This window comes from Chenopodium album, chromosome 14 (assembly GCF_948465745.1).
Source record: "Chenopodium album chromosome 14, dcCheAlbu1.1, whole genome shotgun sequence".
Classification (NCBI taxonomy): Eukaryota; Viridiplantae; Streptophyta; class Magnoliopsida; order Caryophyllales; family Amaranthaceae; genus Chenopodium; species Chenopodium album.
In genome coordinates, this window is record NC_137847.1 from 27,952,690 (window position 1) to 28,024,778 (window position 72,089).

Below are 72,089 nucleotides of genomic sequence, written 5' to 3' on the forward strand. Positions count from 1 at the left end.
AAAGTGAACTAACACACCGATTTTATTAAGTAAATAAGGTTCAAAACACCCTAAAATCATATCAAATTACAAGTTATTAGGCATACGTGTTGATAAGTTTTTGTTGTTAATTGAAATTTTATTTATTACAACTTATAAAATTTAATCAGTCCATAATAGAAAAAATTAATAATGTACAAGAAATAGAAATAAACTTGAATACTAATGGATCATTAGTCACTTTAATTCCAACTCGGTATACAATTAATGAAAGAAGGTATACCTATCATTTATATATCATTCATTTTACTGCAGGATGTGTTGGGCATATATGGTTATATTCTATATATCATTCATTTTACGAAACAAAACTTGAATACTAAGCTTCGACTTCCTTAGCGATTACAAGGGTAATTTGCAAGAGGTTAGTGATCCTTTGTGTGCACAAATTTCTTAAATAAAACACTCGAAAAAAAACCATGATAAATTGAGTAGAAATGGAGTGAAATTTGAAGTATAATCATGTAATTCTAATTAGAACAAAGAAATAAAATATAAGGTTCTTGAGTTTTTAGGTAGATGAATGAAAATGAGGTGTTGAAAGTGTTAGTGGTTAAGTAAGCATTCTGATATTTTAGTCAATTTCAACCATCAAATTTTTATCTTATGAGTGAAGTGTTATTTCATCACCCCTCTCTAAACCCCCAGCCCAGGACAGAAACAGTTAATAAAACAGCTCTATCGATCTTATGTTTTTTATGCCAAATGTCGTCATAGATTTACATGGTAAGGCAGGTAAGCTCTTTATGTTGTCTGATAGTAATATAATTTAGCTACAACTTGAAATCATTATACTTTGTAGGTTTGTTTCGTTGTATTATGTATATTATATTGCAGATTGAGTTCCTTGGTAAGTTGTTAAAACTGCAGGCTAAAGTGGCAGTGTGGCTTGTTTGCGTTGTCATTGGTGCTCTCAGGTACCTTGTGTTTTTTTCTTTGTCCACTCCTTTTTTGTTGTTTAAACTAATTTTAGTATATCTATTTTCTTTTCTAACTCTAATTTTTGCATGAGATCATTAACCTGATTCTATTCACATTTAGACACACTTAATACTCAATGTCTTGTAATCTTCTCAAGATTCAATAAGTTAAGAAATCCATTATCACTCCTTAAGTAAGTCAAAACCTTTATCGTTGGAACCTTGTAAGGTATCCCACAAACTCATATCTATAATTTATTTAAGATTGGTCTTTGTGATAACAATTTGGCAGGTTGGTTTTGGATGCAGGGTTCAATATTATTTCAAGCTTATTCTATAAGCACCTTCAAAAATGTGAACGACTTATGAAAGCATGATTTCTGCAAGCAATTATCAGATTGTTTTTTTTTAGAAATCACAATAATGTTCTATTTTGTTTAGTTCAAATCACCTATTATAACTCTTATTGTTCTTTTAGGATGACATACATGTCCTTTGTAGTTGAAAGTTGGTGACATATTTGTAATTTACAAGTACATCATTTTCTACATTTTATAATTGATGATGTAGATCGATGTAGATTAAATTGGACCTTACGTGGTTTATTTAGATTAATAATCATTGTATTTATTGTTGTATAAAAGTTGGGTTAATATTTTATGGTGCTAGCTTCACATTAAAAACAAAATGTAGCGTGGGTAATGGCAGTAGGGGCATATGCTACTTCTACCATTTTAAATTTTTATTTAAATAAAATAAAATGATATTCCTAATCGACTTTAAGATTTGCAAGTTACTAATAATATCCTAATTGTAACCGGCGTAACTTAATGCTAGTTACAAATAGTATGCTTTCTAACTTGTATAGACTTTTTATAACTGGCGTTAGGTTAAACCAGTTACGAATAGTACATTATTTGCAACTAACATTAGCCGGTTACGAATAATTTTCACTAGTTGTAATGGTGGCATTCGCAACCACAATGTCAGTTACAAAAAGTCGCCAATTACAAATAGTATTTTTTCTACTAGTGGTGACAATTTGATTTTGGCTTAATATTATAATGTCTATGAAACTGTATTATGTATAAAATGTCTTCGATCTAAAATTATTTATTTTATGAGATGAAGTTGGAATTACTCATTTTATCTGATTTTGGGAGTTTTCTCTCTTTTCTTGTTTCAGATTTATTTTGCAGGTTGGTAAGAGGTTACTCGGTTATGTGTGAGGAGACTTTAGAATAATTACGTAGCTAAGACAATTTAGTTTACTTTTGAACTTATTTATTTTCCTTTTAACTATTGTTTTTATAGAAAAATAATTTGCAGTTTTGATATAATTTAATGACTATTTTATTTTGCCAACACATAGACCACTTAGTTTATTAAATTGTATTTCGTTTTGCTTTGCATTTATTTTCTAAGGAAAATAAGTTTAGAAGTGACACTCCCAGGGTTCGATGGTTGGATTTGAAAGTTAAAAAGGTTACTCTTATTATTTTAAAAAGACTCAAATTTTGGGGTGTTACAAGATCGGACCTTCACACTTGCGGCCTTTAAGGATGCTTGTCGACGGCCTTAGATGAGCAGCGTTGCTCTGGCCGCCGACAGTAGGGGGAAACAGAGGAGGAAGCAAGGTCTTTGTACAGAGAAGGAAGAGGTTTTTATTTTTTAGTACTTAACTAATGATGAAAACAAAATATTGTAAATTCTTTATTGTATTTTTTTTAGCGAAAGTTCAGAGCGCGCTGGCAAGAATGTGCCGGATGCCTCTAAGGCATCGAAGAGTGGCGTGCCACTCAATGTTGCAACCGGTGCTGCAACGGCTAGGGAGGGACAGACCCCTAAGCCCCCAAACCCAAGGTAAGAATCGCATCGAACTTCCCTGGCCACTTAACTTCATGCGAGTCAAGACTAAGGTCGGCCCCTCTAGAGGTTCGGTCAGTAGCCGGCAAAGAATGAATGTCGACTATGCTGCAACCTTCTCACCAAGTACATCTTATGGTGCAAATGTTACCTCCGAGGCGCCTGATGTGCAGGCGTTTGCCAAATGGTGTTGGGGTTTGGTGAGTCTGACTCGCCCCGGAAGAAACCTGAGCCAAGGATCTCGCTCGCAATAATTAAAACCACATAAGCATAACTAAATAAACACAAAGGGTAGAATAGTAATTATACCTTTATCGCGTGCTTCGCCCGACCACTAGGGCTCTTACTTGAAAGCAAGCCTCCATATTACGGCGGCCTCCAACGGATATCCACCCGCAACACGACCACCGACAAAAGGTCTATTGCCTTGGGGTTAGCAAGGCCCGACTAAGCCCGAGTAATTATGAGTTCAAGGGTTTTTACAATGGTAATGCCCTATTCAACTCTTACTCAAGCATCATTCCCTATGCCCCAAGTTGGGTATTTATAGGGAATGATGAGAGTATGAAATTCTCTCCCATCAATGTGGGACAATGAAATTTTCACATTTTATTTTAAAGCTAAAATAAAATAATTAAGCAAACTAGTAATAAATCAACAAGTGTCAAGCATACATGAGGGAGTAGGTGAGGACCACTTGGAGAGGAGGGGACCAAACTTGTTCCCCACTTCCTCTCCCCAAAACCGGCCAACACATCAAAGCTACCCCCAATTATATTGCGCAACATGGCAGCCCCACTTGGGCACCAAGGCACCCATGTGGGCTGCCATGGTGTGGCTGCCACGTACAGCAGGCCCAGCACATGCGTGCGGGCTGCTGCTGTTGCTCTCGGTCAGCAAGCCCAGCACGCAATGTGGGGGCTGCTGCTGAGGCCTGATGCCGAGCCAATGTTGCTGCGTTGTGCGTGCACTTGGATGCGGCAGCTAGCATTGGTGCGTTAGCACGCACCAGCCAGCCAAGGCTCGGCTTGATGTGCATGCTAGCCACCATGCTTGGGATTGTGCCCCTAGCACTCGGTTTGCTCGGGGCATTCCGATGCTAGGGTATTTTGGGAAATACTTTGATTTATTACTGTTTGCTGGTCTCGTCTTTTACTATTTTTGACTCGACTTCCGATGCTCGGTTTCGACGCTCTAAGCTCGAATTTCCGACGTCTAAATATTTATTACTCGGTCGACTCATTAATTCCTTCCGAATTAATTCGTCTCATCGGTTCGTTAGTTGCTTGGGTGTGACCCGAAGGGTTCAGTTAAGATTAAGTTGTAATATTAATTATGCATTAATATTACTGATCGGAAGCGGCCTCCACCCAGGCATTCCGATCACTTGATCTTACTGAATATATTAGGTTTCTAATAATTCTGAACCCACTATTAGAATAATACACTTGTTCGAAGGACACCATTCCTTTCAATCTCCCACTTATCCTTCCGAACAAGTGAGCTTTCTGTGTATAGCCCCTTTCCTATGTCTCTTCATGTCTCTTCATGAACTATAGGGTAAGATTATTCGTCATCCTTATTACGTCCAGAAGTGTTTCTCGAAATCCGAGTTTGACTGTCAATAAGCAGATGATTTCTAAAATCCATCTGAGCACGGCCATGCATTTTCACAGTCTCGCTCTTCGAGAGGCCTTGTAAACAACAAAGACATGTTCCCGATTGTTAGTAGGGGGACATTCCCAATCTTGTAATGTAGCATCTCTTACTAAGAGGACCTAGCCGCCCGATTGCCGTTGTTATAATCCCCATGTACGGCAAACGTTTGATCAACATCAAAACGGACTAGTACTCAAACAAGAGACCTCACAATACTCATGCTCAAGGAAAAGAGTTCCGATAGCAATAATGAGAAATACTTATGACGATTTTGAATCTCTTAAAGTATTCTCATAGGTCGATCCAGTATGGTTCCAAACCAGTACCTATGCAAATGATTTATGTCCTCGTAGCACATGAAACGGTGCTATAAATCATACTACACACCAATCTCTATTGGTCATTAATCGTCCATCATTTAAATGACCTTGATCAGGGATAATTTTCGATTAAAATATTCAATATTCACTTAATAGGTGTTTCTTTATCCAAGACATTGTCTTGATACCCTATTTTGAATATTCTCAAAATCGAATGGACTCAATATTTAAATCTAAACCACAATTAAATAGTACCGGAGTGATTTAAATTTAATTACTCCAAAACTGAATGGTTCATCATAGTGCTTTACATTAAAATTGTCCAAAATTAATTAAAACACTAAAATAAGGAAATCAAAGCCGATCTCCGATGTGCTTGATTCCCATTGCCTCAACGTGTTTGTTGTGCTTCACTTGAGATAAAGGTTTAGTGAGTGGATCGGCTACATTGTCATCCGTTCCAACCTTGCAAATTCTGATTTCACCTCCTGATTTCCATTCTCTAATCTTGTGAAATCGCCTCTGGACATGTTTGACCTTCTGATGTTCTCGTGGCTCTCTGGCTTGAGCAATAGCCCCATTGTTGTCACAATAGAGGGCTATTGGACCCTTGATGGAGGGTACAACATCAAGTTCCCCAATGAACTTGCGAATCCAAACTACCTCCTTAGCTGCCTCAGATGCTGCCAAGTATTCGGCTTCAGTTGTAGAATCAGCAGTTGTGCTTTGCTTAGCACTCTTCCAACTAAACACTCCTCCATTGAGACAGAATATGTACCCAGACTATGACTTGAAGTCGTCTCTATCTGTCTGGAAGCTTGCGTCGGTGTAACCCTTAACAACCAATTCATCTTTGCCACCATAGACCAGGAATTTATCCTTGTTCCTTTTCAGGTACTTTAGGATATTCTTGGCCGCATTCCAATGCGCCTCTCCCGGGTCTGATTGGTATCGGCTCGTAGCGCTCAAGGCATACGATACATCTAGCCTAATACATATCATGGCATACATGATCGATCTAATAAGCGAAGCATATGGAATCTTATTCGTCCTTTCTTGCTCATCAGGTGTCTTTGGACACTGCTTCTTGCTTAGGGTTATGCCATGTGACATGGGTAGGTGACCTCTCTTGGCTCCTTCCATGTTGAATCAAGCTAGTACCTTATCAATATAAGTACTTTGACTCAATCCTATCATCTTCTTTGATCTATCCCTATAGATCTTGATGCCTAGTATGTACTGAGCCTCTCCCAAGTCTTTCATTGAAAAACATTTTCCAAGCCAAGCCTTTACGGACTCTAACAATGGAATACCGTTTCCAATGAGCAAAATGTCATCAACATATAAGACTAGGAAGGCGATGTCACTCCCACTGACCTTCTTGTAAACACAAGACTCATCTGGATTCTTGATAAAACCAAACTTACTAATGGCTTCATCAAATCGCAGATTCCAACTTTTGCTTGCTTGCTTTAATCCATAAATGGACTTCTTAAGCTTGCATACCTTTCTAGCGTTGTTTTGGCCGACAAAACCTTCAGGCTATTTCATGTACACAGTTTCTTCCAAAATTTCATTAAGGAAGGCGATTTTGACGTCCATCTGCCATATTTCGTAATCGTAATATGCAGCAATCGCTAGGATAATCCGAACGAACTTAAGCATTACAACTGGAGAAAAGGTTTCATCATAATCAACTCCGTGAATTTGCCTGTAAGCTTTTGCTACCAGTTTAGCTTTGTAAATGAATACATTTCCATCTATGCCGGTTTTCAACTTGAAAATCCATTTACATCCGATAGGTGTGTAACCTTCGGGTAAATCAACCAAGTCCCATACTTGATTTTCAAACATGGAGTCCATTTCGGATTTCATGGCCTTTTGCCATTTTGCAGAGTCGGGGCTCGTCATAGCTTGCTTGTAGGTTGTCGGCTCATCTCCATCCATTACAAGGATGTCCTGATCTTCTGTTAGTACAACACCGAGATATCTATCAGGTTGAGATCTTGGCCGAGTTGACCTACGTAGGGTAATGGACTGAGCATTTGCATTGTCAGTTTAACTTTGCACATTTTGACTTTGACCAATATCAACATATGCTTTGTGAGAACTTTGATTGTCAATTTGTCCTTGTTGCTCGTCCTCTCGAACTTCGTCGAGTTTGATTTTCCTCCCACTTGTCATTTTAGAAAGATGCTCCTTCTCCCAAAAGATACCATCACGAGCAACAAACACTTTGTTCTCGGATTTGTTGTAGAAGTAATACCCTTTGGTTTCTTTTGGATATCCCACAAATAAATACTTGTCAGATTTTGGGTGAAGTTTGTCAGATATGAGTCTCTTGACATATGCTTCGCATCCCCAAATCTTGAGAAAAGACAACCTTGGAGGTCTATTTGTCCATAATTCATATGGAGTTTTTTCCACAGCTTTTGACGGAGCACGATTCAGTGTAAGTGCCGCGGTTAAAAGTGCATGTCCCCAGAAAGAGATTGGAAGATCACTAAGACCCATAGTCGATCGTACCATGTCTAATAAGGTTTGGTTTCTCCTTTCAGATACTCCGTTCCATTGAGAAGTTCCGGGAGGTGTCAGTTCTGAAAGTATGCCATGATCTTTCAGATGGTCATCGAATTCTTGGCATTCGCCACCTTGATCCGATCGAAGCGCTTTGATTTTCTTGCCAAGTTGATTTTCAACTTCGCTTTGAAATTCTTTGAATTTATCAAACGATTCAGATTTGTGCGACATTAGATAGACATATCCATATCTACTATAGTCGTCCGTGAAGGTTATGAAATACCGATAACCATTCCTTGCTGGTGTACTCATTGGCCCACATACATCGGTGTGTATTAGGCCCAATAAGTCACCGGCCCTTTCTCCTAACTTGGATAATGGTTGCTTTATCATCTTACCTAGTAAACATCCTTCAAAATTCTCAAATGATTCTAAATCAAATGAGTCAAGAATGCCTTCTTGTAGAAGCTTCTTGATGCGTTTGATGTTAATGTGGCCAAGGCGACAATGCCACAAGTAGGTCTGACTAGACTATGTAGTCTTAGCTTTCTTAGTGGGATTATTGACTTTATAATCCTTTGTCTAAATATAGCACATAAAGACCATTTTCAGAATGTGCCATACCATATAAAACATTATCGAAATAAAATGAACATAAAATATCTTTAACTCGAAATTCAAAACCTTTGGCGTCCAACGACGAAATTGAAATGATGTTTTTGGTATTGTTAGGAACACAATAAACATTGTCAAGTTCCAAAACTAGCCCGGTGAGCAAAGACAAACTAAGAGATCCTACGGATATAGCACCAATCCTGGCTCCATTGTCGACCCGGAGTTCGACCTCTCCCTTCGCTAGCTTCCTAATGTTCCTTAGTCCCTGAGAATTGGAACAAAGGTGTGAGCCACATCCGGTATCTAATACCCATGAAGCTGAGCTAGTGAAGTTAAAGTCTATAACGTAAATACCTGATACAGAAGCAACGATTTCGTTCTTCTTATCTTCCTTGAGCTTGAGGCGGTCTCTCTTCCAATGTCCCTTCTTCTTACAATAGAAGCATTCGGAATTAGACTTAGAAGATGCTACCTTCTTTTCCTTGTTGTCTTTGGTAGCTTTCGGCTTAGGCGGAAAGTACTTCTTTCCTTTCCCCTTGAAGCCTTTCTTCTTTTTGCCTGCACGTTTGAACGACTTGCCCTTCTTGATCATTAGCATATCATGCTTCCCCTCATCCTTGAGCGTCTGCTCAGCTTGCTTCAACATGCCATGAAGCTCTGTTAGGGTTTTCTCCATGCTATGCATGTTGTAGTTCATCTTGAGCTGGTCATAGCCTTTCTGAAGGGAATTGAGAATGATGTCAATAGCCATCTCGGTTGAATACCTCGCATCAAGCCTAGCCATGTTCTCAAATAATCCGATCATTTTGAGTACATGTGGGCTGACTGGCTCTTCTTTCTTGAGCTTAGTCTCAAGGATTTGCCTGTGGGTTTCAAACCTTTCAGTTCGAGCCTTCTCTTGAAACATATTTTGTAACTCAGATATGATCTCATAGGCCGATTCCTTCTCGAAGAAGGTTTTCGGAAGCTTAGGAGACATAGTGGCTAGCATAACGCACTTGACATCCCGATCGGCCACTTGCCATCGATTAAGGGCGGCCTGAGTCACCTCCTCATTGGAAGCCTCAGGAATTTCCTCATCAAGGACATACTCTTTCTGTTCTTGCATAAGAACTATGCGCAAATTTCTTTGCCAATCAAGAAAATTGGTCCCACTCAACTTCTCCTTATCGAGAATTGAGCGCAATGAAAACTGGTTGTTTGAGTTGTTCGAAGACATGATTCTACAATTGAAAGAATTTGAAATGAAAAACCATTCATAATACTTAAATAAGATTGAATTCAATTCATGCATATTTCAATACTTATTTAACGTCTTATTTACACATAAAATTGTCCCCATTTTGTGAAAATAAGGCGATTCCAAGATCCAAGGGATCAACGAGTAATTAGGAATGCTTTGGCTTGTCCTAACACTTGTTATCCCAAGGTAAGCATTGCCTTGCTAATGGCTCCAAGCCATTCTTGGTTAGTTAATCGTCGCATCCAATGTGTCTTGACGATATATCTCTTTTGCCACGGTATGTGAGGACTCCTCACTCATACTGATGAGTTCAACCAAAACCAACATGCACACCCGGTGTGCCTTACGTTCCTAAGAGCAGTAATGGTGCCTCGCTTTGGCGTAGCCCACCATCACACTCATTCGGTTGGCAAGTGTTGTTTTGGAAAGGCAAGTTTACTCAATATTATTAGGGACCTAGGATTTCTATGTTGGTTGATTTAAGTGAACTTAATTAATCATCGCAACATAATGAAAACCTAAACATGCATCTATTCATACACAAGCATAAACATGAATATTTAAAGCATAAGAGTTGATGCGTATTGGCAACTAGCATGACCCCTTGAATTCTTCAAGTCTTCAAAAGGTCTTCTTTTGAAACTTCATGGCTTCGTCTTCCGAGAAACTCCGTATTCTTAGACTTAACCAAAATTATGCAACTACTAGTATCTACAATTAGGACTAATCTAAATATTAAGGTACAAAAATACTCAACGGTACGTAGACCGTATTTAGATTTATAAAAATACATCACGGCACGTAGTCCGTATTTTATATCCTAATCGGGTCCCACTAGTTGCCATTTCATTAAAGTTGTATTCACTATTTGTGAATGGCCCATGCATTTTACAACGATAAATAAGTAACAATGCATAGAGCACACGTGCGTACTAGTAACTAATCTAGGTGGTTAATCCAATTAACTCGCCTAATTAAAACTAGTCAAAGTTGTTTAACCGATTATGTAATTAGCGTAATTAATAATTGAAGCTCCCACTAAATTCCGCATCCAACTTAATTAATCCAATTAAGTAAGCCGGTAAAACCCAAAAATTTGCCAAAATAAAATTTTGCCAACGCCGCTCAAAAACGAGGCCTAGCCTCCAAAATTTTAATTAAAATAAACAAGATTAATTAAAATAAATAAAATGGCTAAAATGCAAAATAATATTGCCTTAAAACGTGGTACATATGCTAATTAAGGGGAGGTGTTCATAGCCGTGACTCATGCTAAGCGTCACACCCATAGCTTAGAATACCGCATACGCGTTGACTCTTCTACGGGGCGTGCAAGAACACAAGCCACGAGGCCGCACAAGCTTGCTAGCTATGCGCACCATGCCGCAAGCCTCGCAGCACACCCCCGCACACCACTGCCGCACCAAGCATACGCACCAAGAATGCTCGCACACCCATACCGCACACAGCATCCATGTGTTGCGCTACGGCAGCAGCACGTACGCACGCAGCACAGCCGCAGCACGCTGCTGCGCTGCTGGTGTGGCTGGCGCGCATGCCATGCACATGGTTGCACGCAACCATCGAACAACCCCTTTGGCAGCCACATGCGGGCTGCTATGCAGCCTGGCTAGCCAAGGGAGGCTTTGCCTCGATTTGCGTGCCATAGCCTCGGGATTTCAATCCCAAATTTCGCGTGACAATTTATTAATTCTAAATTAATTTTAGAACTAATTTTAATAAGCAAAAATTAAAAAATTTAAATAAGTCTAACTTAAATAAAATCCACCCAAGTGCATTTAACCAAAATTATTTCCAAGAACCATTCTTTAATAAAATTGGTTTAACTTGGTGCAACAAAAAAATAAGGCAATTTCTCACTATTAATTTAATCAATTTAAATTAATCTTGAGATTTTGACAAAGTAAGAGGGAGTTGGAAATATGAACTTTAATATTCAAATAAAAATCCAACTTTTAACATTTGTGAATCCTTGAAAAATCATCTTCAAATATGAAGATTTAATGAGATCTCTATCACAAGATTGAAACTTTAAGTTTTCAATCAACCAAAAATGATTAAAACAACAAAGTTCATCATAAAATTCATGGAATTTAGTAACTTTAAAGTTTCAATCACTTAACATAATTAATATTTGAATCTTTAGTACTTAGAAGCCTCAAAACAAAGATTTCACACTATAATGCAATTAGTTTGAAATTAGGTGAAAAATAATCAATCTTTTATGCACAAAATACTACCAAGTAAATATGCTTTACAGAGATTAAAATTGCAGAAAAATAATGCAAATAAAACAATACATAATCACCATATTATGCCATAAATATTCAAGGTAAGAAAGGCTTAAAAAATTTCCATCAAAACAAAAAATCCCTCAAAAAAGGCATTTCTGGTTCAATTTTGGCTAAAATCACTGTTCTGAAAAGGGGAAAACATTTCCAAAACGCCTTTTCCACCCAAAATTCACTATTTTTGGGCGAAAATCTAGATTCTGGGCCAAAAATCGCATTTAAAACGGGAATAAAATAATAAAATCGAGCCACTAATCTAATTAACAACTTAAAACCAGAAAAATAATCCATAAATAACCTTGAAAAAATATGATAATAAAAATAAACGAGCGGGGCTCTGATACCACTGTTGGGGTTTGGTGAGTCCGACTCACCGCGGAAGAAACCCGAGCCAAGGATCTCGCTCGCAATAATTAAAACCACATAAGGATAACTAAATAAACATAAAGGGTAGAATAGTAATTATACCTTTGTCGCGTGCTTCGCCCGACCACTAGGGCTCTTACTTGAAAGTAAGCCTCGATATTACGACGGCCTCCGACGGAGATCCACCCGCAACTCGACCACCAACAAAAGGTCTATTGCCTTGGGGTTAGCAAGGCCCGACCAAGCCCGAGTAATTATGAGTTCAAGGGTTTTTACAATGGTAATGCCCTATTCAACTCTTACTCAAGCATCATTCCCAATGCCCCAAGTTGGGTATTTATAGGGAATGATGAGAGTATGAAATCCTCTCCCATCAATGTAGGACAATGAGATTTTCACATTTTATTTTAAAGCTAAAATAAAATAATTAAGCAAACTAGTAACAAATCAACAAGTGTCAAGCATACATGAGGGAGTAGGTGAGGACCACTTGGAGAGGGGGGGACCAAACTTGCTCCCCACTCCCTCTCCCCAAAACCGGCCAACACATCAAAGCTACCCCCAATTATATCGCACCACATGGCAGCCCCCACTTAGGCACTAAGGCACCCATGTGGGCTGCCACGCACAGCAGGCCCAGCACATGCGTGCGAGCTGCTGATGCTGCTCTCGGCCAGCAAGCTCAGCACGCAATGTGTGGGCTGCGGCTGACGCCTGATGCCGAGCCAATGCTGCTGCCTTGTGCGTGCACTTGGCTGCGGCAACTAGCATTGGTGCGCAAGCTAGCCACCATGCTTGGCATTGTGCCCCTAGCACTCGATTTGCTCAGGGCATTCCGATGCTAGGGATATTTTGGGAAATACGTTGATTTATTAGTAGTAGGACGTCTCTTCTTTTACTATTTTTGACTCGACTTCCAACGCTCGGTTTCGACGCTCTAAGCTCGAATTTCCGACATCTAAATATTTATTACTCGGTCGACTCATTAATTCCTTCCGAATTAATTCGTCTCATCGGTTTGTTAGTTGCTTGGGTGTGACCCGAAGGGTTCAGTTAAGATTAAGCTGTAATATTAATTATGCATTAATATTACTGATCGGAAGCGGCCCCCATCCAGGCATTCCGATCACTTAACCTTACTAAATATATTAGCTTTCTAATAATTCTGAACCCACTATCAGAATTATACACTTGTTCGAAGGACACCATTCCTTTCAAATGGATGGTGAGGTCCCTGACCAGGTCGGAGAAGAACTTTGTGCCTGACTTGCAGGTGGTGGACTTCGACCGCATTTAGGGCCTGCTAGCGGAGGTAAGTTATTTTAACTTAACATTTCATCTTCTTTTCTTCACATTATCAACTACTTATTTACCCGTCTAACCCTTTTTAGGTAATGTTGAGGGTAGACGAGCTGCGGGTCCCCTTCAGGCGGAAGCAGGTTGAGGTAAATGATGCCAAAAAGAGGGCCACCCAAGCTCTCAACTCTGCTGAATATGCTAAATATATGTGCGATATAGAAATTAAAGTTGTAGAGTTGAAACAGGAGGAGTTGATCCGGAACCTGACGGCTGCTAATGATGCCGCTAATAACCGAGTGAATGACCTTGATCTGGAGCTGACCAAGAAAATGCCAAATTTGATCTCAAGGCATTGGAAGGAGCTGACCAAGAAAATGCCAAGTTGAGGCCGGACGTCAGCCGGTTGGGAGTGGAGTTGGTTAATTTGAGGAACCAGCATCAAGAGGAGATCTCTAAGGAGCCAAACCGGCTAGTCTAAGAGAATAAGAAGGACACTGAAGCCCGCCTGAGGATCGCTTGGGGTCTTCTCCACCCAGGCGTGGAGTTTGACGTCTTCAAGCTTAGGTATGACTACGCCACAACGGTGTACGATGCCCAAGCTTGGGTATGACTACTCCATTCAAGGCTTGGGCCTTGGAGCAAGGTTATGAGGTTTCCGATGATGAGGGGGAGCCAGCTGGGGGTCAGACAGAGGGTCAAGCTAATCAATTCCAGACTGACCAAGTCCCAACTGCTGAGACAAATGAAGGAAATCTCGAAGCCGGTCAGAACCAGCCAGAGCAGTAGCCTCAGCAGCCCTGAATCAACCACCCCGTTCTTTCTGCGGCAGTATGCCATTTCTCTTTTCTTCCAACCTGTGTGCCGTGTATGTTTGTAATTTTGCCGACTATGGAGTCGGATAACAATTTCTTTTTCTTTCTTTTCACCGGATATGTATGCGGTTAACAATGTTATTCGGCCTTTGTGCCAATTTTTAATTTATAAAGTACCCCGACTAAGTCGATTTTGCATATTTTGCGTTTGCGTTTGAATTTTGAATTTTGCATATATACTTGATATTTTGCCTAACTTATGAATAGAATGCGGCAAATAATAATCCGGCTGTACTTGCCCCTGGGCGGCTGTGTGGTTAGTTTCAACTTAGATTGATTGATTGGCTTGAAAACGTTTGATACTTTAAGGAGTATGAGATGTTTGTAAGCCAATCAATCACAATGGTGATTGCCCAAAACCAAGTGCATAGCCGTCCATTAAAACATGTGTTCCAGCCTCTTACCCAGGCAGTAAGGGACCGTCTAGGGTGATTGCATAGCCGTTACACAGTGTTCCTTTGCCCCACTGGGCGAACCTGTGCAATTTTGGAATGAAAAGTCTAAGTAAGAACTTCAGTCGATTGTTGGCTAATGTCTTAGGACATCCGGCTTCTCGAAAACTTAATCGTTCTTTAGACTATTCTGGTCAGACGACTATGAGTTAACCAATTAGGTCGTTCAATTTTTGCCATCTGCATACGTACATAGAGCAAACGATAGAATGCCCTCTGCGACGATAACACCCGGAGGGGCGTCACCGGACACCATGTTTCACATTGGAGCAGGCGAATTTATAAAGTATACAACCATCTGGCCTTAGGCCTGCCATCTTTATCTAGACCGGTTGTGTAGCCACTAAGCCTTTTTGTGCTTAGTTTATTATCTGGCCATTGGCCTCTTGTCACTTGGATGTTGATTTTAGCTGCTTAGTCTCTAACTTAGCTTACTTATTAAACAGAAACAGGCCGTCTGTGCATTGCCCAGACGGTGTAAGATAAGCAATAAAAATAGTGAATAAAATAATTGAAAACAAAAAGCAACTTTTTCATTGATAGACTTCTTGTTTACAAAAACTAACAACTCTCAGAAGTAGTACTTTTTAAAGTTGTCTACATTCCAAATTCTAGGCAGGCGTCTGCCGTCTGGAGTTTCTAGGCGGTAGGTGCCGTCTCTAACTTCATCATAAATCCGGTAGGGGCCTTCCTAATTAGGAGTTAGCTTTCCAAGCTCGTTGGCCCTACCGGTTGCCTCCATTTTCCGTAGCACAAAGTCCCCAACTTTCAAAGGACGTTTGTGTACTTTCTTGTTGTAGGCTCTTGTCATTCTTAGACGGTATATCTCATGTCGTAGGGCAGTATTGCCCTTGCGCTCCGGGAGTGAGTCCAATGCTAGCCGCATGGCCTCCCAGTTTGCCTCTTCATCGTAAAGCATGACTCGTAGAGTCAGCTCATAATGTTCGATGGGCAGGAAGACTTCAACACCGTATACCATGAGAAATGGGGTTTCACCGGTTGCCCCTTTTGCAGTTGTCTGGATTGCCCATAGGACATGAATTAATTCTTCTGCCCATAAGCCACCGGCTCTTTCAATTTTCTTTTTGATACCGTCTGAGATGAGTTTGTTGAAGGCTTCAACCTGGCCGTTTACTTGGGGTCGACCAATTGATGCAAAAAAATGTGAGATCCCTTGATCTCCCAACCAAGTTTTGAGCTGAGGCGTTTCAAACTGAGGGCCATTATCAAACACCGTAGACATAGGTACCCCAAACCGGGTGATGATGTTCTTCCAGATGAAAGAGATGACATCCTTTGTCTTGATGTTCTTGACCGCCTCTACCTCCACCCATTTGGTGAAGTAATCCACAGCCACCAAGATATATCGCTTTTCGCTTGGTGCAGGCGTGTAAGGACCCAGAATGTCCATGCCCCATTTAGCAAACGGGACTGGGCTGTGGATTGCCGTCAGATCAGTAGCCGGACGATGGATTAATTTGCCTAATCTCTGACATTTGTCACAATTTTTTACCATCTCCATAGCATCTGACTCAAGGGTTGGCCAGAAGTAGTGTCACCTGGCTCTGACGGCCAAAGATTTGCCGCCTATATGAGAGGCGCAGTATCCCGCATGCAATTCTTCGAGAACTTCTTTTCCCTTTTCTAGGGTAACACACTTCAATAAAGGTTTAAGGAAACCAGCTTTGAAGAGCTCTCCGTTTCTCATCTCGAAGTTTGCAGCTCGCTTCTTCATGACGGCTGCCTCCTGTGGTGAATTAGGAAGCGTTTCGTTTGTCAGGTAAGCCAGGATGCCGTCATAAGTACCTACCAACACGTTCTTAACCTTGGCCAACTGTGCCGCCTCGGTTATATTCCTGGTGAACGCAAACGGTTGTTCACCAAGTCTAAGCAAACGGAGCTGCCAGTCCAGTGGCTGGACATTGTTGTATGCCGCCTGACCCCCGTAGTAGGCCGACTGCATATATTGAAGGTCGTATTGACCATATTGCGCCTGAGGCGCATACGGGACTGACCCAGTCATCTGAGGGCCGGTATGGACGGACTTGCTGCATGTGTGGCTTTCATGTAAGGACAGTGAATTCCTTACATATGTTTCCTTGAAGCTGTCTAGAAAGCTAGAAGTAGAGGCTGACTTAGACAGCTGTTGGTTTCTCCTCCGCTCAATGATGTGTCGAGCGTTAGAGGCTGATTTCTTGCTTTCGTCCGGTGCCGGGGGTTTTTCACTGGACCCTTCTTAGGCAAGAGGATCTTAGTCCAGTCAAGTTTTGCGGCTGCCTTCTCCTTGGGATGTGGAGTCGGCCTCCTGTCCCTGATCGGCTTTCTCCTCGGCAGAAGAGGTCTTCTTTGCCGACTGACCCTTGCTAGAGCCAGCTTTGTTTTTGTTGATTAGATCCTTGATTTCACCCTTGAAACTAGTCATGAATTTCATGAGTTCGTCCCGGGTGACTGGAGCTGATCCTCTTGTCGTCTGGGTTTCCCCTTCTGGCTGTCTAGAGGGCCTACTTGGACCCGCCTGGTTAGTGTGGCGTTCCAGTCGTTCTTTGGAACGGATGTATCTAGAAACGAATGACCCATCTTTAGCCACATACGTTTTGACATTGTCATCATCCTCATGGTCTGTAAAGACCTCCGGCTGAGGATTGCTTGAGTTACCCAGCTGAATAACTGGTTGAGGATTGTTGGTATCAAGAGGTGGTACAGACTCTTGAACCATCTTTGAGGTACTCTCCCCACAGACGGCGCCAAATGTTTTGGGTGTTTTTGTCCCTCGGGAGAGTTACAGCTCGAAGACTGGTTTGGCGCGAGTTGTACCTGCAAAACAACGAAGACTCCGGGTGGTTGGAGCTCCGCCTTCGACGATCAATTAATACTTGAAAGAAAGTAAAAAGGTGTGGAAATTTTGGTGGATCTTCTCGGATTCCGAGATCAGGTGTTCTCTGATGAGAGAGAAAGTGGGGTGTAATAAATGATTGAATGTGTCCCTAAAATGGAGGAATATCTCCCTATTTATAGGATTGTTGGGAAAAGTGCCCCTCCCTAGGTCACACTGACCTAGATTTAGGGGTGTCCATAATTCGGATAAAAATCGAAATCCAATCCAATCCAAACCGAATTATCATTTCGGATCGGATTCGAACTTTAAATCGGATCGGATCGGATTGAGATTTTTTAAAAATTCGGATTTTAAGATTAGATCGGATTAACCCTAATTGGATCCAATCCAAACCGAAAACCGAATTGTAAAATTAAGCTTGTATAAATATAGATTTTTTTTGTTTTTTTAAATTTAGCTCAAATACTTACTACTCCATCCGTCTCTTTATTAATGTCCACTTTCTATCATTTATTACTCACATAATAAAGAGAAAGTGGACATTAATAAAGAGACGGAGGGAGTACTACATAAAATAAATTAGGGAGACTTTGTATTAATTAATTAATGACTTGACGTTGAACTATTTATTTTAATCATGATTTTGAAAACTTTTATTTATATTAAGGGCTTATTTTTATACTTGTATTAGGCGCTAAAAAATAATGTGTTATAATTCGGATTTTCGGATCGGATCCAAATAACCGAATTTTAATTCAGATTGGATCGGATTGGATCAATAGAGAAATTCGGATTGGAAAATTGAAAACCGAATTATATTTCGGATTGGATTGGATTTAGACTAAATCCAAACCGAAAAACCGAATAGACACCCCTACCTAGATTTGGTGGGCTGCGCCACTTTGCGGTTTTCTCGGAAATTGGGCCTTGAAGGCTGCAATTCTGCTGACATATGAGGCTGCCACGTGTCACTTGGTGAGTGGTCCATGGAGACCTGTCTAGCTTTGACACGTGGACCTCTCCGATTGGTCCACATGTCTAGGGTATTTTTACCCTAAACAATGTATAATTTTTTTTTTAAAAAAAAAACTTATTTTTTTTTTAAATGTGGGGGACAAATGTCCCCTCTTGTTCCTGCCTCCCTACGTCGGTGCTTGCGTGGCTCTTTAGGGCCGGCAACGCTTTTCTCCTACTCTGTTCAAACTTCACAAGATCCTCATCCTTTACTTTAACAGTCTTCCTCTTTTCACTTTGACTGCTTTCCTTGTCTTTAGACACGCTTGAACCATCACCACAAGATTATAACCCCATCTTCTTCCCCTTCTGAACACTACTCTTCTTTCTCTCCTTTCCTCTTAGGTTCTTCTCAGGTTCCTCCACAAACATGATCAACGTTTGGGAAACAATTGAGACCAAAGCCCCCCCCCCCCAGTTTTTTCACCTCAATCCTATTGGTCTCAACCACTTCTCATACTTCCTCATCTTTCATGACCTCCTTACCCTTATTATGGTTTTGGTCTCTCTATCATTCTCTAAGCTAAAACTGCAAGCCCAATAGGTTATGATCCTTCTAGAGTATCTAATTTCCTTGAATTTGTCCTCCTCATATACTCTAGGCGCGGTGATTAGACCCTTGATCCAGATTATTTTAGCCACAACTCGATTACCCAAGGGGATGGGTAGAGATTGCACTTAGTCGAATGAGTTGTTTGAGTCTAACAAATTTGGAGGGTTTAGATTTGACTTTAATGGATTTACCCTAGTGAAAACATTTGAATCTAAGCAAAGGAAAGAGAAACTTGGGTGAAAGAAATTCAGAGTGGATAAAAGTTTGAGGACACCCGAATAGAAGAAGGTTTGATAGGGATTGACAATTCTCCATATGGGAAAGCAACAACTCATGTGTTTAGACAGAATTGGATAAATACAAGGGGGACTTGAAAGCATGTTGGGACAGGAGGGGAAAGAAAACGAGTATTGAATGAATAAATAACTTGGGAGTAGAGCTAGGTATAGTGGTGAAAAAACAATTAAATTAAGAGAGAATAAGAGCACTAGGACAATACAAATTCCTCATATACTCACTCATCATAGGGTCTAAGAACTTAAAGAACTTATATAAAGATATCTTGAAAAATAAATAAGCAACCATGTAGAGCCACCATAAATGAAAGAAAATTGTAATTTGCATGACCCAAAAATTGGGGGAATGGAAAGCAAATTATAGAGAAGAGTCGGGTCTAACCTTAGCATTTGATTAACCCTCAATGTTAACGCTAAGAAAGTAAATTTACTAAATAATCCCCGACAGGTTGACAGTTCACTAGAGGTGATCAACATTGACTCGACCCAAAAATTAGGCAGGTTTATGCAAGCATAAAAACGCATTTATTGTTAAAAAGCCTGAACTCGGCCCAAAAAAGCCCGCTTTGGCCTGACAAGCCCGCTACTTTTTTGCGGATTTGTACACGAGGAATTGTGTTGTAGCCCAAGCCGGCCCGATTTTTGATCACCTCTACAGCTCACCCGAAAGTACATTTTTACCCAGCCCAAACCTGAAAACAGCAAAAGATGAGTGGGTTGGGCTTTCCAATTCCAATAGTTTTGGCGCGTCCACTTCCAAGTTCCAGTTCTCGTTTTACATCGATTATATCGTCCTCACTCTTTTATTCTCCCTACTTCTTAACAACTTCACCTCCCTCTTCTCTCTCTCTCTTCGAATCTGCAACTCCAACTCCAACTACTTCAATTACTACAAACTTTCTCATTGAATTTGCGAACTCAAATTTCACATTGAAGAGATCTCTCATTGTTCTTCTTCATTGACATATTCTCTTGTGGTTAGTTTTATTAATTTCGCCTCACATTGTTTGTTTTCTATTTGAATTTGAATTAAAATTTGCATACTTCAATTGATTTTGGCTAACTATTTTTATTAATTGCAGGTATTTGATCGGTGAATATGGATGCATTTTTGGTTTGCAAATCTGTAACTGCGCCATCTACTACTAAACCTGTAAGCTCAAATTTTTATATTTTTTTTTCTGATTGATTTTGGCTATGATATTATCGAAATTTTGATTGGAGCTTTGATGTGACGTTTCGAGCTCTGTAGAATGAGAATAGGTTTGCCCCTGAATTGTTGCACTTTAGTATAGTAATTAGCATTCTATGAGACAAGAAGTTGGTGTCAAATTATTGAAATTTCGTGTTTCTTTAACTATTTGTATAAGTAATGTAATACAAAGCATATTGTTGGATTAGTTATGTATGCGTATGTGATTAATCGCTTGAATGAGTAAATTGGTTTGTGCCCATTTGTACGAATAAAGGAGATATTGATTTTACTCTTAGATTCGCTCATTTTATGCTAATTAGAGAAATTATGCGAATTGATCAAAATCAATTATCTCAATTTCTGTCAATGAGCAAAATAATTGCTCCAATTGTGCAAATTAACATATATGATAGTTGGCTATACATGTACAACTGGTGAGGAGAGGGTGAAATGGGAGAAACATGTTTATAATTGTAACTTATTTGATAAATGAATCTAGAATTTAATAGTTGCCTGTTTACTGTATACAGCTTTTATATATATCACTTTGGAAGCAGCCTCCGGACTAGCATTAGTATTGATCGGTTGGATAAGGCTTAGTACACTTTGACCAACCAAAACCCTCCTCATGTGTTGCTCATAATGTGTAGTCTAATTTTTGAAGTCTTTTGTCACATAGTTGGAAAATATAATAATACCATGAGTTTGTTTTTTAGATCAAGCGTTTTAATGTGAATTTAATGGTATGCTAATGGCTCATGTAAATTTTTGGTAAATGGTCTTTTAATTGCAGGGCTTATGGATGAACCAGACCAATGGATTCAGCAGTGCTCCATCTAACTTGGCGATAGGGAGCCGGGTTAATTTTCCTGGGCAGTCAGTTCAGGTTCTTAAGATTAGTCGTAAAGCTAGAAAGTGTGGTGGAGCTCTTGCAGCAACTTGTCGCAGTGAAAAAATTTTGGTAGCTAATAGAGGTGAGATTGCAGTCCGTGTGATCCGAACTGCTCATGAGATGGGCATTCCATGTGTTGCAGTCTACTCAACCATAGACAAGGATGCACTCCATGTGAAAATCGCTGATGAATCTGTTTGCATTGGTGAAGCTCCAAGTAATCAATCGTAAGTCACTGATGATAAGATATGATTCTGCTCTATATTTTTAACTTAATTGTTGTTTCTTTAGTGGCAGGGAGGTGCAATGTGATTAATCTTTCTCCTACATATCCATGATATAGGGTCTAAGTAATCTGTATGTTTTAATAATAACAAATAGCTATTTTCTATTGCATTAGTAACTTGTGTCCCTTTTGTTGGTACTAATGGTCTAGGACTTTTGGAGAACATGCAATATTTGAATCACTTAGTAGAATAGCAAAGTGTTCCAAAATTTGTTAATAAAGTAGAATGGAGTACTAATATATTCTTTGTATGGCGTCTTTGATTACATATCGGCTTTTTGGATAAATTAATAAAGAGTGGTACTAAAGGGATAACTCTTTTTTACGGTTTATTAAATTATGAACTTCAGTGTGAATTGCAGCCCTTTATGAGAGATTCACTTATCAATTAGTTTGTTTGCTCACCCGTTAAAGCTCATTAAAATATACTTATAAGCTATTTAAATGATCACTAATATACATTGGACATATTGAATTTGGATCCAGAATTGTTATCCCAATAAATTATTTTTTGGTTAAAGTATTTTAAAGGAAGCTAATTGACATCCCTGCTCCCCTTAAAAATAAAGAAAGAATGAAAGATAGATAAAATAGGTAGATAGATAGAGAGGGAAAGTGGTCGGAGAGGGAAGGAAGGAGGAAAAATGATATCTTTTTCTATTTTAATTGTCTTTTGTTACTAATTCATTTCCTACAGATATTTGGTGATCCCCAATGTTCTATCTGCTGCTGTAAGTCGTGGATGCAGTATGTTGCATCCTGGGTATGGATTTCTTGCTGAGAATGCTGTTTTTGTTGAGATGTGTAGAGAACATGGAATAAATTTTATTGGACCAAATGTAAGTTGTCCTAATCATATTATGTTTCGATTTGTTGGTTTTTATTGTATAGATTTACACATTATATGCGCATATTGCTGAGAGTACTTTAATAAATTCATGTATCTGTAAAAAGTTTTAAGAAAGAGAAATTATAAAAAACACTAATGTAGATATTTCTTGACTTGTTTTTTTTCCAAAAAAATTAGATTATGTTAGTTATATAGAAGAAAAATATTATTCATGTTTTATTTCATTATTCGGTTATGTGATAGGGAAAATAAGTTAATTAATAAAGATTGGGATAATGCGATTTGGCAAGATCGGATATATAAATCTCATAGCCTTATTGACTTGTCTTAATTTTTGATAAATTGTTATAAACTTGTTATTTGCGTTTAATCACTCAACAAGAAAAACTAGAAAGCTTGAAACTTCGCATTGGTGAAGTGAAAGTTGATTACAAAACTAGTAGCGTTAAGTTATAAATTTTAAATTTAATAATTTTAGGCTACTTTAGGTTATCAATATCCTAATTGTAAGAATTGAATACAAATATGATTAATTGTTTTTGTAAACACTGCAATCCTAATACCTTTTGTCTTCCTTTGATCATTGTCGACTTTATGTGTGCATATGTCCCCTTTTTTTTTCTTATGTACTTTGTGTATACATTTTTTCCTTTTTTAATGTTTAACTTTAATCTCTATTATTATGTTTTTTTTTTTTTTTTTTTTTTTTTTTTTTTTTTTTTTTTTTTTTTTTTTGAATTTTTGTTAAATATTTTTTTTTCTTGTCTTCTCTTCATTAGTTTCAACCATAGAATTATGACAATTATTGTAATGATAAATAATTTACAATTAAAAGTGTAACCATAATTTTAAGACTAGACAACTTTTAGTAAAATGTAGAAAAATAAGTATTATAGATGATCTTATGTGTAAGACTTTTGATAAGACATACTTCCTACTAATTTTTTTTATCAATTATTGAGTATTTATTTGCAATTATTTAACTTTTAAGATTTTTTATATATTAATATTTTACTTTTTTGTTTAATTATTTAAAATTTTTCTATCATATATTAATTTTCAAAAAATTAATATTTGATTAATGGATAAGAAAGAAAGAAAAAGAAATTAAGAGGTGAAATGAGTTTGAATCTTTTGAATGAAATACTTATTTTTTGTTTGTTTGTGTTGTAGATGAGATATAATGTTATGGATATATATAAAGTATTGGTTTTAATCAGATTTGATTCCAAGTGTTGCCACTTGTAGGCAGCAAAGTCGTGTGTATTCTTTTTCAAGTTTGACAAAACTAAATGATTAATACAATAAGGCAGATATTTGTTTTTAGTTCCTTTAAATTCTTTTGTATAGGAACTAACTAAAAAAATGATTGAGGTGTGGAGCTAGGTCGTGGAGGTCGGGCCTCTACCAGCCCACATGTGGCTTCAGTCGCTTCACCCCTGTTTATAGAGAATTGTATCTCTACTTCTTTCTGCATATCAGACCAGCCAACATCTAAGTTCAGTTATGAGTGATGATCATAAAGTTTTGAGGGGCATTCTGTATAGCTATATAAGTTACCTGTTGGAATATTATTTACTTTTGTTGGCACCTGGAAGCTTGTTGTAATATTTCATTGCAACTTTGCAAGAAACACTGATTTCTGGAAAATCATATATAACATATCTAAACTTTTTGTTCTTTTATTTCGATTGCAAATCTAACATAAATATACTAATTCATGAAGCATTCTTACTATTTTGCAAGAGTAAAGAGGTTCAAACTTTCAAATTTTTTTACATACAAAATGTGAACTTCCAAACCCTTAGTCTAAGGCTAGCTGTAGAAAGTAAGTTGCTTTTCCAGGAATATGTATCACTTAAAATCCCTTTATTTTCCCCAAAAATAGTATTTGAAAATGTGTCAGATACCAAAGTTAAATTAATTTTATTTCCTACCTGGATTTCAAGATTCCTAAACTATTATATCTTCCCTTTTTTCACTGATATCTCTCTTTTTGAATTCAGAAGCTTCTTAATCTGATGAAAACATTTTTAATATGTTGACATTTACATAAATTGGTTTAGAAACACTCCAGTACAATTGATACTTAAGAAATCATCTGTATGCTTTAAAATTAAAAATTAGATTTGACCGAATACAGTTGATACCTGCACCGCTCAGATTCTGCGCAACGAGCAACGAGCAACAAGCTGTTAAGGAGTGAATTTAAGGGTTTAAGCTCTATAGGCTATATTATGGGCTTTTAAGTTTTTTTGGCCTATACAATACTTCAGATGTTATATGTGTCCTATCAGTTCATATCTTTTTCGAAAAGGTTCAATACTAGTAGTTCTTTGTGGACAATATATTAAAGGAAGAGAGCCTGAAATTAAGACTTAAGTTCTGTATAACTCTTATACACAGGGAAATGATGTGTCTCATTTAATTTCTCTTTAATCCTTACATGTCTTTTGGTGATTCTTGTATAATTTTATCTATCTAAATCTTGTAACTGCCATCTTCCACCTCAACACTTCAAGAAGCTACAAAGTATAAACTTGTTTTACACTCTAATCCTATTGTAAATATCCAGCCAGATAGCATCCGTGTCATGGGTGACAAGTCAACTGCTAGAGAAACCATGAAGAAGGCTGGTGTTCCAACTGTTCCAGGAAGTGATGGATTGTTACAGGTAAAATTGATTTCCATTACGTTTCATTGTACATCATTGTACAACTGATTAAAACTACTTTGAGTTCTAGCACTAGATCATCTTTTCTTGCAGACTTAGTTTTCTAACATGTAGCTATGTCTTTTGTAATAAATATGCAGAGCACAGATGAAGCAATAAAGCTTGCTCATGAAATTGGTTTCCCTGTTATGATTAAGGTACTACTTTGCGTTTCTGGAATAGGTTAACATATCAAATTTATTTTGAACCCTACACTGAGAGCATGCATCTGTATCTTCCATCCTTTTCTCCAAGAATAAGGGAATATTTTTTTTTTTTTTTTTGGGGTGGTAAGGCTCTTTCTTACTAACTCACAGCAAATATGTTTGAGTTGTTGATTAGATATTATGCCCATACTATGTACGTATTATATTATATTAGGACATTGAAAAATTAATAGCAAAAGAATTTAACTAATTTGATTCTCCTCCTAGCCTGCTAGGTGGCATTGGATATGATGTTGTCAATTATGCTCCTATTAAAATGGAGATATGAGTACTTGTGTGGTTTTATAACGCACAAAATTCTATTCTGTAAACCACTTTCACTTTATTTAAATAAGAGTGTGATTCTATTATTGAAGTTTTTGCTTTTATTTATTTATTTATTTTTAAAAATTTTTTATTTTATTTTATTATGCTGGCTCATTATTATTTAGGTGTCAGGTATGAACATAAAATTAGGTTATCTTCATCTTCAAATGTTCAGATATTCATCTTGAATGGGATTTGTTTTGAAGACCTCTACATCTAGATTTTGCCATATGTATGATATGATGCTAGAGAATTCCAATTTCTTTCACTTTTGTTAAGTATTGAAATTGGAGGATCTAAAACTATTCTCCATCAAAAGCCCAAATATCTTGTAGGTGTATTAAAGTATTGCCCACTAAAGCTTTTAGATCTTATATTCATGTTGATATTGTATTCTCATTGCAACAGATACATCTGTTTAGTAATTGTTTTTGCTGAAATTTTATCAAACAGTCTGTGCTTTAGTATCAAATAAATATGTTGTATTTTGTACCTTATGCATGTAGTTTGGCTTTATTAATAAAGTGTGTGCATGGTAATTTGGTAATATCATTACATATTATTTGTTGCCCGGCATACAATGCCAAAAGATCTTCATTATGCCCAGAGAATCTTAAATTTTTTTGTTGGAAGGCAACTGCAGGAGGTGGTGGCCGTGGGATGCGTCTTGCTAAGGAGCCGGATGAATTCGTGAAGTTGCTGCAGGTGATAATAAATTGCTTCTTTTTTTCAAAATATTTGTACATTTTTCATCTACCAACGCTGTTTTTTTAAAAACTGTAACAACAGTCCTGTGAGGCTTCTATTTCATGCTTAGAGTTTTTATTTACTATGTGGATACCTGATACAAGTGGCCCAAATGTGAGAATTTCAGCTGCTGCTTTGCAGCCTGATATTGGTGTATGTATGTCCAGACAAAAATTGGTATTGTTGCTTCTTTCATTAACTTTTGACGATATTCGTACCAGCAAGCTAAGAGTGAGGCTGCAGCTGCATTTGGAAATGATGGAGTATATTTGGAGAAGTACGTTCAAAATCCAAGGCATATTGAATTCCAGGTATTCAACAACAAAATTATGGTGTTTTGGTTGGTTTATAGGCTGCTGTTACAACTATAACATTTGCTCTGTATTGCTGGGGCATATATGAGTGCCGGATGCTATTGGTGTTTTGCTTTAGAACATAGAACACAAAATCTTGTCTATTTTCTTGTAGGGGGTTTGGGTAGGGTTAGTGAGCCTTGAGAAGATACACTCATTTTAATCTATGGCTCAGGCCAGAAGCTTAGTCAACCTGAGTTAATTTTTTTTTTTTTCCCTGCTCATTGGATGGCTTTGAATAAATTAATTATTTTATTATTGATGATTAAAATGATACTATACTAAATAAAGAAAACGTATGATTTTAAGTGATACAAAGTATTGTATTATTGATGGGCTAAAAAAACTCAGAGATAAGTAAATTCTGGGGCTTTTGTTTGGACACTTGTCTTTCTCTCCTTTTAGAATAAATTTCAGTGGGAGGATCTAAGTTAGTGTTCCATTTCAAGGAATACATGTAAAAAATTCTATTGATCGAATTTGTGTTTGTTAGTCTTCCTTTTTTGTCTTCCAATTCTTATCAAATAATAAAGTCTTCAACATCTGCTACTGGTAATAAGTTACAGATCTGTATACTTATTTTACCAAAATAAATAAAGTGTTGTGGAAAATTCTAAATAGGTCGAGTTTAATACTTTCAATAGGAGTCAAATGAGGATGCATCTTTTTGGATAGGTGGTTTAGTTTATGAGTTAAATTGTATATGAGTCGCCAATAAGGCAAATACGTTGCATTTCACTTACTCATTCTAATTGTATATTGCTATCCTTAACAGGTTCTTGCAGATAAATTTGGAAATGTTATTCACTTTGGAGAGCGTGATTGCAGTATTCAGGTATGTCCTTTGATTTTAATTGCTTCCTTCCCGCATGCAACCAAGTCCATTTTTTTTTACTTCTTTCCATGTAGGCTCCTTTTGTGCTGTCAGATGTTAAGCTATTTGTTTTTTTATCGGGATTTTTTCTGCCTTATCTTTGGGATGGGTGGAATAAAATGAATTCAAACTTAGTTATTTGTGGTGAAACTAACTCATTTGCCAGGTTTTCTTAAATCTAATACATGGACCTTAACGCTTTGTTTGGATAGCAAAGAAGGAAGGAAAAGAAGGGGAGGGAAAAAGGAGGAAGGGAAGGGAAAAGAAAGGGAGGGGGAAGTGAGCTCCATTTTCCCTCCAAATCTCTCCAATTTTGGAGGGATTATACTTATTAAAGAGAGAGGGAAAATGGATCCCTCCCTCTCCTTTCCCTTCCTTCCCCCAATCTTTTACCCAAACAAGAGAATTTGTCCCCCTCCATTTCTTTTCTCTTCTTTTCCTTCCATTTCTTCTTATCCAAACAAAGTGTAAAACTCTGCAGCAAATTAGGAGAGAGAAATATTTTGTGGCGCTAGTCCGGAAGTTTCTGATTCATTTGTGCTGTAAAAAAGCAAAGAAGAAAAGTGAAAGCATGTTTGAATAAAATGTCAACGAATAACTGAGTTACTAAATTATCAATAGATGCATTTGGGAGCAAATCATTATATAATTGCTCTCTTGTGCACAAAATATGAAGCTGTCTTTGGGATTTTTTGGTTGTTATGTCTTATGTGTGGGCTCATATTGCATTAGCCCTTAAGGGTAGGAACTTTTCATTATGCATGTACTACGTGAAGACATATCATCTTAGGCAGGATCTCTCTCCCCCCTCAAAGAAATTAAACATGTAACTCGTGATATAGAGGTAAATGTGTTGATTTTGTGAACGGATATTGCAACCTCCAGCTTAGTTATCCCTGAAAAAAATGGGAAACAAGGTTTGTATCAAGTTATATGAGGTAATTTAAGTGATTTTAGTTGCCTCCCTCCGCCTCTCTCATTTTACAATCCCTATTGACCTAATTTTAGGCTCTATCCCATGGCGATTGACAAACCCTCCTCCTCTCTTCTGGTGTTGGTTTAGATTCAAAACACAAATGGTTGAATAAGGCAACAAGAGTTTTCGATCAAAACCCATTATGGCCTAAGACCTATAAAAAGATACATTATTTGGACATGGATTTGAGTATCCAATGCAGGTATGGACAATTTCGAGTGTCAGGTAAGTCCAAAAATTTTGGACACAGGGTCGTCGTTCAACTTTGGACACGCATACAGGGATACAACTTTAAAATTTTTAATAATTTTTTAGTTAATAACTATTTAGATAAATTATAAGTTTATAATTAGTCCCAAACGAAAAGCCCTTCCAGCTTCTTTGTTGTCCTGGATGCAAGATTTTTTTATGTAAGTATATGTATTAATTATTCAGCTGATGAGTTAAAAAACAGATATCACTCACACCTTAACCGCAATTCCACCCATTTAAAAATTAAAAGTTTTACAAAAAATTCAGCTGTTGACCACTTATAGATATCTATATATCATCCTGATCACCTACTTTCACCTTGACGTTCCTTCAAACTAGTTCTTTTTTTTTTTTTTTTTTTTTTTTTTGGGGGGGGGGGGGGGGGGGGGGAGGGGGGGGGGGGACTGCAACTACAGTAACAAATAACTTAATTTTTTTTTTTTTTTTTTTTTTTTGGGGGGGCGGGGGGGGACTGCAACTACAGTAACAAATAACTTGCTTTCCCTCTCTACGTCAGCAGCAAGTCACTGGCAATATCATCTTTCCTCCTTAAATATTTCTCCTCGGCAACCTTATCTTTGTACAGTTGTACTTGATGACAACATGGTGTGTCCTGGCTGCATGCCATACCCAGTTCCATCTCGGGACAACTTGGGTATGGCAAAATTTTTTCCTTGTCCGTGTAACACACAGATACAAGCAAGGGACAAAATCAGTAATAAGTGAATATGTAATTGCGGTTAGGGAATATAAACTTACAAAGAAGATGATGTTAATTGTGGTTGAGTGATAAACTTGTTCCAAACCTGTTCTTTATCACACAACCTTGACCAAGCGAATGCGTGGATCCATTTTATCAATTTCCCTCTCAACAAGTTTTAAGCAATTGGATAGATACTTGTACAAAAGGGCTACAATTCTGGATGCATAACAGAGAAAATGAGAAGCAGTAGAGTAAATTCATGAAGTGGTTAAAAGAGTGTTGATTTCAATGTGAGAATTTACAAGATCTATGCCTTGCCATAGAAGTCAGAAATTCCTACCTTCTGGTCATGGATCGTGAGCCAAGCGGTGTATTTCCTCATCATGTGCTTCCTTGTGTGATGATAATAGGCACAACAAGAGTAGCACTAATATTGATTTTATTACTTTCCTAATTTTAGTTGTATTATTAATTAGGAGGTTTCTTACTTCATACTATTTGAGTAAGCTAATTCATAGCTTATAAATTCTACCTCTAAAGTTCTTAAAGCTTTCTGATTTAGTCTGTTCTTGAAAGTTCCTTACACTTTTGCTTTATACTACGTACTATTTTTGACATATCCCTTTTACTACTTTACCCTATTACACCCACCCACCTGTTAACACTCTTACTTTATCCACCATTTTGTTACACCCACTCACCACAGCAATAATCACTCTCCAATTGCCTAAATCTGTTTGCAAATAGTAACCGTAAAGAACTTTTAGGAATGGACGGCGGATCTTGGGCCAAAAAGTTAGGGGGTCTGAGGTTTGATCCTCCAACCTTTTGCTTAATAATGCTCTACTACTATGCCACAACTTTTATAATGTATTTATTAGACATCATGTTACTTATAAACAACAACTCGGAAAACCTTAGGGGGGGAGGGGGGGGGCAGGCCCCTGCCTGCCATAATTAAGATCCACCCCTGAATGGAGGTAGTAGTACCTAAATCTTATGTATTCTATGAATCCACCACTTGCGTTGTATATTTTCTAATGAGAATAAATTGAGTTTGGCTGAAATCCTCCGATCTGTATCTATGTTTCCACCTTACTAGTGTGCTAATGTTTATTTGGCTGTCTTTCTATCCAGAGGAGAAACCAGAAGCTACTTGAAGAAGCACCTTCTCCTGCATTGACTCTGGAGTTAAGGAAAGCCATGGGTGATGCTGCTGTTGCTGCAGCAGCATCTATAGGTTACATTGGTGTAGGAACAGTGGAATTCCTTTTGGACGAAAGAGGTTCTTTCTACTTCATGGAAATGAACACCCGAATCCAGGTAGACAGAAGTCATGAAATAATACAGTATATAATATCTTAATTTGATAGGTTTGGTGTATTACTTGATATTTATCATTCTTGTATGAAGGTTGAGCATCCAGTGACAGAAATGATATCGTCAGTTGACTTGATTGAAGAACAAATTCGAGTGGCTATGGGAGAGAAACTCCGCTACAAACAGGTATACATCATTATATTTTTGGGGAATATCTCTGCATGGCTATTGTGGTGCTTGATTAATTATCAGTTGTCAATTTACAGGAAAATATAGTGCTAAGTGGACATTCAATTGAATGCCGAATCAACGCAGAAGATGCATTCAAAGGATTCCGTCCTGGACCTGGTATGGAATTTTTTTTGTTGCATTGCCTAGCATCATACTTAGATCCGTTCTATATCCCCAATAAAGTTATACAATTTAATACTAGCATTTCCAGAATCTGTAATGATCTAATTTCTCAGCCACAAGACCCCCTTCCCCCTCTTTCTGTAACTATTTCTCTCCTCCAAGTCTAAGTTGGTTGGGAAGGAATGGCTATCTACACACTTTCAAACTTGATATTTACTGTCAGCACCACAGTGGCCATGATTGATGCATGTGCATGATGAAAATAATAAGTATTAGTTTATATTTATACTCAATGTGTGTATATATATATATATATATATAGGGGAAGGCTCTCGTGAGAATTTTTCTTATGTGAGAACACTCTTTATATTCTAAATTTTTACTCGTATGTTCTAAATTTTAAATCTGATGTTCTAAACTTTTCCTTAGGTGTTGTAATTTAAATCAAATGTTCTAATTTAGTACTCACATGTTCTAAACCATAAATTAGTTAAGTTTGATGTCATAAGTTTTAAATAACTTGTTCCAAAATTTTTAACTTATATGTTCTAAATTTTAAAACGTGTGTTCTAAGATTTTTAATTATATGTTCCAGATTTTAAAGCGTATGTTCTTTTTTTTTACTCGTATGTTCCAAATTCTTTACTCACTCTCTATATTCTATATCAGTTTGTTCTAAATTTTTATTCACATGTTCATAATCTTAAATCAGATGTTCTAAACATATTACTCCCACAAATGTTCTAAATTATTACGCATATGTTCAAAATTTTAATTTGAGTCACATGTACTAAATTTTTAATCAGTTCTCATATAAGTATGAATTCTCACATATGGACCTATTCTCACCGGATCCCTCTATATATATATATATATTATTCTGTCATTTTCAATGAACTGTCATGGACTAAGAGATAAAAAATTATGACCAAATTGGTGTCGGTTCCCTACTAAGATGGATACATCTCTTTTATCCTGTTTAACAAGCTACACCAAGGTACAAAAGATTGATGCTGAATTGCTGACTTATCATCCTTATTTCAGGAAAAATAACCAGTTACTTGCCTGCTGGAGGACCGTTTGTGAGGATGGATAGCCATGTTTATCCTGGTTATGTTGTTCCACCAAGTTATGACTCTCTACTTGGCAAGGTATGTCTACTAGTTCAAACTTTCTCTGTGTGACATCAAAGATTCTCTCTCCCTTTCCAGCTTTAAATTTATTCAAAATTTATTATGTTGAATATGTCGGTTCTCAATTTTAATACAAACTTAGAGTTTTTTATGCTTTGTGCAAGAGATCATTCCATCTTAAGGGTCTTTTTAGTTTCCTTTCCCTATTTTTTAAGTTATCCAAATTGGAAAATAATTATCTTTTGCTCTTCCCCTCTATCCTTTTCACCAAACATGGTACCTGAAGTTTATGGTTATTTCTATTATACTTCCTCTGTCCTTTTTATTAATTGCACCATTTGGACTTTTTCACTATGCATACATTTCTCTTTGACTATCTTTTGTGTTTAATACGTAAGAAAATATTTAGTCATGTGGGAATGGGATCTTAATCTTTTTTTCTCTCCATTTATGTTAAAATTCTCATAAATCCTTTGTATTTACTCCCTCTATCTCTGAAACTCCCAATTTTCCATTTTATATTTTCCCTATGATATTGCCAACCGTTTTCGAGTTTCTGGGTTAGGTCCACCAAATAAAAATATAAAATAATGTTTTGTTACCTTCTTTTCAAATTTTTATTCACCTTTAGTCAACAAAGGGCCACCTATCCTCTGACCTGAAAAAAAAAAAAAAAACAAAACAAAACAAAAATTGTTTTTTCATTATCATTTACTTTCCCATCACCAAATTTCTCCCATATCTATATGCCCAAGAGAAGTGAGAATATCTTTGGGGGACAGAGGGTAGTAGTTTTGTACCCTAAAACAAAGTTTTTAACTTGACTTTTGTTGATTTGATAAGCATGTTTTTCTAACTCTTTCCACTTTTCATGTATTCCCATGTTTCTTACAATTCTACCTTGGATAGTTTTATGTCACAATTTGCTTGATATCTTCAGATTAGTGTCATTTGTATTTAATTAACATAGCATCTTTTTTTTATTGTAGCTGATTGTCTGGGCTCCAACTCGAGAGAAAGCAATTGCACGTATGAAGAGGGCTCTCGATGATACAATTATTACAGGTACATGTGAAGTAACTCTGCTGAAGATGTAATAAAATTCAGCACATCTTTGTGGTTGTTTAAACATATTTGGCTTGGTTGAAGAAATTAGGACTTGGCAGGCTGCCAATAATGCTTTAGAGAATCTCATACTTATGTTCTGGCAAGTCTTTTTGTATATAAGATTTGTGGTCTCATCCTTTCATCAGTAATCAACTGATATTCTACATGCAGGGGTCCCCACAACTATTGAATACCATAAACTAATTCTTGATATTGAGGTGAATACTTATCTTACAAATTTCGCTATCATTTTTGGCATTATCATTTCTTCTTCATATTGAGGTGAATTCATCTTACAAATCCCATCTTATCTGATTCTTGTATCTTTGCTTATTTACAGGATTTTAAAAATGGAAATGTAGATACCGCTTTCATTCCCAAGCATGAACAGGAATTGGCAGAGGTAAGACTTTTGAATAAACCCCATTAATTGTTTTCAATGTTTTATCATGTGTTTCCCTTTTGATGTTGAAGGGCTAATTAGTTTTGCTAATCCATTATCCCGGTGACATTAGTCACAAAAGCCAAGAGCTCTATTGAGTGAAAGTAAAAACATCAGCCTCACACTTGCCAGATTTTTTTTTTTTTTTTTTTTGGTTGGGAGGGTGGGACACAGAGAAGGGGGGAAGGAGTAAGAATGGCTCTAAGTAAAAGAGTTAAGAGTGATATTGCTGGGACTTCGGATGAAATTTTAAGGATAACAATCTAAGATTGGCAATTGAAAGCTATATCTAAGGGACTATGATTTAGTTTTCTCTAGTTGTGGCCTGCTCTATTCAATGAGCCATACCACATAATCGTTTCATATTTTATCAAATTAATGTCTGTATGATGAAGGTACCTTTGACGTAAAATTACACGTATTAGGTATATTCTTTAATCTCTGAGTAAGTGAGTAAGAATGGCTCTAAGTAAAAGAGTTAAGAGTGATATTGCTGGGACTTCGGATGAAATTTTAAGGATAACAATCTAAGATTGGCAAATGAAATCTATATCTAAGGGACTATGATTTAGTTTTCTCTAGTTGTGGGCCTACTCTGTTCAATGAGCCATTCCACATAATCGTTTCATATTTCATCAAATTAATGTCTGTATGATGAAGGTGCCTTTGACGTAAAATTACACGTATTAGGTATATTCTTTAATCTCTGAGTAAGTGAGTAGCACCATAAAACTCTAATCTAAAGCATCAATCTGTTTAGTAGGGTTTCTAATGAAAATTGAAATCCTGGCAATGGATTAAATTCCAGTTGTCCAGGTTAATTAGCACTAATGATCTATAGATTTAGTCACTCTTCGGAGAGAGCTGTTTGAGGTCAAAGTCACGTATATGGTACATGGGTGTTTTGCGTCATATTATGGTTCATATAGGGTGTAAGAACATGAATCATGGCCAATTTGTGCTACATGCAATGGGCAGTTGGGCACAGTACATGTGTCTTCTAGGCTGTCGCCCTTGCAGGATTCCTGAAGGCACCGTGGCCTAGCCATAGACCATTCTATGCAGGTGCAGCCAATCAAGTGGCCAAAAGCCGATTTGCAGTCTGTTGATACTGCGTGCATATAATAATTCTGTATTACTAATTGATTATATAGTCATCGAAAAGCCATTGAAAGAGAAATCTTTCTCTTGATCACTGAATAAAAAGGCAGTGGCAATGGGAAAGATGCTTTTTTTCAGTTGAGTTTTTGCATAAACAACTAGCCTGTCAAATGTTTGATTAGCACCCTGCTTGAGCCTGACATTTTTTTTATATGCTTGATGAGATTTTGCTCGAGGTAAATTTGACTGAAATTGAGGTTGCTAACTGTCCACAGGATTGACTTTCAGTAGTTTGCTAGCCAACTTTGCTAGTCAATATCTTCATTGCTTTCCATTCGTAAAATTTTCTTGAATTTATGACATTTTGTTTCTGGCCATTCAGCATCTGAATTGTTAACTTTTCTTGAATGCAGCCCCAAAAGATTGTTCCTGCAACTCCTGCCAAAGAACTGACTGGTGCAACTGCCTAAATACTGTTTTGGTGCTCTTTACCTCCATTGAATCACCTCTTCTTTTTTGCAATGAATTATCTTCTCCAAACAAGGCAACAAAAAGAGGCAGTAAATTCAGCTGGAAGAACTTGGGCATTTAACCTCAATATATAGTACCCTCCTTCCTAGGTCCCCGAAAAATAGAAAAGACTATATTGTATGGATAACTACAAATTATTTATAAAAAGTTTGCTACATTATTAGCTCATCACTAGTATGCTTTCTTTTTATAAGGGAGATTGGTTATGGTTTCTAAATGAAGATGAAGGTTCGCTGAGCACTTGGAGTTGAAAAATTTGCATCTGGAGGTCTCAGTGCTGTCGAGTTTAATCAATTGTTTAGTTTTAATATTCGTGGGATTATTGGTCAAAAAAAAAAAAAAAAAAAAAAAAAAAAAAAAAAAATCGTGGGATTTTGCATGTCGAGTGCTGTATTTTTTGCATTACACAATATATACTTCATTTTTTTTAGATGTAACACTTCCCTTATTTGAAATTTAAGAAATAGCAGCGATATTTTTAACTGTGGTAACTGGTAAGTTATTATATGTTGTAAAATACTTTTATTTCCATTATTTAAGCCATTTATCCACAAATTAACCGAATCTCATTTCTTATCTCCAACTCCAAGTGGCCATACCCATTGACGTACCATCTTTGTCTTCTCTGATTCTGAGTTACTATCACTCTCTCAATCCATGAGACTCCACCAATCCAACATTCATTAAAACCCACCCTCCACTAGCGCCACTGCTCAGCGGTGCTGAACACCATGTTGTTGAGAAATCGACAAGAAATTATCTGAAAATTTACCACCTTTGAGTCATCACCCTTCCCTGTTTTTTCTCTCCTCTTGATCTCCTTTCTTGATTTTCTGTAAATCCTTTCTATCTCATTTTTCACTTAGGCCGTTTGTTTTTGACAAAATACAATGGAGATTGGAAAATGGCTTTCCATGAGCATGTTTGAAAACCTTTTTTTCTGGAGGAAAATTCAAAACTAGTTTAATTATCCATTGTGTGGAAAGTCATTTTTCTTTAAGCTCATTTTACTTTATGTGTTAGATAAAATATTGCTTTTCTTTTACTTTGTTTACCACTTGTCATTAGTCGGATCACTATTAATTTGGTACAAGTAAAATAGTTCAAAAGATGTCATTGATTTGGTGAACTTCATAAATCTCCATCATCCCCAAATCAACCAAGAAAAGTGAAGAAAAAAAAACATAATTATTATAGCATTTTTATCACAATTGATATAGAATGAAAGGGAAAAAAAGATTAAATTAATTTTGAATTATATAAAATTAATGCATATTTGCAAAATCTAGGCAGGAGAAGAGAGAAAGTGAGCAGAATTAAGAAATTTTCATTATCACCTTATTTAGCATTGAAATCGCCCAAATTGGAGCAAAAGAAGCTTGAAGAGTTGGATTAATATTTCTTAGTGTTAAAATGGAGGAAGATGGTCGATCTCGTCTCTGTTAGCTGCCATGGATCTTGAAAAGAGGAAGGAGAGAAAAGTCGCAGCCCACCATTCAATATATTACTGTAAACCGGAGTTTTTGTGACATCACCTAATATTCCCATTATCTTTCCATCTTCCTCTCTTTTTGCAACCATTGATGTTCTAAAAATTGCTAGCTGAGCTATAAACAATCTTGACTAATACAAACAACACTAGAAGAATGGAATAGTTATTTTCACACTCAATCTTCTCTTCTACTTTTCCATATCTACAAATGTAAATTACGACACAAATGGAAAAATAGCGAAAGAGGTGAGAGGATCATGGCGTTGTGGTAGCAAGCGATGATCATGATTTCAGGAGTCGCCAAAGCAACTAAACAATGCAAATTGAAGATATAAGCCCACAAATTGTTTATTGAAGAGGGTAGACCACTCTTAAATGCAGCCTCTCCACTTCCCTTAATATAAACTCACAATATTGGAAAATCATTTCCTCTATAAAAGTAACAGTGTTATAAACTTATGCTCTAAAAGTCCTGGGAAATCTACTTTAAAACACATCAGTATTTGGTATTTCTATGGGATGAGTAGCCACTTGCCCACTTCAGCCTGATTTCATGGTGTAGAGTTGCTGAATTGTATGCCCAGCCCGTCAAGAAGTCATCAATTTTACAATCTAAAGAGCAATGGATGCAGATGTATGAACACCTCACGTCCAAGTTTGACAGGCAACAGCTACCATGAAACACCATGCACTAGCATCCGGCAAGCACGATAGCCCTTACATACAAAGCTCCCAGCCCTTTTTATCACAGATAATGAGCCACAATATATCAAGCTTCCCAATTGTCATCACTTCCATCAATTTCCTGGAGAAAAGCAAGAATCAAGCAGAAGAATTTTAGCAACCATCATTACTAATACTTAGCAGGTCATGAAAGCAATATAAACGTTTTTTCCCCCCTTCAGAAAGAAAACATTACATATGTAGTGCTGTTAGTGAGCCTGAGGCCTGACACAACCACAAACACCACAATAAGAGCTGTATAAAACTAACCTGTACAAAACGAAAAGCAACCTCATCACCTCCCCCCCCCCCCCCCCCCCCCCCCCCCTCCTCCAAACACAACCGGGGAAGAAAAAAACACCTCGTCCTTCCTTTAGCTAGTTCCTTGCAACAATAACCTATTATTTGGATAAGAAGAAATGGTATAAAGGAAGGAAACAAGTCCCCTTGTTTGGGTAAGAGGATAGGGGAAGGATCCAACTTCCCTCCCTTAATCACCATCCCTTGATAATTGGAGTGATTTGGAAGGCAAATGGAGCTCCACCTTCCCCCTCCCCTTCCTCGTCTTTCCCTTCCCCTTCCCTTAATCTTGCTATCCAAATGTATAAAACCTTAATAGGCCAACTATTATGTCCATAATAATTCTACTCAAGTGATGTGGTCCATAATCAACTTAAACAGAAAATGTTCTAGCAAATAAATTTTATAATCAAGAACTAAAAATCAACAAGGATGGGTTGAACTCCCAACATTTGTTACTGTCTTTCCTCTGCACACAATGACACAAGTAATATAAAGTCGAAAGAAATTGAGAAAAAAATGTAGGATGTGACCTCTGAGGCACTTGAAGATTCCTCAATATCATCTTCATCTTCAACCTACAATTGATAAGTAAAAAGAAAAAAAATACAGAATATTAAAGGTAGCAACAACTTTAATTTCACATCATCGTATGTGTCAAGGAAAGATACTAGACTACCAAAAACAACAATAAAACCTTAGTCTCAAAAATGATTTTAAGGTCAGCTAACATAACTTGTCACAAGGAACCATCCACAAAAAATGCAACAAATAAAGTAAAGAAATGAGACAAAGAAACAACTCAAAGAAAAATGCGAAAGTGAAAGTGGAAAACATAGGAAGCAAGAAAATAATGGAGGTGTAATGTGGAAACCCTAAAATGGGATGAAAGAAAATTATTTTTTTTTTGAAAATTTACATCAAAGGGTCAAGGGTTTGTTTGTTTCACCTTATATTTTCTTGAAATTTTCTTATTTCAGGAAGGTTTCAAATAATTTTAGACAAAATCATTTATGATAATACTTCCTCCGTTCTATTAATATTGCAACAAGGATGAAATTACACATCCCAAAGCATATTTTATATGCTAAATATCTATAATTGTGTAAGAATAAAAATTATAGAAAGTTGATATTGTGACAGTATTTTATGAGACGAATCCAACAAGATCTCACATGACTATATTTTGCTTAACGTGTATAAATCATATTATATGGTCAAACAAAAGTGATGAATAGTGCAAAAAGTCCATTGTTGCAATATTAATAGAACGAAGGAAGTATAACTTTAGACAAAATAAGTTGAACCAAATAGAGCCTATGAGGTGATGTGACTCATGTGAGGGAATACAAATGAAATGGTTTCAGAAAACCTTAAGAAAGAGTAAATGAAACATGCTTATGGAAGGTAATTTTGCAAAGCACACTGAGTTAAAAAAAAAAAAAAAAAAAAAAAAAAAAAAAAAAAAAAAAAAAAAAAAAGTTACACAAAAATTAGTCAAAAATTAATAAATCCACTTTATCATGGATAGGCTTCCTCCCCTCCATTGCCATGCCATAACTTCCTCAATCCTCAATAGGCTTCTATCACTCTCAATCCTTCTCCAAGGTTTAATAAGTATTCAACTAACCTCGCTATATATTTTGCTGTACATGGCAAAACCACCTAAGGCTATTCGCCCTTGCCTTAATCTCAACAAGTGTAACCCTACGTTTTTTCATAATTATGTCTTTCCTCAGCCTAACCTTTCTTATATGGTCACACATCCAATGTAGCATACACATCATTGCCACATTCATCTGAAAAATGTGCCGAAGTTTCACAATTGCATGGTGTCCATAAGTTAGAGCATGCCAAACTATCATGTAGGAGAATTTTCCCTTAAATTTATGAGGCATGCCGAGATCAAATAAAAACTTCATAGCACTCTTTCACTTCAACCAAACCAACTTTGTATGGCAATATCTTTGTCTAATTTCCCATCCTTATGGATAACAGAACCTTGATAGCAAAGAAAATCAAAACCTTGGAGTAATGTGATCCCCCCTACCTCCCTATCTCTAAGTCCGTTAAAGTAACACTTCAATTATTCCATCCTAATAGTCCCTCCATTCCTTTTTAATTGTCCTATTTGCAGTCTGCACGGTCTCTAAAGCTATATTGTAATTATTATATCTCAAGCTACATATTATAGAAAAATATAAAAATTATACTACCTCCATTAACTTTTAGTTGCAACTTTGGGGTATTATTTGTGAGATATAAAAATTGCCAAAAATAATACAACTTTTGGCCCATTCTTTTTTAATAATACAACCTTTTAATTATTTTGTAATAATACAACCTTTAGGGGGTGTTAATTTTAAACAAGACAAAATAGAATTTTCGGTGGGTTTTGAGGTGGGAGAAGGGGAGGGGATATTCCCTCCTTCCCCATCCCCACCACTAAAAACACATCCCCTCCCCTTTCCTAACCTTAAAACCCACCGAAAATTCGATTTTGTCTTGTTTAAAATGAACACCCCTATCAGGTTATATTTTTACAAAATAATCCAAAGGTTGTATTATTAAAAAAAAAAAAAACGGCCAAAGGTTGTATTATTTTAGGCAATTTTATTCCAAAATTGCAACTAAAAGTTAACGGAGTTAGTAATTTTATAATTTTTATATTTTCTATAATATGTAGCTTGACAAATATGAGAAGAATTTAACAAGATCACACATAACTATGTTTTGAAATATACATCTATTCATAAAGTATTAGATTCCCTTTGCATTGGAATCTCCAAAGATTTCAAAAAGGACAAATATTAAGAAACGGAGGGAGTAGTATACTAGAGCTTAAAGTCTCTAAAATCCAAAGTTTGTCTCCACAATTCCACTTACTCTCTAGTCTCTACACATTATTTTGTCTCATGTATCAACACAATATCTTATCGCAAAGTCTCATCCCCAAACATCATGCAGCATAGCATATTGTCTTAAATTGAACTCGTAAGTTTGTTCATATCTGGCAAAAGGAAGAGAGATTTAAGGCTCTGTTTAGTTCACATTATTATTGCTTTTATAATCTTATCCAATTGCCTATTTGATAAAGTTTTGACCTTATATATTCAAGGGAAAAAAAATATCAAATGGGGTTTTATTAGATTTGTATTAACATGTATTTTCTAAACACATAAATTTTTCATCACGAAATTAGCGATAGAATCACAAATAAAAACGATAAAGCCTGATTTGAACTTCTTTTTTCTGAGCTAATCTGAACTTATCTTTTTCTGAACTAATTTGAAAAGTAATAAGGTTAATAGAGCTGGAAGGCTTGAACTTCTCTAGACATAATTTCCGGGTAAGTTGGGGCATTAAAGGATGGGAAGAAGCGGGAACAATAACAAGTCAAATAGTCAATTCCCACATCATATCTCCATTAGTTTTTACCTACAAAAACCCATCAATACCACATGTTTCAGAGTGAATGGTCACAAAATACAGCACATTATATTAACCTTTGTGGCAATGATAATATGATGAATACATGAGTGTTTGAATTGAATACCTCAGGTTAAGCAGCTTTTCGTTTTCTTCTATCATTTTTTGGCCCTGCAGCATATGAGCAGTGATAATTTATTTTATTGAAAAACAATAGAACAAAAGCCAAAGGCTAAAAATGTGCTCACTTACAAGATATAAACCTCATTTACCAAATAATTTATTACTAATTTACTATATAGTAAAAAAAAATTTAAAAAATAAATAAAAATAAAAAAATAAATTAAAAGCATAAAACAAGAAATGCCCCTGTTTTTCATCTAGAAAACTATATTTATCTAAATGGAAAAAGAAAGTCCAACTTTTGCTTTTTACAGATTCATCAAGGATTTTACTATAAGCTCTCTCAAATTCATTATCCTTGCTTCAGATAGGGAAACAACGTGAAATTAGCATATCCTTCAACTTAGCAAGAAAAACCAATTGAGGAAATAAGGAATTTCGGGATGCTAATATTGGAAAAAAAAAAAAAAAAAAAAAAAAAAAAAGCCACTCAATTTTTTCACACTAAGACAAGCTGTTCCTAATGATTAATTCATTTTTACTGTTTATATGCATATATATTTGAGAAAAATAATATTACTTTCACAGAAAACAAAGATTACAAGCTAAGAAAAAAGGCCAAGTCTAAAGAATCCATCGAAGCAGCTAATATGACATGTACATACCTGATTTTTTGTCTTGAGTGACGGTTTCCACTTTCTTCTGCTCTGCAACCTGTACAACAGTTTGCATCTTCCCATCAAAGATGGTGTAAATAATGAAGTTTTAACTTCAATAACGTTGGTCTACTCACCTTCACTTTTTTGTTTTTTGATTTTGAGCTACTCAGCTGCATCTTCTCTCTAGAAACTGAGATAGAACAACAATTTCACATATCTGAGCATATATATAGTCATTGACAACTTCAATAAGAATGTATATGGAAAAGGAAAAGTGGAAACCTTTACAGGAAGCTATCTTTTCTAAACTTCCGGATGTATTCTGAAAATGATACTTCAAATAAGATATTATTGCAGTATATATAGAGACATATGCCATACAAAGAGAAATATGAGCTGAATGTACAAAGATTATGCTTTATGCTTGCCTTTGCTTCAACTTTCTTGAATAGAGTTGATATAGTGGCTTGAACTAGTGAAGTACGAGATGGTACATTAGTTCCAGAATTTGACAAGGAAGACAATAGTGGTTGTGCTGTGTCTTCAGAGTTGTTTTTCGCTACTGACCTCTCTGGAATACCAGGATCCTGATCATCCGAGCATGACTTTAAATTCTGTGCTTAAACATTAAGGTAGACAAATTTTGGTATTGCAAGAAAAAAACAATAATCTGAAACACAAAATTAATTCAGCAGGAATTGCAACTATTAGTACCAAATAAGTATTTCACATAAATTCTTAGGAGTGTATTAAAACTCAAAACAACCAGTATTAATGTATGGAAAAGAAAACACCCACAAGGACAAAGCACAACATATCCCCAAATCTGAAAATAAATACTCGCTTATGTGACACACAACTCACATGTACATTAAAGTGCTCCTGCATCTGAGGAAGCATTAAGAACATAATAAGGGGTACGTGCTAGCAAAGGATTACAAAAGGAAGCACAAGACCTTCAAGCTCACAAGTTAAATAAACAAGTATTATCAATGATATATGTTTTTTTAAAATAGTCAGATTGAGTAGGGCATGGTTATGCAACATTTCAAAGGTAAAGAAGACCAGCACAATAAATTTCTTAATATAAATTGAAAGATAAGAGAACAAGAAGGATATTCGCAGTGTCCTCATTTACTTCTCCAGACATATCACTGACACTCTCAGCAGAATCATCTCCTGAAGATACTTCAGCAAAACTGGAAAAAAAAAATAAAAAAATAAAAGGAAGACAGCAACATCAGCCTCAACTTTGATGCAAATCCAAACATAATAGTCAAAATACTATTGACCCATGGAGCTCTGATATTCAATGACCACAAAGGAGACTTTTTCTGAAAGACAATCTTTTTTAAATGAAAGTAGAATAAGTGATGAAGTCATAGCAAAAAAAAAATGATGATGGTTATCATGACACTGAACACTAAGCTGAGGATATGGACACTAACACCAGCCAGGATCACAGCAGCAACTACTTCATCCATTTATTTTAGTTACATCACTTTAATAATTGCGGACTCCTAGGCAATTTTTGGAGTAGATGGAGATAGAGAGAAAAAATAAAGAGGACCCATGTGATAGGAGAGATACAGATAGAATTTATTACTAAAAAGGGAAAGTGATGCATCTAAATTGAAATTTCCATTTTTAGAAAGCAATGTGCAAAGCATTAGCATGGTTTCCAGCAAGATAAATGACAGAAAAGTAGGAAGAAAAAGCTGATTATAGTATTAAGATGAGAATTACAGCTAATTGCACGATAATTCCGCTTTCGAGAGGTGGATTCTCTCCCAAGTATGAGCTTTTGAGAGGCTCACTCTCTCCCAATAACTAACCCTCACAATATTCAACATATCCTTATTCCTCCTAATGAGGCCTATATATGGAAAAACTCTCCTAACAAACTCTAGCTTATTCCCCAAGTCACTAACAATAGACTATGACTAATATGCCCTTCCCCTAAATATTGATTCCTTGCATGATGCATCTTAAAAAACGGAGGAGGTATTAGAATAATAGGCTTATTTCAATCAGCTCTAGCATGTACAGCCAAAGCAAACAAAATGGAAAACAAATTAAATTTCAACATATGTAACAAGAGGAGAAATGAAAAATAAAAAAAATAAAAACCGAGTGGTTTAAAGCAAAAGCCTACAACCTGCAGGACACTCAGATAATGAGACAGAGACAAACACAACGAAGAGGACAGATGGTGCGGTGTAGAGAGGAGAGATGAGGTGTCGAGTGGACGAAAGGAGGAGGCGAGGAGAATCCCGATGGTGAAGGAAAATGGGACGTGGAGGTGACGGTGGAGGCGTGGCTGTGGCAGTGGTGGCGGTATGGAATGAAGGAGAGAGAAAAAAAAGATGGTGTGAATTGTGATGGTGAGATATGTTGGGTAAATGGGTAAAGTGGAGAGAGATTGGGTCAGTCATTGTGAGGAGAGAGCTTAAGAATGGGGGTAAAATTGACCATTCAATACAAAAAATATGCTCAAAATAGAAACGTGTCAACTAAAAAAAACTTCCCAAAAAGGAATATGTGTCAACTAAAAAAACGGAGGTAGTATTAATTAAGATCCAACAGAAGAAGACAGAAGCAAGAAGCATGACTCCAATAATCTCAACCCTAAATAATCAATAAGCAGATGGCATCATGCCATTACTTTAATCATAAAACACCAAATGGACATTTATATCTAAAATACTATGTTGCATGCTGCTTTCCTGCTTTACTCCCTGTATATATTAATGGTCAGAGAAGGTACCACAACCATTAACACATGTGGAGAAAACTTCCATATAACAAAAATTTCTTTGAAGAACAGAGAATAAGCTCAGATTAAAACCCCATAGAGAAAGCCATGTCAGTGCTCAATGCAGCAAAATACAGCTAGACAGGTGAAATGAACAGGCATAATCACATCATACAGGGACAACTTGAATTAGAACTCATCTAGTATTTCAAATGGAAATCAGAACACATAGTACAACTGCATGGGATCAATGTTGGGTTTAATCTTGTTTTACTGCTCCTTGGCAAGACTGGTCATTATTAATTTTCTTAAGAAATATTTCATATATAATTTAGTTGGTTATTAAATTTAACATAAAAGATCACACGTACTTGAATTTCCTGCCAGCAGTCCTTCCTGATTGCCGGACTGGCGTGCTATTTTCTAGATCAATCAGATTTTGATGCCTCTCAGGTGATTCAGCTTCCAGCTCATCAACTGGAGACGCAGATAGTGGTTCTTCCTCAGCAGACATGGGAACTACTTTCTTAACATCTGTTCTTCTTGTAGCAGTTACACCAGCACCACCTTTAAAATCAACCTCATGATGCGATCCCTAAAACCAAAAGGAGATGACCCTATAGTAATGCCTAAAATTACCACATAATAAGATACATATTCTGAATATGAATGATGAAGATAAAAAACCTCATATAGCTCTTTTGGAAAATCCAATCTGGCCTCATCTGGATTTTCTTCTTTCGTACCAACCCAACATGCATCAGAAAATACTATCTGCATTTTAAAAATCAAGAGTCATGACCCAAAGTGTAATAGTTGAAGCTGGTATAGTAGTACAATAAAGTCATTCAAAAGCAATGTCAGAATCAGTCTCCACATCATGTGATTTCGCTAGACATACTAATGCCCCCAACCCCCTAAACCTTATGTTGTGATGGAACTTTTTTTATGTATCACAAAGTCCAGAAAATTCATGTAAAGAGAGATGTTCATGTCACAAATATGTATTTCTCTAATATGCTAGCAAGACAAATTAATAGAAGAAAGCATGACAGTTGATTGATAATGGCTGAAGGTTTACAAAAGATAGCTTGAGGCTATTACTTTCTATTAGTGACTTTAGGTCACCACACTCAAAATAGTGACTTGAGATCACAAGCTCACAACTCCAAAGGATTCACTCAAAAAATCTGCTTCCTTTCTCAATAGCTCTCTTCCTTTTTTTATATTTACATTCCCAATCCTAGGATGATTTTGGACTCTGCTTTTGTCTCAATGTGCATAGGTGGCATCTCTTATTTGATGACTACTAACAATACTAACAAGACTAAAATTCCTGTAATGCCCCTCCTCCCAAGTCGGCTCATTACAAATTACTTATGATGGTATAGATTTAGAAGGAAGCTTTAAAGCCTTTCCCCTTGAGACCCCATCAGGTTTGATAAGCTAGCAGAGTCCGTGAGATTATAAAAATGAAATAACACACATATGTAATGGAAATTCTTCAAGTGTTATTCCAATTCTTCTAGAATCACATGAGTATAATCTTAATTCCATAAGATTTCTTGATAAGTTTTTTCATTCTCTGTAGATTGAGAAACAAATTCCAACTACATGGAGACTAGAAATACTATAACAAAGTTATGGAAATCGATAGACCATAGACAATTAGCCAACCTTAAATCAACCGAGTTCAGTATCTTAACCTTATATTTACCTATAACCAACCAGGCCCCAGTATCTAATTCCTATATTCACCGTCATAAAACCTTATGCAAAGGCAAACTTTTATTTGAGGATAGCGGGAGTATAAAGCTTAATGGCTCCAATCTATCATAAAAGGGCATCAAGAGGAAAAAAAAAAAAAAAAAACAATAAAGCCTCACCATGGTGTCAAACCAATCTTCACACATGACATTTTTGCCACCTCTTGAAAACTGCAAAGTCAAATAACGATTCTTCGGATACACAATGGTCCCAAACAACTTCATCCTCCCCTGTTTCATCATTCCAAAAACAAACAGATCAGATTATTTTTTTTTTGGTGAAGACGAGCACAAACAGATCAGATTATAGTCCATAAAAGTTTATAAGAAGCTTGCTTAGCAGGAATGTACGGAATTTGAGTTTATATAGTTCATAAAGTTTGGGGTAGTACCCACTCTACACAGACTTGGGATTGAATCCAATCAACATCAATACCTTTTGTGGCTCCTTTCACACACCCCAAATTAATGATATAATTAATACTTTAGCTTACTATAAATTTTCAGACTCAAAAATTAAAATCTACTAGCATTCTAACATCTTACTACGCAATTTTCTTCAAAATATGAGAGGGAAAGACAATGGACTCCCCCAAATTAATAAACGTCTATAACAGCACATTAACACAGAATACCAAATAGAGAACAAACTCAAAACCCACAATTTAAGAAATGCTAACAATCAGCAAGTGAGAATTCTAAATCAACACCATAATTATATATCAAAAAATTATAAAACAAATCAACGATGATCATAGCGTACTGAGTTCACTCCATAACTGATCACCAAACAAAGAACAAAATAATAAATTAAATTAAAAAAATAAAAAAAATAAAAACTGCCAACAATCAACAGATGACCACAAAATCCCAAATTTAACCCATATAACACCAAATTAAGATCAATAAAACAAAACCCACAAACCAATTTAACTGAAGAAAAAGAATACCTGAGGAAAATCAAGGTAAAGGGCAGGATTTTTGGACCCCAAATCAGTGAGCTCACCAATTTTACCACCAGAAATCGGAGCTAAAAGCCCAGAAAATGAGAAAAGATAACGATTCTTCCTCTGAGATTTCTTGAGAATATCTTTACCATGGTGTTTAATGACAGTTTTGGAGGGATAAAGAGGTGTAAAGTGTTTAGCAGGAGAATGTGAGATGATGTTGTTAGAGTAAGCAAGGTTTTTGAGCCGCAATCGTTCTTGTGTTTCTGGGTTTGCTTCTTCTTGTTGTTGTTGATCTTCTGCCTTCTTCTGCTTCTTTGGTCTAGCCATCACAGATTCGCAGCAGTTGTTCTCGTCGATTGAAGTTGGAGTGAGATGAGCGGGAAAGCTCAAACAACTGGGTTTGTTCGTGGGAGACTAAACTGTTTATGTTACAGTATATGTTCAACGAAAGCTGTGAGAGTGTGAGGTACGGACTACGGAGTAAGGGTGAGATCGCCCCTCTACGCTATTCAGTGTTCACCCAAGACCCAACAATGTTCGAGCTAAGCAATTGACCATACATACGACAGATTTGTTGTATACACCAGGGTATTAGAGCTGGCTATCCTAACCCGATCCGAAATTGACCCGACAACGTAGATCCAAAATTGACTCGAATTCAAAGCTGACCCAACTCGACCTATATCCGACCCGAAGTGGAGTTGACCCGAACTTGACCCATTACTCGAATTGTCTAGACCCAAAGTTGACCCGATACCCGAAGTGACCCGACCCGATTTTGACCCGAACGGATCCATAACCCGAAGCGTCCCGAACTATACCAGTATACCCGAAATGACCCGATCCAAAATTAACCTAAATAAAACAGTATAGTATTGTGTGTATAACACCGTTATATGTGCGTGCTTTTTAGTACTCGTAATTCATAAAGAGTTCCATTTTATTAGGAAAACTAGTTATTGTTATTGTTATTATTACTATTACTCTTAACTTCTACTTTTAAGTGTTACATTGAATTTTTTTCCACTATTCAGTTTATCTAATTTGAATTTTGACCAATTCAATTATAGTGATTGTTTCAGGTGATTTTTGGATCTCCTCGGACACTGGTCACGTTCTCCTGAAAAATAGACTCGGACAACTGCAAAATGAACGAATATTCCTTTACCGGAATATTCGCCTCAGACGATCAAGTCAGTGATCAGAAACGGAAAAGCTAGAGAGAGAAAGTAGAGAGAAGTTGGAGGTATTTAGTGCTCTTTTTAATGCAATGTCACAATCCACCCCTCCCATCATAAATGATTGGGGTATTTATAGGGGTGGGAGTTTGTGCCCCTTTAGGGTTTGTACCCTAAAATTTCGTGACCTGATTGGCTGCGCAATCAGGTGATGCCATGTGTCGGATGGGGGCGCCGCTTTGTGGTTTTCAACAATATCTATCAGGATTTGGGCCCTGATGTAAGAAAGCCCTTTTTACACTTATTTCAGGTGCTCTTTTTGAGCATTAGACACGCGTCATCTTCCTATAGGGACACGTGTCGCCCTTTGGTTGGGTGACAGGCTAAAGTCGTATCACCTAATCAAAAGTAATTCCTAAAACCACTAACTAATGCAGATAGGGAAGTAGGGTCGAATCCACAGGGAAACTGGTCTTTCTATTCCTAATTAATTAAAGCAATCTAAATTATTAAGTAACAAATTAATAAAATGGATAGGAAACTAAACTACGGAGATTAAGAGTAAAGAGAAATCAATTAATAAAGGCCTAGGGCATAGGTTCACCAATAAATAACTTTCCAGGGTAAAACATAATAATCAATCATCAATGCATCAATTAATCAGATCATAAAGGGCTTTCGCTACGTATTACAATCACAGAATTAATCTACCGGTATTAAATCTCATCTCTCGAATCTCGACTTAACCATTTATAAATTAACCTGCCTATCGAAACTAAGCCTAAATGTCAATTCTCATCTCTCGAATCTCGAATTAATATTGCTAAACTCATACATAAAATACCAGCGCTAATCTAGTTGCAGAGCATTAAATCAATCAATAGGAAATTAATCAAGCATTGATAATCAACAACAATAATTTACCCCTTCATATTATTTATGGATCCCCACAAATCCTAGAAAGAAAACTACTCAGACATAATTAAAACTAAACTAATCAAAGCAATTAAACAAGACATGATGAAAGAAATAAAGTAAATAACTGAGATTAAAGTAGAAGAAATCGTTACCAAAGTAATCGGAATTAAAGAGTTGAACTAAGAACAAAGTAGAGAACAAAGTTGTAGAGAGACAAAATAATCTAAAACTAAGTAGAGAAAGAAAGTCTAAGAGAAGAAGTATTAAAACAAACAGCATTAAAATCGTATTTATACAAAAATAATTACTCCTAATTAAAACTAAGAAACTCCGCTGAGTAAAACTCTTCAGAAATCTCGCGCCCGATCAAGCGAAGGGCCGCTCGATCGGGTCCGCCTTTTTTCCATTATGGGCATCTCTCGCGCTCGGCTGGGCGCGAAAATCTTCCTCGCCCGGCCGGGCGCGCCTTCGGGCGGTGCCTATTTTGGCCGGGCCCGGGCACTTGGCCAAGTTTGGACTTCGATTGGGCTCCGATTCTTCGGCCCAATCCGGATTTCCTCTCCGGGTCTTGAATACTCGGTCCAAATGCCTCGGAATCTCAAATGTTGAGCCCTTAATCACCGGTTCCATGACTCTAACCGGCCCTGGGCTATAAAAACTGGTCGTGCTCCTCCAATGCTCGTAGTCACTTCATAATATCCCGGAAAAATGCTCCAAAAGTGCAAATCCCTACAAAAGTCAACCAAAACTACGAAAACACCAATTAGTAATAAAAGTGGCTCTAAAGAGCCAAAAACACTACCAATTATGACCAAGGGACGGGGGGTAAAACACTATATAAAATTGACATATCAAACTCCCCCAAGCCAAACCTTTGCTTGTCCCTAAGCAAAGATCTCATCAATGAATAAATAAATACATGCCTCACCCCAAATAGTCAAAATCAAGCACAAACAATTCAAGACAAATCTAATAAACATGCTTCAACATCAACCAATCTCATCCATCCAATCACTCGTCCTCCCTAACAATTGTCAAATAGAGAAAACCACAAGAGCATATAGAATTCAAGACTAGTGCTCACACACTCAACTCTCATTTATGTGGCGAGTAAAAGATATACTCGATCGCTCTCCATCCCAACCCTTTTATGTGAACAATGCCCTCCCAAACTCACAACTCTCGTGTGTTTAAAAAGACAAGCACTCAACCTATTAGTCGACTCGAAATATGCCAAGTCATTCCTTGCATTGATAGACAACACTTTCACATTTGCACGACTCCATGCACAAGGTCGGAAGGTCTTTAAAGCTTGTAATGTAAGGCTAGGGGAAAAGGGTAGGAAATATTTGGGAAAATGTGAGAGCAAAACCATGCTTAAGGGAGCCAAATCCTAATAAATAAAACCAAGGTCAAAAATAAATAATGACCATAAACCTCCAACATACTCAACTCCAACAAAAGTTCACCAAATATAACTCCAAACATAACAACCAATCCCAATACTTACAATATCACTCACAAAAGTATAATAATATAGAACTTGAGTGAATAAACAAACTTTAATTTCCAAACTTGATTTTCATTGAAACTCACTTTTTTTATCTTTGTTTCTTTTGATCAACCTTCAACTAGAACATTTGAACATTAAACAATTTTTTCTTTTGCTCTTTTTTTTCTATTGACGTTCATTTTTTTTTTCCTTGAACTTCTCTTTTTTTCATATCATCATACTTTATTTTTACTCAAGAAGATTAAACCTTCAAACTCATCAAAAATAAACTACGATCAAGAACAAAATAACTTCTCAAAACCCACCCAAATTGTGCAAATAATAAGCACACTACAAACTCCCTCACCTCACTCACTAATAGCTCCCCCAAGCCAAGCTTGGGACTAGTAACCAATGGGACAAAATAGGCTTGTAATGTGGTTTACAAACAACAAAAAGTCAAGGCAACAACATGGGTAGCAAGAAGGGAACAAATGTATCTAAAATCATCTGAAGGCTACCTAAAAGAACAAATGCCTTCGTCCTCCTCAATGTGTATAATAATGAGTCATGAAACACTACTCATAGTTGCAAATCAATACTCAAATTCATTGACATACCAGGAACTAACACACATTCCTAACCAAATCAACTAGTCAAGCACTATATTCACAAGCAGTTGGACAAAATTGACGCATGTTAGGGCATCCAAGCAATCAAACTTCAAATCATGATCAACAAATCCACAATGCTCATCATCATATACCAAGAATCAAAACAATTTTTTTTTTCAAGTATGGGGCACGGGGAAGCATGATTTACAATTCATTGAAACGTATTTTTGGATTTTTTTTTTAATTTTTCAATTTTTTATATAAGAAAGCAATAAAACTATACTAGAAAGCAATAAATCTAATCTAAGAAAACACAACAAAAATAAAAGAAAAGGGAAAAAGGAAGATACCAAATCCAAAAATCTCCCCCAAGCCAGAATCAGACAATGTCTTCATTGGCTCGGGAACTAGCCCAGCTGGCCAATCCTCATCATCCTCATCCATGGAGCCAAATCCTCCACCGCTACCACCTGCACCACCTGCACCAGAAGAACTACCACCAAAATAGTTAGGTTGAAAACCCCCCCAGTCGGTCCCCCAAAAGGTATGTCCTGGCCGTACCCATGGAAAGATGAATAGTTAGTATAAATACCACCAATGGGATCTCTACCGTATCCCTGGGGTGGGGGCTGAAACCAATCAGGGTAAATAGCATCGTCAGGAATATTACCCCGATGAGCATAATCATCATACATAGGATACAGGACTCTACCCTGGTTCCTCTCAGGGTACCCTAATCATTGGTCAAGGGAGCCTACCATCCTCCTAAGGTTGCTATGTGAATACTCTATGCGTCCTATGGCCTGACCTATACTCTGAAGATCCCAAACTGTCTCAGAGTCGCTATGGGGAGGAGGTGGGGCTGTATGAGACATGCGAGGTGGTGAAAGCACTACCTCGGGCTCAGGCTGGGGTGGTGGTAGAACTGGTGGTGCTTGCCCCCTGGTGTGGGCAACTAAAAGGTCATATCTGTAGGACTCTTGCCCAGGGGGAAAAGCGGTCAACTTGGGATTAGGCAGGGGAAAGATAGGTAATGGTTGCTCCAATCCTGTCCTAATGCACCAGTGGGGGACTCGCTGGCTATCTAAACGTACCCAACCTAAATCCTCAAGGTACCTAGCAGTCATGTAGGTGTCTGGTCCACAGTTAGTGAGACCATGAGGTCCACTCTCTACAAACCCAGCCTTTTTAACTGCTATCCTGGTAATTAGGCCTCCTAGACGAATCGGGGTAGTAGCATGGTTACTAGCCGAGGCATGTCTACTAAGGTGAAAGATGATGTATCTAGCAATGTTTAGTTTACCGTACCCAAACACATAATGTCCAATTACACTAGTTCATTGGTTTGGGCGTTATGCGACTCATTCCTACCTAGATTACAAACACCTGCAAATCTTTGCCAGATTTTAGGTACAGGGTGATGGATAGGTTTGACACTAGCATGTTGGGCATTTGGTGGCGGTAAACCAGTCAAAACATGATAGATATCTTCCATTTTATATTGTTCATGCCATTGGATGGGTAATTCAGAATTTAAATCAAAAATTTTACAAAAATCAACAAAGGTTAAAACAATATTTCTATTATTTAACCTAAACATCAATTTCGGACCATTTTTACTATTCATAACAGACAAAGAGGAAAGGAATTCACACGTTAATTCACGATAAGTAGGGCAGTGCATATCTACAAATTTCCTCATTCCTATATCGTTGAAAAACATTTAACATAATCAAATAAACCATAGTATTCAAGAGTAGAGCGGTGTAACCACCGTGAAGGGATTACCTCTCGTCCATAGAGTTGCTCAAGCCATTCTTTTTGCTCCCGGGTTGCAATTCGGATGGTTGGCCATTGCGAAAGTTGCAATTCCGGATCATATTGTTGACTTGAGCTAGAACTCCTCCCTAGAATCGTCCTTGACCTCTTTGATGCCATACTTGAAAAATGGGTATGATTTTTTTTTATTGGAATTTGGGGATTTTGGTATAGAAATGTAGAGGATGAATAGAGGGTTAGAAATATGTAAGAATTATTGAATTTGGGTGAGAAATGGAGAAGAGATCTTAGAGAGAAGTTAGAGAGTTTAGGGTTCTAGAGAGAGAAAAATGGTGGAAAGAGAAGGAAATGAGAAAACAAAGAAGGAAGAAGAAGAAAAGCTGGGCGGAGAAACTCGCGCCCGGTCGGGCGATCTAATTTCCAGAAATTACATAGCTCTCGCGCCCGGTCGGGCGCCCTTCGCATGGTCAGGCGATGAAAAGTTCCGTAGTTTGTCAATCCTCGCACTCGGTTGGACGCCATTCGCCCGATCGGGCGAAAATTCCTGAATTTGAATCCTTAGTCTCGCGCCCGGTCGGGCCCGAGAAAACACTAGTACGAGGAATTTTTTTCTCTTTTCTCCAAATTTAGACTAACTCTTTTCCTTAAAAACCAGTACAAAAACTTAATAAACTCATTAAACTTCCTCATCTCTCCCCTCACAAGAAAAAGAAAGAAAGCTAGACTAAAAAGCAAGAAAATACGGGTTACCTCCCGCAAAGCGCTGGTTTATCTAGGTCCCGCACGACCCTCTTACCACAAGATTAAAAATTAGGACCCTTGGCCTACCGCTTGATCGGGTGGTTTCTCACCCGATCGAGCGGTGTTTAGACCACGACGCGGCTTCCTGACATGCCCTGTGGGACGCCAATTCACCTTATTTGGTGGATCCTCCTGGTCGTGAACTGGGGGTTCTTCACTACTACACACAAGATGCCCCTTTTTGACCGATGGTTGCTTCAAATTATCACTGGATTGAGCAATTACAACTCGATTAGGTGGAACACTCATTATAGGCTCAATTTCCGCAGCTTGCTTGTTTGTTTCCACCTTCTCATCTTCAAAGCCAAGACCGACAGTGTAGAGGGCTCTTTCTATTGCATCAACTTCCTTTTGCCATTTGTCTATTTCATCTGTAGAAGATGCAACACAAGATATCGACTCCAAGGGATCTTTTACAAGAGCTTGGGGCTTATTAGAACAATTATCAACCACATCAACACTAAAACACTTCTCCTCTGTCATGGGGATTTTAGGGGTATTATTCAAATTAAAAGTAATTTTATCATCCCCTACTGATAGTGTCAATTTGCCATATTTCACATCTATAATTGCTCATGCAGTGTTAAGGAATGGTCAACCCAAAATAATTGGGGTTTGCATATCCTCAGCCATATCAAGAACAACAAAATCAACAAGTATATAAAATTTACCTACTCTAACGGGAACATCCTCTAAAACACCTAAGGGGTATTTAAAAGAACGGTCGGCCATTTGTAGAGTAATATTAGTAGCTTTTAATTTACCCATATTTAACTTGGAACACACAGACAATGGCATGACACTAACGCTAGCACCCAAATCACATAATGCATTATCAATCATCAGATTGCCAATATGACAAGGGATAGAAAAACTACTCGGATCTTTCATTTTAGGTGGAGATTTATTTTGTAGTACGGCACTACATTCTGCAGTAAAAGCGACTGTCTCTACCTCACTAATAGATCTCTTTCTAGTCAATATTTCCTTCATGAATTTTGCGTATGTAGGAATTTGTGTAATTAGTTCTGTGAAGGGAACCGTTACCTGCAAATCTTTAACCATCTCCGGAAACTTACCAAACTGCTTATCCAAATTTGTTTTTAAGTGACTATTGGGGAATGGTAGTTTGATAACCAGCTTTGGAGCATCACTGCTCTTATCTAGAGCTGCTACCTTCCTTGGAGGTGTACTCTACAATGTATTATCATAAATATTAGTATCACTCTTTAGCCTTGTAGGGTTATTAGCAACATTATCATATTTAATGGAATCAAGATTAGCATTATTCATTAAAATAGGTTCATCATCTCTAGGCATATGGGGGCCATCATAGTGTGAACCACTCCTTAGAGTAATTGCAAAAGCTTGACCCGTAGGCCTGGTTGGCTGTGCTGGCAGGGCTCCCTGTTGACGGGCTTGTAGAGTAGAAGAAATCTGTGCAATTTGATTATCTACAATTTTATTATGTGTTATGATCAAATTAATTTGAGCATCTCTACTCTCCATGTGCTTTTGCATACTAGCCAGCATCGCTCTAATTTCTGCCAAAGCAGGGTCGGAAGATGAGGAGGGTTGTTGTGGTTGGTTCTTCTAGCCAGCATTGGGGTGGTAATATTTCTGCTGTGGTTGTTGTGGTTCCTGTGATTGTTGTGGAGGTGACGGATTTTGAACATTGGTGTTCCGGTAAGAAAGATATGGATGATTCCGGAACCCAGGATTGTAGGTATTGGAGTATGGGTCATTCTGCCTATAAGCTTGAAAGGCATTGACTTGCTCCACGGAACTCTTGCAATCTTGCTCCCAATGACCTACACAATTTTCACAGAAAGCCTCATTAGAATTATTATTAATTGCAGAAACATTAGCTATATTTGCAGTACTAATATTGTCTAATTTTTGACAAATAAAGGTTAATTGAGCTTGTAAAAAGGATACAGAGTCGACACTATGTTTCCCTTTGTTAGCAAAGCCTCTAGGGTTCCCATATTGGGAATTATGGATTGCCATATCTTCGATAACTTGACCTGCATCATCAACATTAAGGTTCATAAACCTCCCACTAGCTGGAGAATCCAATATTGTTCTTGATGAATTTCCAATCCCATTATAAAAGGCTTGGATCAACTACCGCTGTGCTAAATTATGGTGGGGACACTCCCTCTGCAGATCTTTAAATCTTTCCCAAGCCTCATACAAAGTTTCATCTAGCTCTTGGGCAAAGTTTTGAATTGCGCTTCTTAGCAAAGTTGTCCTCTCTGCAGGGTAATATTTATTATAGAAATTTAAAACAAGAGTCTCCCAGTTAGTTATACCAAGTGCAGTTCTATTTCATCCATTATACCATAATTTGGCTTTTCCACATAAAGAAAAAGGAAAGACAATCTCCCTGATTTGGTCTTGTGTGACCCCAGCTTGCCTGATGGTATTACAATATTGACAGTAGTCTACAATATGAATATTTGGGTCTTCACCCTTAGCTCCACTAATTTGCTTCCTTTTTATCATCTTGATAAATTGGGGTTTAATCTCGAATTGTACCCCATCAAGAGCCGGGGTGGGAGTAAGGTGTGGAAAATCTGTAAGCGTCGGCGGCGAATAATCACTGAGCTTATTAGGTGCCTTCATCTCTGATTTTGAATCTGAAGGTACCTCTGAATCACTAGAATCAGTTGGAGGGTCTCGACGATTATTGTTATCCCCAAAACCCGCCAGGATTTGCCTGTAAAGATTCTTTTGTCTATGGAAAGAGCGTTCGATCTCAGGATCGAATGGGATATAACCTGATCTGGAATACCTGAGCATAAACAAAGAACTAAAAGGCAAATAGGAGACTTGCCTCAAAGAACTAACGTTCTCTGAGACAAGAAGAAATAACCTAGACTACAAAAAATAATCAGAAATAAAAATAAAACCGTTTCCCCGGCAACGGCGCCAAATTTTGACAGGCTAAAGTCGTATCACCTAATCAAAAGTAATTCCTAAAACCACTAACTAATGCAGATAGGGAAGTAGGGTCGAATGCACAGGGAAACTGGTCTTTCTATTCCTAATTAATTAAAGCAATCTAAATTATTAAGTAACAAATTAATAAAATGCATAGGAAACTAAACTACGGAGATTAAGAGTAAAGAGAAATCAATTAATAAAGGCCTAGGGCATAGGTTCACCAATAAATAACTTTCCAGAGTAAAACATAATAATCAATCATCAATGCATCAATTAATCAGATCATAAAGGGCTTTCGCTACGTATTACAATCACTGAATTAATATACCTGTATTAAATCTCATCTCTCGAATCTCGACTTAACCATTTATAAATTAACCCGCCTATCGAAACTAAGCCTAAATATCAATTCTCATATCTCGAATCTCGAATTAATATTGCTAAACTCATACATAAAAGACCAGCGCTAATCTAGTTGCAGAGCATTAAATCAATCAATAGGAAATTAATCAAGCATTGATAATCAACAACAATAATTTACCCCTTCATATTATTTATGGATCCCCACAAACCCTAGAAAGAAAACTACTCAGACATAATTAAAACTAAACTAATCAAAGCAATTAAACAAGACATAATGAAAGAAAAAAAGTAAATAACTGAGATTAAAGTAGAAGAAATCGTTACCAAAGTAATCGGAATTAAAGAGTTGAACTAAGAACGAAATAGAGAACAAAGTTGTAGAGAGAGAAAATAATCTAAAACTAAGTAGAGAGAGAAAGTCTAAGAGAAGAAGTATTAAAACAAAAAGCATTAAAATCATATTTATACAAAAATAATTACTCCTAATTAAAACTAAGAAACTCTGTTGAATAAAACTCTTCAAAAATCTCGCACCCGATCGGGCCCGCCTTTTTCCATTATGGGCATCTCTCGCGCTCGGCCGGGCGTGAAGTAATCTTCCTCGCCCGGCCGGGCGCGTCTTCGGGCGGTGCCTATTTTGGCCGGGCCCGGACACTTAGGCAAGTTTGGACTTCGATTGGGCTCCGATTCTTCGGCCCAATCCGGATTTCCTCTTCGGGTCTTGAATACTCGGTCCAAATGCCTCGGAATCTCAAATGCTGAGCCCTTAATCACCGGTTCGATGACTCTAACCGGCCTTGGGCTATAAAAACTGGTCGTGCTCCTCCAATGCTTGTAGTCACTTCATAATTTCCCGGGAAAATGCTCCAAAAGTGCAAATCCCTACAAAAATCATCCAAAACTATGAAAACACTAGAAAACACCAATTAGTAATAAAAGTGGCTCTAAAGAGGCAAAAACACTACCAATTATGACCAAGGGACGGGGGTAAACACTATATAAAATGGACATATCATTGGGCCACGTGTCGCTACAAGATTGGGCCACGTGTAGGGGGTATTTTTACCCTAAACATTTTCCCCTCATAGGGGGTGGCTCGTACGCTACAGGCCGCCTGCTCTAATTCTTTACTCGTCTTAATGCGTCCGGGTACGCGGAGATTAAGCTTATAGCTAAGAAGGCGGACAAATCTGTCCGCTCATTTAAGGGATGGCTGCCTTGGGGTGAATGACGTGTCCTGTCTGCCTGAAACTCCTCTAAGGGACGTTTGAGTCTGAGAATAGGCAGACGAAACATGCCACCTGAATTTTCAGAGGAGAGCTCGGACGCCCGGATTTTTAGGATGAAAATTTTAATTTCGTTCACTTGGTCGTCTATTTGGACACGTCGTTACTCGTCCGTCTCTTTCCCCGTCCAAATTAACAAAATCATCTTTTTAACTTTTGAATTATAGGTTAACTTTTTCAAAAAGTAACCGTTCGAACTCCAGGGCGGGAAATATGGATTTACCATTTTGCCCCCATAAATTCGGCCTATAAATAGAAGAGGTTTGACCTCATTTTGGCACTTTAGCACCTTGAGAATTCTAGAGAGAAGTCAGAGCGTTTTAGAGAGAGAAAGTGATTTCTTCCCTTAATCTTCAAGAGCTCCGCCGTGTGATTGTGTTTTCCGGACACATTTTTTGAGTTTTTCGGTCAACCTTCAAGACCTTCAAGAACTTTATCAAGTTTTGTACACGTATAGAGGTAGGCCGTCTGTTTTCTCTTCCTTCACCTTTACTTGTATTATTTTTTCTTTGTTTTTAAATCTTGCTCAACACTCGGCTTCGTCCGTTTCTCCTCATGAGGCCGGCCGTTCGCTTGGGACTGAGGAGTCTAGAGTGGACGGAGACGAGTTGTCTCCTTCATGGAGTGGGTCCATTTCTAGTGCGTAACAACTCACTTCCACCTATTCTTCTCTGTCCCTGCAATCGAACATGGCAAGGACGATGAGTACGCGCGAACGTCATGCGGCCAGAAACCCATACGACAGTCTGGTTCATCCTAGGGTCCCTTATGACCCAAATATTACTGACATAGAGACAAGGTCTTCTACCAATACAACCACTTCCACGGGCACCCATTACTCGGCCATGGAAGTAACTTCTTCCTTTGAAGAGCGCCAACGAGCACAAGGCGTTACTTCCTCTATGGGGGCGTCCGGGCAAACCCCAGAACTTAGGTTTCCCCAATATGCCAACTCGGTCATGGATTCGGCCAAGTTGCTATCTCGGGAGAGGCCTCCCTCCTCTTCTCGGGCGGACGTTGCTGGTACGTCTGTCCCAATTCCTTCTCAACCCCATCTCCAACATAGCAGGTCGGGCAGACCTAGGGTTGGGATTTCAATTAATGAACCATCCGATCTGCCCCGTCACAGTGGTCCTCCTTCGGGAAATCAGGCGGCCACTGCAAAAGACAAGGGAAAAGGTCCTTTAGTTCCTTAAGACATTCCTTCCGCTGGAGGCGGCCATGGCACCAAGAGCCGCAGCTTGGCCGAGGCTGCAGATTTGGACAGGGTTCTGTCCTTTGAGTTTGGAACTGCCCCTCACTAAGAGGAAGAGGAGGTAGAAAATGAGGTCGAGGGTGAGGCGGTGGCTGAAGAGGACGTCGCCAACATCGACAACTTCAAGGACCCGTACGCCTGTACGGTGGGTAGCACAACCTTGGGCTACCTTCATGACAGGTTTGATGAGTACAAGGCTTTCCTCCTTCTCGGGGAGGAATTCGAGCTGGTGGCCCCAAAGAAATCTCACTCTCTGGCCACTTGGGAGGATGAGCGACTGCGCCGTAAAGCCTTTATCACCTATCGGGCCGCCCTAGACGTGAGACTTCGCTTCCCCTTTCATCCCTTCGTCCGCACGGTTCTGGACGAATACAACATTGCCCTCTTCCAGCTGATGCCGAACGGGTGGTTAAACATCTTTGGATATCTGGTCACGTGCATTCGGAAAGGCTTTAAGCTAGACTTTCCGGTTTTTTGTGAGATGCACTCTATGACCAAGCTGGAGAAGCATACGGACGGATGGTTCATCCTTAGCACCACTAAGGATTATATGGTGGTGGTGGACTGCGTCTCCAAGTGGCGAAACTGGAAAGAACTGTTTCTATCGCATCAAAACCAAGGACGTTGAGTTCAATTTGCGGATGAATCGGTTTAATGACAAACCGATGAAGCTTGGTCGAAGGGACCACAAGTCGTACAAGCCACCCGTCCATCCCAGCCAAGAACACCAACTTGACTACTTTAGAGTCAAGAAGGTGAAGAGGGATGGCAAAACGGTGGCTGTGCCAAGGAACTGGATTCCTTTATCCAGTTGGCTACGGGACCCAACATTCATGTCGGCCTACGACCTATACAAGAATTTGCCCCAAGGTGGGACGTTTAGATTTTCTTTGTACGCGTGTTGTTTTTCCTTTGAAATTTTTCTAACTCATTTCTTCTTCTTGTTTGCAGCGGACGCGTACACTATGTTGAACAAAGAACAGAAGGGGGAGGTGGACATGTCGGAGATTGACTCGGCCAGATACAAAGCTCGGCAAAAGATGTACGAGCAAACTAAGGAGGTACGGATTTCCTTCTCATGACTTTCCGTTCATGTTGATAGGCTGGGAGGAGGCTCCTTCCCTTTTTCACGCGGACAATTCTTTACGTCCGTGTTGATATGTTGGGAGGAGGCTCCTTCCTAATTCTACACGGACGCTGGTGCATTCTTCATTTCTGTTCCACTCTGACTTTTTACTTGTTCTTTTCAGCTGGCCACTCCCACTCCCAGGTCTAAGCGAAAGCAGCCGTCCACGGATGCAAAGGACGGAAAGGCGTCCAAGCAAAGGAAGACGGTCACCACCAAGACCTCTTCCGTATCAGCGGCCAAGACAAAGTCGCAGACTGCTTCTAAGTAGTCTAAAGGAGAGCCACCCCAGCTGGGTGATAGCGGGGTCTCCAAGTCCATGGATCCGGCCGTTGAGCTGGTCCATGATGAGCCCGTGAAGACGGACGATGGGAGTAAGTCGACCCCGACAAAACCAACCGACCCCGTCTTGACTCCGTATGTCGAGAGAGTAAAAAAAAATCTGATTGGCTGGCGGCCTCTCAGTTGGCTGGTGATCAACCCGGTCGCACTGGCAAGGAAGGTGACGAACCAGTGGCGCCTCCTCCATTCACCTTCAACACTCTTTCTCCTCCGAGCTTCTCGAACGGTTAGTCTAAGTAACCCTTTGCATAATTCTACTTGTTTTCTACAAGTCCTTTTGCTTAATCTAACACCTTTTTGCGGCCGTGTACAGATTTTACGGAGGAGATGAATATGAAACTGCACGGCCAGTCTCTTACTGGCGCGAACAGAATGGCCATGCGGGAAGCCATGGCAAGGGCCGTCCCCCAGCGCAACGCGATAAATTGCGGGGGATCCACGAGGGCTACCTGGGCCCCATGCTTAACTGCAGCGCCGAGGTATTCATTCATCCTTATTATTTTGCTAATATTTTTCCACCCGTACGCAGCTCTTCCTCAAGCTTAACGCCTTCCTTGAATGGAAAGACAAGGAAAATGAAAGGCTAAGGAAGGCCTTGGATGAGGTTCGGAGAGCAAAGGACGCCGTCACTGGGACGGCCGCCATCCAGAGGGTTCACCTCGAAACTCAGATCAGCGCACTGTCCGACAAGGCTGCGCGGCAGACTGAGGACTTGGTCCAACTGGGTAAGGCTTTGAACAAGAGTCTTTGGCTAGAGAGACTATGCGGCAATAGAGGGATGCGGCCATCCTAGAAGGTCAGCGTTGGAAGGAGGGCTTTGAGGCCTCGGAGAAACTAAAGGGGGACGTGACCCTTGCCCAAAAGAATCTTTAGACGGCCCTGGATGAGGCGGACGCACTAAGGGCCAAGGTGGAGAGCTTGAAGAAGACTGTTTTGGACCTGACCAATCAGCTGAAAGCAGCTCGGCCGCCTAGTGCCGTTGAGGTCGTCCGCATTGAACAGAATGCAGAAGAAAGACTGAAAAGCCACTTCTTTGATGCCTTCGAGCTGATGGTGGACGAAGGCGAAGCTGCCTACTTCCAGGAGCGCTTCGCCAAGCGCCTTGAGTACGTCTGCCTCAGAGAAGAGGCTAAGAAGGCCGGGCAGCCTTCTCCTAAACTGATCATTACTTCTCCCGAGTCTAGAGAAGACGAGGAGGAAGTGGAGGAGCTGAAAAGGAGGCGGACGGCGGCGAGGAGAAGCAGAAAGAAGAGACGTCCACCCTCGCCTCAGCCAACGAGAAGGAATCGGCCGTGGAGGAGCTTGCCAAGGATGACAATCCGGCAACATAGAGCTCAGGTCCTCCAGCAGCGGTTCGTCCAGCTTCAGGCTTCATCCATTAAGCACTTTGTTTATTTTCTTTTACTTTCTGTCGAACAATTTTAATTTTGGATTTGGTGCCGCCTGTTAAGCGGCTTTATAAGATATTTTACCGCCTTCTGAGCGGTTTTATTTTTAATGTTAATTTTGCCGCCTTCTGAGCGATTTTTATACCTATTCCTTACTTAGTAAATTTTTGCAATTTTTGTGCAATTTTTCACGCTTTATTGCTTTCGTACGAATCTGGGGGTATGCCCCTTTATTCGGCGTTCGCCTAGTCCATACTCTAAGTGGTTTGATTGACTTGGTAGTTTATATACCTGGAATGGTATGACGACTAGCAAGTTAATCAAATCATAGTAATGATTGCCCTTGGACTAGGTGAAATGCCGAATCAACATTAAACACAGCAGTGTGGCCGGCTTGGTAAGAGTCATCCGTTGAAACTATCGCTCGGACATACTCAAGAAATTTCAAGTAATATCTCAACTTGGAAATTTTTAAGTTTTGGCTGGGCTAGAACGCCTAGGTATGCCCTTGCCCCATTTTTTCGGGGATGAATGCCTTAGGCAAACTTAGGATACCTTGTGGCTTTATCGTCCGTCTTGGTGGGGATCGGACGTTACTTGTGACTTTTAAGTTCAGTTTTTTTTAACCAAATTAATTGACTTAAGGTTACCCCTTGTGACCTGATTGCTATGTTGCAAGCAATCTTGTAGCCGTTTTTATTCAACATTCCTGTTTAGCCTTTATAGGTCGTGTTGCTATGTTGCAAGCAACATCATTATGACTTTCACTCGGCAATTCAGCTTAATAATAAAAGCACAAATAAGCACAATAAGATAACGAAATAAGATAACAACGTTTCACTTTTTCATTAATTTGTCAAAATTACATTGTGGTGGCCGTACGACTTTAATTACATTGGTCGGTCGCTAAGACCTTGCTGTGTATATAGCTTTTGGCTAAGTAAAAAAGAAAAACCTAGACATAGTACTTTTTCAGATTGTCCGTGTTCCATGTTCGTGGAATTGGACGGCCATCTAGGGCTTCGAGACGGTAAGTACCATCTCGGACTTCTTCTCTGATTCGGTACGGCCCTTCCCAATTTGGGGTTAACTTCCCATCCTCATTGGCTCGGCCTACTACTTCCATTTTCCTCAACACCAAATCTCCCATTTTTAGCGGCCGCTTAGACACTCGGCGGTTATAAGCTCTCGTCATCCTCAGACGATAAATTTCATGTCTAAGTATCGTATTGCCCCTTGCCTTAGGAAGAAAATCCAAGGCGGTCTTCATAGCCTCCCAATTGGCGTTCTCATCATATAGCATCACTCGGAGAGTTGGATCGTACATTTCAATTGGGAATACAGCTTCAGCGCCATAGACTAGGAAGAATGGGGTTTCGCCTGTTGAGCTCTTTGCTGTTGTTCGTATAGACCATAGAACATTCACCAACTCATCGGCCCATAGGCCGCCTGCTTTCTCAAGCTTGCGCTTGATACCATTGGAGATCAATTTGTTGTAGGCCTCCACCTGGCCATTAGCTTGGGGACGGCCGACCGAGGCAAAACAGTGAGTTATGCCCTGGTCACTTAGCCACTCCTTAAGTTGGCGCGTCTCGAACCGAGGTCCATTGTAAAATACCATGGACTGGGGTACTCCATAACGAGTAATGATGTTCTTCAAGATAAAGGTTGACACGTCTGTCCACTTAATTCCTCGAACGGCCTCGGCCTCGACCCATTTTGTGAAGTAGTCTACTGCCACTAGCACATACCGTCTTTGGCCGGATGCTGGAGTGTACGGCCCCAAAATATCCATGCCCCATTTTGCAAAGGGGAATGAGCTACTTATGGTAGACAAACTATTGGCCGGACGGTGGATCAAGGTTGCAAATCTTTGGCACTTGTCACATTTCTTTACCATTTGCCTTGCATCCGCGTTGAGGCTCGGCCAATGATACCCCAGGTGGGTAACTTTCTCAGCTAAGGCGCGTCCTCTTATATGCTACCCACAATGGCCCTAATGGACGTCGTCCATCACATCATGCCCCCTTTCTGGAGTCACACACTTCAAATACGGCTTCACAAAAGACCTTTTAAATAACTCCCCGTTCTTCATCTCGAACCAGGCCGCCTTCTTCTTCATCAATCAACTCTCTTTCGGATTGTCCGGGAGAATTCCGTACCTTAGGTAGGAAATAATTCCGTCCATCCAAGTTGAGCTGCTATCAATAATCTGAATGGGCTCGGCATCAATACTCCGCTTCTCTTTTACTTCCCAAAACACCGATCTGGGAGTGTTTCATGATGCCGAGGATGCTAACTTAGAAAGCGCGTCGGCTTGATGATTTTTTGAAAACGGGGGACCTGCTGCAAAGTAAAATATTCTAGGCACCCGGCCTCTTCTTTGACCATTTGCAGGTATTTCATCATGGCCAACTCCCTAGCCTCAAAGTCACCATTCACTTGGCTGACTATCAGCTAGGAGTCCGAGAAAGCCTCAACCTTTATTGCCCCGGCCGCCTTACACATTCTTAGGCCGGCCAACAGGGCCTCATACTCAGCCTCGTTATTAGAAGCTTGGAATTGAAACCTCATTGCATATTCAAACTTATCTCCCTCAGGAGACTGACATATAATACCAGCACCATACCCGGTTGCTGTTGCACTACCATCTACGTACACTTTCCAGATCTGGTCTCTAGCCGGCCGTAAATCTGGCCGAGTCATCTCAGCCAAAAAATCAGCAAAGGCTTGCCCCTTGATCGCCTTTCTTGGCTCGAACGTAATGTCAAAGCCTCTCATCTCTAAAGTCCATTTAAGCATGCGACCACTAGCTTCTAAAGTTGCAAACTGCTTCTTTAGTGGTTGGTCTTTGTAGACCACAATTGAGTGTGTCAGAAAGTACGGCCGCAGCTTCTTTGATGCCATATACAATGCTAGGCCAAACTTTTCAACGGGGGGATACCTAAGCTCGGCGTTGTGTAATACGTGACTGATAAAATAGACAGGAATCTGGTGGCCGTCCTGATCTGCAAGCAGGACGACACTTTAAGAATGTTCAGAGTTGGCAAGATACATGTACAACTTCTCATTCTTGATTGGACTGACGAGCCGAGGCAATGTATGCAGATGACTTTTTAACTGTACGAATGCTTCCTCGGCCTCTTCTGTCCACTCGAACATGGCTTTCTTCTTGATGGTTTGAAAGAAATATCGGCACTTATCCCCTGATCTTGACAAAAACCGACCAAGTGCTACTAGGCAGTCGGTCAATCTCTATACCTTTTTTATCGTTCTTGGTGACTTCATGTCCAAGACGGCTTGAATTTTTTCAAGGTTAGCCTCAATTCCACATTGATCAATCAAAAATCCGAGAAATTTACCAGGCTCAACACCAAAGACACATTTCTTCGGATTTAACATAATCTTATGCCGCCTGAGTTCGGTAAAAGTTTCTCGAAGATCCTTCAAATGGTCGGCCGACTCTTTTGAATTGACAATCATGTCATCAACGTATGCTTCCATGTTCCGGCCGAGCTGATCTCTAAAGACTGTATTAACAAGTCGCTGAAAAGTGGCAGAGGCGTTCTTAAGGCCGAATGGCATAACTTTGTAATAGTACAACCATTGCTCGGTCACAAATGCGGTTTTCTCTTGGTCTTCTTCCCATAGAGGAATTTGATGGAATCCAGAGTATGCGTCCATGAAGCTCATTAGGTCATGCCCGGCCATGGAATCAACCAAGCGGTCAATCTTAGGCAAGGGAAAGCTATCCTTAGGACATGCCTTGTCTAGATCAGTATAATCCACACACATCCTCCAAGTTCCATTCGGCTTCTTCCTAGGACTACATTGGCCACCCAATCAGGGTAATAGCATTGCCGAATGAAACCAACGTCCAGCAGCTTTTTCACCTCTGCTGCAGCCGCCTGATTCCGCTCTTCTCCATGATTTCTTTTCTTCTGGCGGACAGGTTTAACTACTGGATTCACAGCCAGCTTGTGCACGGCTAGGTCAGGGCTTATACTTGGCATCTCACTAACTTAAAACGCAAACACATCTTTAAATTCTCTCAGCAGCTTAACTAACTCATCCCCAAGCAGACCCATAGCTATAGTGCCTACACTGACCGTCCGACCTGGTTGATCGAGATCAAGCACTATATATTGGTGATCGCCGGTCGGCTGGGGCCTTAACTCTTCTGGCCGGCCAACTATCATTAACTGCTATGCTTGCTCTGTCTTGGCCGCCTTACGCTTCTGGCCGACCTGGTATGTTGGGAGTGAAGGTTCTTCGGCTTTTGGCTCGGATGACTTCTGTCCGCGTATAGTTGGCTTGACAGCCAACTGGTTACATTCCTTAGCCGTTTTTTGACTTCCTTGAATTGATCCAATTTTCCCGTCCGTCCTTTCAAACTTTAGCAGTATCAAATGAGGAACGATGACTGCCTTAGCTGCATTCAGTGTGGGGCGGCCGAGTATGACATTATAGCCAGTAAGCTCTTTGACCACCAAGAAGCGGACAACCATGTCCCTTCCCTCCCCTTCTGCCCAAAGCGGACGGGAAAGTTTATCTGCCCAACTAGGTGAATGACATTCCCCCCAAACTCGACAAAGGGTGGGTGATGTCCTTAAGAGCATCTTCTGGGAACCTTAAATTCTTCAGAGCGGCCAGGCTGATGATATCGGACACGCTGCCCGTATATATCAATATTCGGCCCACTTTCAAGTTGGCTATCTTCATGATGAACACCATAGGATCATTGTACAGGGCTTTGACCTCTCCTCGGTCTGCCTCACTGATGGTTACTTCTGGGAAGGGCTCAGCCTTCACCACGTCCGCCTGCATTACCCTACCTAAATTCCAGGCGTCCTGCTTAATTCCCTTCATGGTGGGGCCGCCTGAAGCAAAACCCCCCTATATCACGGCCACAAAACCTGAATTAGTGCTATTCCCATCATCTTCGTTGTCACTCTTCTTTTTCTTTTCGGACATGTTGTCCGTCCTTGCATAAGTAAATTTCGACTTCATCACATAAGAATTCAGCATGCCCTTCTCGACTAGCTTGTCAAACAGCCTCTTCAGGTTGATACAATCGTTCATGTCATGACCCACATCCTTGTGGTAGTGACAGTACTTGTTTTTGTTCTTGTACTGGGCCGAGCCTCGCAACGGCTGAGGCTTTTCAAACTCAAACTTATCCTTAATTTCCATCAGAATAGAGTAACAATCCTTGTTAAACTCATACTGGGGCTTGTACGTCTTGATCTTCTTTGATTTAGTCTGTTGGTCGTCAGCCACCCAGACTTCCTTTCTCTTATTTCCTTCTTTCTTTCTGTCGGCCGAGTCTTGCAGAGAAGGTTGTTTCTTCTCAACCCCCTTGGCCGGCGCCTCTGATTTTGCAAGCGAACAAAAGTCCGCTGCTTCAATTTAGGCTTCGACTTCCCGCTGAACACCTGTGTATGTCCGAACTTTTTTCTCACCAAATCAAACTTTAAACCATTATGCCTCAATCCCCGGAGAAATTCAGAGTAGGCCATTTCATCCATCAGATTATGAATCTGGGCTTTTCTTGGTTAAACCTCTGGACGTACGAACGTAGGCCCTCATTTTTTCCTTGCACAATTGTTGCCAAGTTGAGACTTATTTTTCGAGGTGGTATGTTGTAAGAGAAATTCCCTACGAATAGCAAACTGAGTGTGGTAAAGCAATTGATGCACCCGACCGGAAGACTATTGAACCAATCCTGTGACACACCTTTTAAGGTGGCCGAGAAGCATTTTCACCAAGTAGCGTCATCTACGCTTTGTAAATACATCAGATTCCTATACGAAGTAATGTGCTCCTCGAGGTTGCCCGTTCCGTCATAGGCACCCACGAGTACGCTCTTCACCTTTGCCGGTTGAGGAGAGCTTAAAATATCTTGTGAAAACAGAGGCGGCTTGTCACCAAGGGTCAACAAGCGCATCTGCCAGTCAATTGGCTGAGGCTACGTGGCCGGTCCAGCCAGATTTGGAGCCTGCCTGAACGTCTGGCCGTATGGCCCGTACAGTTCGAAGACATGGGGACTCGGCTGCATAATGCCATTGAAACCCTGAGGGGACTGATACCGAAGTGGTTGAACTGGAATGGGGGTTGGAGTGCGAACATCTTGACTCCTACTAGAGATGGCCGAGTTGGTATGCTGGGAGAGAGAGTGGTTAGAGAACTCATCCGACATTGTTGGGGTAGAGGGCGTGCTTGAATAAGCGGCACATTCCCGTTGCTTGTGCCGAATGTAGTCCCTTGTGCCCCTCCAGCGTTGAGACGGCTCGGGCTCCTCTCTATGAGGTTGTCTGCCCCTCCCCCCAGCCGACTGGGTTTTCACCAACAGACTGGACAAGTTTGTCCGTGTCACCCTAGGAGACCTGCCATGCGGCCGGTAGAATGGAGTGTTCCCAACATCTGTTGCAATGGTTGCTTTAATCTGAGTCTTCTTTGGAGCACTTTCTCCCTCTTTCTTGGGCGGCTGCCTAGAGGTAGAAGCTCGGTTGCTCTCAAAATCCTTTCTAAGTTTGTTGAGTGCAGCGTGCAAGGAAGCAGCAGTAACTGGAGGATCCTCGGCCTTTTGAAATGAGGCGGTCATGGGATCGCTGGAGTGAATTGTAGTAACTATATCCTCTACATGACTGTCCTCTCCAGGACGAGGGCCGGTGTTAGGTGTCTGACCATCTATTGCCATAACGGACGAGTGTCCCCATAGACGGCGCCAAATGTTTCGGGTGATTTTCGGATCTCCTCAGACACTAGTCACGTTCTCCTGACAAGTAGACTCGGACACCTGCAAAATGAACGAATATTCCTTTACTGGAATATTCGCCTCCGACGATCAAGTCAGTGATCAGAAACGGAAAAGCTAGAGAGAGAAAGTAGAGAGAAGTTGGAGCTATTTAGTGCTCTTTTTAATGCAATGTCACAATCCACCCCTTCCATCATAAATGATTGGGGTATTTATGGGGGTGGGAGTTTGTGCCCCTTTAGGGTTTGTACCCTAAAATTCTGTGACCTGATTGGCTGCGCAATCAGGTGATGCCACGTGTCGGATAGGGGCGCCACTTTGCGGCTTTCAACAATATCTCTCGGGATTTGGGCCCTGATGTAAGAAAGCTCTTTTTACGCTTATTTCAGGTGCTCTTTTTGAGCATTAGACACGCGTTATCTTCCCATAGGGACACGTGTTGCCCTTTGGTTGGGCCACGTGTCACTACGGGATTGGGCCACGTGTAGGGGATATTTTTACTCTAAACAGTGATCATACAGAAACAATATAGTCTTGTGTATATAGTACCGGTGGAATTGTCTAATGAATATATTATTAATATTCAATTGTTACACTTTTTACTTATTGATAATTATAATGTATTATTGGTCGAATTTCTACATTGACGTAGACGAAGATTGACCTACCCCGCATTGACCCGACCTGAACTAAACCCGACCCGAATTTAAGCCGACCCGAACTTTTCCCGATAATTAGACCCGAAGACTAACCCGACCCGAATTGATCTGCCCCAAAATGACCCGACCCAAACTTGACCCAAAGTGTTGACCCAATACCCGACCCGGCTCGAATTACCTTTAACCCGAAACTGACAAGAAACCTGAAATGACCCGACCCGAATATTGATTGACCCGAAATTGACTCGACCCGTACCCGACCCGTTTTCTAGGTCTATCATTTGATGATAAAATGAGCAATAATCATCGAAATGAGCAAAAAGTACTCTTGGATTCGCCGTGCACTCAAGTGTATAAAACAATTTCTACATACAATGGGGTCTTAGGCTATGTTTGGTTTGTTAGGCTTAAAATGTTACAAGATATCAATTACATTGATATCTTGTAACATTTTAAGCCTAATTAACTATTTTATTTTGTTAATATAAATATCCCAACCGATATTTATTTTTTTATTTTTTTAATAGCATTTATAATGATCACAATCAACTGTATTGGTTGGGCTTAGGTTTTCAACACTCAGGGGATTAAAAAAAAAAGCAAAAAAATCAAAGAAGAGGAGAAATTGACATGACTTACACAAAACTAGACCTCAACCCTCACAATTTTACTACTCTAGTAAAACATGAAGTCACCAATTATATGTTCGTTGTATTGTTCATATCGAAGGCCCTCTCCCTCCTTCCCTACTAAAATATTTCTATGTCCTCTCTCCTCTTCTCCACAGTAGTGCCATGTTACACATTTCTTTATGCTTTTTATATATATATAAAAGCTTTTTTTTTTCATCCCATGACCTGATTAAACTCCTTTACTTGTGAAATTACCATTTGTTTCTCAGTTTCATCGGTTGTGGCTTCTACAATGACCATATTTTTTAAATCCTTCCTTGTCATCACCATTGAGCATGATCAAACTCCTTACCAAATTTTTTTTCTTTTGTATAGGTAAGTGAAAGAACTGAATAGTGAGATGTGTAATCATATATTGAGTGTTGTGGCTAAAGCTTGATGAACTAAGCTGATGTAGAGAATAAATGTTGTCGTATGCTTAGACACCTATATATCTACGGCCATGTTTAGTAAACGGCTTATTGGGGGTAAATTAGCCAATTCGACGAAGTATAGCTGATTGACTAGTGCAAATAAGCTAATATTGGTGTTTGGTGATAAGCTTATTGGAAGAGCTTATTTACCTCAATAAATTTTTTTACAAAACGTTGGTCATAGTAATGTTTTGAAAAAGATGACTGACCTGGTTTAATTTAATGACCAATTTGCCGTCTTATTTATGACCAAAGCTTATCTTTCACAACTAACCAGCCAAACAAATCATTTCACTTTCTTTCACTTCCCACATCCACTCCATTCTCCATAGTAAT

General features: G+C 38.8%; 1 protein-coding gene and 1 pseudogene across 2 annotated transcripts; one reads left to right on the top strand and one right to left on the bottom strand.

The window, feature by feature from the left end:
- Positions 1-19,979: 19,979 nt before the first annotated feature.
- On the top strand, positions 19,980-35,784 carry LOC145579122 (biotin carboxylase 2, chloroplastic-like). The gene is made up of 17 exons (XM_081636397.1): positions 19,980-20,159; positions 20,265-20,335; positions 21,171-21,496; positions 22,253-22,394; positions 24,981-25,079; positions 25,220-25,276; positions 26,285-26,356; positions 26,620-26,709; positions 27,527-27,586; positions 30,694-30,879; positions 30,970-31,062; positions 31,143-31,224; positions 32,275-32,381; positions 33,353-33,428; positions 33,642-33,688; positions 33,811-33,873; positions 35,427-35,784. The coding sequence occupies exons 2-17, from the start codon at positions 20,282-20,284 to the stop codon at positions 35,481-35,483; spliced, it is 1,611 nt and encodes a 536-aa protein (XP_081492523.1). The 5' UTR covers positions 19,980-20,159; positions 20,265-20,281; the 3' UTR covers positions 35,484-35,784.
- A 2,295-nt stretch (positions 35,785-38,079) lies between these two features.
- Positions 38,080-48,204, bottom strand: LOC145579123 (DNA-binding protein RHL1-like; annotated as a pseudogene). The gene is made up of 11 exons (XR_014099030.1): positions 47,742-48,204; positions 46,912-47,022; positions 45,713-45,799; positions 45,397-45,620; positions 43,390-43,469; positions 42,699-42,886; positions 42,553-42,592; positions 42,405-42,460; positions 42,277-42,325; positions 41,616-41,659; positions 38,080-38,637 (listed from the first exon to the last, which is right to left on the bottom strand). The product of XR_014099030.1 is annotated as a DNA-binding protein RHL1-like (transcript).
- Between the last annotated feature and the right edge of the window lie 23,885 nt (positions 48,205-72,089).

What these genes read in the sequence shown, in the direction of transcription:
- LOC145579122 (XM_081636397.1), top strand. Translation starts at nt 20,282, where the DNA reads ATGGATGCATTTTTGGTTTGCAAATCTGTAACTGCGCCATCTACTACT. An exon ending in AATTCGTGAAGTTGCTGCAG is followed by an intron (nt 26,357 to 26,619) that starts GTGATAATAAAT and finishes TATTCGTACCAG; the next exon opens with CAAGCTAAGAGTGAGGCTGC. An exon ending in AGGATTCCGTCCTGGACCTG is followed by an intron (nt 31,225 to 32,274) that starts GTATGGAATTTT and finishes TCCTTATTTCAG; the next exon opens with GAAAAATAACCAGTTACTTG.